Source organism: Triticum urartu, chromosome 7, assembly GCF_003073215.2.
Source record: "Triticum urartu cultivar G1812 chromosome 7, Tu2.1, whole genome shotgun sequence".
NCBI classification, from domain to species: Eukaryota; Viridiplantae; Streptophyta; class Magnoliopsida; order Poales; family Poaceae; genus Triticum; species Triticum urartu.
This window is the reverse complement of record NC_053028.1, coordinates 10345078-10414763: the sequence shown is the minus strand read 5'-3', so window position 1 is coordinate 10414763 and position 69686 is coordinate 10345078. Positions and strand designations below refer to the sequence as shown.

General features: G+C 46.9%; 1 pseudogene; it reads right to left on the bottom strand.

Annotated features, from left to right (window-relative positions):
* Nucleotides 1-23946: 23946 nt before the first annotated feature.
* LOC125518092 lies at nucleotides 23947-32155 on the bottom strand (annotated as a pseudogene).
* Nucleotides 32156-69686: the final 37531 nt, after the last annotated feature.

The window sequence follows — 69686 nt, the reverse complement described above, 5'->3', positions numbered from 1 at the left end:
CCTAGCAGAGAACATTTGCAGTCCATCAGCAGCGCTACCAATCAGACTCGGCACAGGTTTGGGCTGATACAGGAGGGCACATTTCTTGGATAGATGAGCATCCTTTTTCGCGCAATTAACACACCAGAGAGAAGTAGTGCATCCTTTAACAGCATGGCCAGCGATTTCGCATCTGTAGCATACCATTTGGGCCTTTTGTTCTGTAGCAGCAGCAGCAGCATCACTAGCACCAGGCTTGCTTGAATTACCAACACCAGTAATTTGAGATTTACTAGAACCAGCAAAGAATTGACCCTGACTTTGAATGAATTGGGATGCTTACGCTAAGCTAAGCCATGTGGGACTAAAAATTGCTTCTCTGTCGCTTGTTCGTTTGGTTCACGCACGGCGTTCGTGTGTGGGCTTTGTCCTTCTCTTAAAAAAGCTAGAAGCCCTAGCGCGTGACAGGATAGGCAGCCCGAAATAGCGGCCCATACGTGAGTCATAGCCCACACCTGACCAGTACACACGTATTTGTGGACAACAGATGAATGCATCTGCTTAGTCTGCACTCTGTAGTAGTATTGGTAAGATGCTCCATATCGTGCTCTCAGAGATTCCAACTAAAGGAAGGAGCAGACACAGATCAGATTATTATTGTCACTAATTATTAGAAAGTCACCTTCTCAGCCAGAGCTCAAATAAGCTTGGGTGAACAGTAAAAAAGGGAAAATCTGAAATATTTTTTTGACAAACATTGAAATTTTTTCTAACAACTTGAAAATTTTCATCATGAAATCACATTTGTGGAAGTCGTGGCAAAAATAAAAAATAAGTGCCCAAAATGCTTTTGAAAGTAGCATTTTCAGAGTATTAAATTTTTTTTGCCACGCCTTGCAAGAAAGTGAGTCCATAATGAAATTTGGCAAGTTCTTAGACCATTTGTCAATGTTTGTCACAAAAAAATCATATTATTTTGATTATTTTAATTTTTTTCGATTTTATAGATTCAAGCAACAAACTCGTGTATATAATATTGCTTCTGGTTGCAAAATGAAAAGCTATAAATGTTGACTGGAAAGTAAATATATCAGAGGACTGAAAGTGTTTCTTATATAGTTATATTATACTAGTTAAGACTTACACGTAGAGTAGTCCTTAAAAAATACTTACAAAAAGCGTTTTGTTGGGCACATAATGCTAACTACTTTTTTGTGGATAGTCCATAAACCAAATGGAAATGCCATTTGGTTCATGGGTGTAGATACACTCTATATGGGATTTTCTTTGCAAAAGAAGTCAAACAATTATATAACTTTTTATTTTGAATAAACTTGACTATTTTTGCACTAGTACATAATTTTTTGTGAAGGGAAAACTTCCGTTGAGTTCTCGGCAAAAAAGATAGATATTGCTATGTACAAGTTACTTTTCCCACCTATTTGACCTTAATTTTTTTAATTTTTACCCTGAAGTCAATAGGGGTTTCTCCTTCATGTTTTTTTACAAGTACAATGGTAGGTCAACTTTATTTAAAAGAATATTACTATTTTTTTGGCATATATACAGTCTATATACATCTAGGGGACAAATGTCCACATCCGTAAACCAGATGGAAAAACGATATTTTTTTTCTGAAATGGGTAAACACTACAAGAACAATAGAAGGTCAACTTTATTTTAAATATCAGTTTTATTTTTACTTTTTTGTACTTCCTATTTTTTTTACAAGTACAATAGAAGGTCAACTTTATTTAAAAAATCATTTTTTTGATTTTTTTGTAATTCTTAATTTCTTTTTCATATAGGCTGTATATACACCCAGAAACCAAACGTCCATATCATTAAGCCAAATGGAAACACAATAGTTCATTTTTTCTGAAATGGGTAAACACTAAAAGTAATGACCCAGCCAGAGCCCAGCCCTCTGCTGGTGTCCATTGGGCCTCTGCCCACGACGTGCATCCATCTCCATCCATAATGATCCCCACCTCGCCTCATCATCTCTGTAGTACTGACGCCGCATCTTTCTTGCTAGCTCTCCTCCATGCGTCGCTGCATCTGGCTAGTTCCACCGTCGAACCACCGCCGCCCACTCCACCCTCCCAGCGTGCGCTCTGGCGGGTAGGACGGCCGCGGCGTGCACAGCGGCGAGATGGGGGCGGATGAACGAGGTGAAGTGCCTCTTACAGTTGGTCCATTACTTCGTTCTTGCTGTGCAGGATTTCAGAGATTCCGACCTCGACCTGCAGGTAAGCCAAAGCAGAAACCAGAGACAGAAACTATGTCTTGAGCTCCAAGACCACCACCAGCGGAAAAAACCCGTTATGGGCGACCCCGCCGCCTCCCCTCCTTCCACTCCAGTAGCCTCCACCACCTCCCGGACCGCTGCTGATGGCTCCGCCATTGGCGGTGGACCTGTGCCGTCCCCTGCCGGCGACGACCCCCCTGCACCGGCGACGACCCCCCCCCCCCCCCCCCCCCCCCCCCCCCCCCCCCCCCCCCGCACCAGCACCGTCCCGCGACCAGGTATCTCTTTCCACGCCGGTGTTCAGTCGTCCTTCCTTTCCGGGGTCTCCCCCACTCACCCCGGCGACGTCCGATCGGGGGTCCTCTGGGTGGTCGCGCCGTTCCCGGCGGCGTGCTTCACGGCGGGCACGGTTGCCGACCTTCTTCCCTATTTCTTCTGTGACCCCAGCGAGACCATTGTCGTCACCCCGGTGGCTGACCTCATCGTCTCCGTCCGCGTCGCTAGCGCTGCCGTAGCGCAGTTCGTCGCCGCCGTTGGCCCTGGGCTCATGACCGCGATCAACCTGTCTCTCCATGTCTCCTTGCGTGGGGCCCGTGCGGCTGCGCGGAAGGCTCAGGCGTGGGCGGCTCGCCCCGAATTCAAATCCCACCCCCCTGGCGTTAATGCGGGAGAGCGCCGTTGTAGGCGGCGTGGCCTCATGCCTATCTGGCGTCCCGTCGCGTCCAGGTTAAATGGCCCTGGCTTGCTCCCCCTTTCCCCGGACGACGTTTCGCCTTCTGATTTGCTGCGCGCGTCTGGTGGGGCCGCGGCTGATCTTGTTCCCGCACGGCCGACGACCCCTGCCTTCCCGCCCAGCGACAACGCGGCTGGCGTTTTCGGTTGTCGCCCAGGCATTGACTGCCTTGAGGTTGACTACCTCGCGGCGCCGGGGCCCGCTGCGTTTACTTCGCCAACCACCGCCGCGGGGACATACAGAGAAGCGCTCCTCTCCCCTTTCCCGCCAAACCCTAGAAACAAAACCCACCGCCCCATCCCGCCGCACTCGCGCTCTGGTTGTTTTCGTTGCCTCTCCGAGCTCCACCGCATGCGTGACTGTCGTGACCCCGTTCGCTGTCGGTGCTGCCGGGTCTCAGGGCACCGCGCCGGCTCGCTTCGTTGCGCCATGGCCTCTCGCCGCTGGCTGCCCGCGCCTCCGGCCTCTGCTGCCTCCCCTGTCCGCCGCACTCCCCCGCCGCCGCCTCCACCCCCACCGGCGCGTCGGGCTCCCACACCTTACCCCTCGGCCCGCCTCCGCACCACCTCGCACCTGGCCAGTCTTGCTGCCGCCATGCCCGCCCTTGCCTTGGAGGAGGGGGGCTCCGCCGCTGACTTGGAGACGGGGGCCATCGTCGGGCCGCGTTTCTGGGACATCTCCATGACTGCGTGGTCTCCTCCCCGCCACCATCCCCGGCGCCGTCCTCCCCCATTGGCGGGCACCCCCAGCCGGTGCGGCTGCAGCCCGTGGGCGCCCCGGTGCCTGCCCCTACCCCTGCCGTTGCGGTTGATGGCGCCGGGGTGGATGGTGAGTCCTCCCCCCTTGAGCTGTCTGGGTCGTCCTTCTCCTCCCGCTCCTCCGACGGCACCTTTGCCGCCGAGTCTCAGCGCCCGGACTCCATCGAAGTCTTCATGCCGGAGGGAGACATCGATGCGGCTCTGCGGCTGGCCGTGGTCACCATCGAGCCGCCCAACGCTTTCCACAACGACACCGCGGCCGTCCAAGCCGCCCTCCTTCGCTTCATCGGCCACATCCTCCCAGAGACGGTGCCGTCCTCCATCGGTGACATGTACCTCCGGTTCGCCTCTGCTGCGGACCGCGAGGAAGCGATGGGCCGACAGCCTTTTAGGCACGAGGGCGCCTGCATCGAGCTGCACCGTGAGGAGGCGTTTGGGCGGGTCGACTTTCATGTTGGCCCCTGCGCTCTCCTGGCGGCGACTGGCTTTGCCGCAGAATTCATCAACCCAGTCGGCATTGCTGCGGCGTTCGCTCCCCTCGCCAAGGTGCTCGAGATCGACCCCCTCATCCTTGCTGGTCGGGAGCTAGCCACGGTCAGGGTGGTTGTCCGCCTTCGGAGCCCGCGCGACGTGCCCTGCGACGTCTGGCCTCTTGGCGGTCGCTGGGGGGCCCGCGTGGTCTCCGTTTGGCCTGTTCGGGTCTAGGACGCCGCTGACTCCTTCTCCCGCGACGGCGTCTACATCCCTTTCTTCCGTCCCCCTCCGCCGCCCTTTGCCCATGATCTCCTCATCCTCCATGGCCTGCCTCTGGGCCGCGGGCGTGTGGGGGTGGTGCGGCGCCGTCTGCTGGCCGCGGTAGGGGACGCCGGGGCGGGCGGCAGCTCGCCTCCGTCCTTCGTGTCCTTGGTGCGCCGCCGCTCCCATGACACGCTCTGGAGCTTGGGCCGGGCTGCATTGCACCGTCCCCTTCCCGCGCCATCTCTCCGTTTTCGGGCTCGCCGCTCTTCTCTGACGCCGGGAGCTCGCTCTCTCGAGTTACACTAGTTGAGCTGGAGGGCGCGGAAGGCGGCGACGACTCCGTGGCTGTTACCGAGGGCGCCCTCCCGGAGCAACGTCGCAGCGCGCGCCTGGCCGGGAAGGAGGCGCCGGCCTGGGTTAGCGTGGAGGCAAAAGCCATCAAGCTGCGCGCCCTTAGGGACGCGCTCTCCGGCTGCTCTCCTAGGCTCAAGTCGAGGGTCATGAAGGACAAGATCCTTGACGCTGTGATCACTCCCATGGGCATGAAGCCTGTGTCCGATCTTCGTGCTGCCGCGTCCATTCCTGCTGCCCCGGTGTCTGCTGATGCCGATGTGTAGCCCGCCCCCGAGAATGAGGCTGCGCGCTGGTGTGCGCCCCCCCTCCGTGGTCATCGTCCTCCCCCCGTGTCTGGTGTGCTGTCTATGTTTCCTCTCGTGTAACCCTGTCCCCCCCCCTCTCTGCGTTCAGGTGCCTCTTGTTGTAATGGATAGTGCCGCTTTCCGCTCAATCCGCACGCTCTCCTGGAATATCCAGGGTTTGGGCGATCGGGATAAGTGCACTAGTGCAGAACCGGGCAATAGCACCGGTTCGTAAGGCCCTTTAGTGCCGGTTCCATAACTGGCACTAAAGTGTGGTCACTAAAGGCCTCCCTCCCTTTAGTACCGGTTCAGCACGAACCGGTGCTAAAGGGCAACCACGTGGCACGAGCCAGCTCCGGGGGCCGGGAGCCCTTTAGTACCGGGGTTTTTGGTTTTATGATTTCTTTTTCATTTAATTTTTTGTTTTCCATTTTAATTCTTTTTCGTTTGCTGGTATTTTATGGTACTACACATTGTACACGTTATGCACACACACACACACGCGCACACACACACACACATATATATATATAGAATTTCTAGTAGAACCAATCATATATATATCATCAATGTCTCACAAACCACCATATTAATTCACACATACACACATGTATAGCTATATACAATTTCTCCTACATATGCATGTTGCCTACGGAGCCAGTGGCATTAGCCTAATTGGTGCCTTCGGAGCACGATGACAATTGGAAGTGGTTCATGACCTGGTCGATGGGGGCGGTAGCGGGTAATAGTATTCTCCCTTCGGATTTATGACCTGGTCGAGCAAAAATCCCGCTATTTCCTCTTGAAGTGCTTCTACGCGCTCCGTTTCTATGAGCTTGTCCCGCACCTCTTTGAACTGTTAAGAAGGAGATCAATATGCATGTGTATTAGTTGTGTGACTAGATATCGATAATAGTGTAAAATTGTGAATAGTGTTCTGACAAGCGTACCCATTCCTGTCTTTGAGATCTGCTCCTTTCGGACGCCATCATGCGAATGTTCTCGCAAACGCAGAATGCACACAGATCAGTCCCCTGCGCCTGCTTCAGGGCCTTTATTACGAGAATGAAATTTAATTTGATCAGATAATAATTAATCAAGCATGATAATTAAAGAGATGGCAGCTAGCTAGCTAGCTAGTACTACTTAATTACTTACCTTGGGTCGAAACCATTTCAGCTGTCGTTTCCATTCGCCTTCCGTGACGCTGATGAACCTTGCCCAAGCCCTGCCCGCCGACAAAGAAAATGAATAAAAGGGTTATTAAATAGTTCATATCATGAAATGACAAACTAAATAGGCCGAGATATATAGTTAATAATGATTGAAATTACCTGTTGACTATCCCAAACAAGATGTTATAGTCACTATTTGCTTTGAGTAGCGAGTCCAGTATTTGAACTGTTCCGGCGTCAACTTTAATGATACACAAGATCCAGTGAAATCTGCATGCACACACGTTTGCATGTCTTAATTAAGCGGGCATATGTAAGCAAAAACATGTAGCTAGTTAGTAGGCAAAAACAGAGAATTTGTAGTACAAGAAAGTGTGACTCACTGAAAGTTGTAAGGAAGTAGTATATCTTCATTGTATTTGAGGCGCTTCAAGAACTCTAGCATGTTGTCCTCTACCTGCTTTTCATAATGCTTGTTTATTTTCCATGTGTATTCATTAACGGTGTTTGGATCAATGAACCCAATGCCATAGCGTCCACCTTTTCTCATTTCATACATCTTCATCCTGCATAATACCACAGAAAAGAATATAGTGAGGATAATTACAGGTAATGATTGATCAAAAGGATCACTACAGCTAGCTTGAGACTTAAATTACAGAAAGGAATCACTTACAGACAATAGCAACTGACGATAGATTTGTCGAGTGCGTCTTGATTGTATAACTGAAATAGTTCAGAATAGTCAATGGTCACATGTTTCTCATGGTAGTAATGATCCTTCTTGACTTGCACCATGAGGGACTCTCGATCGGATCTCTTGGTAATGTCCATGTACCATTCATGTAATTCATACATTCTCGTTGGGAGCTTCTTGACCTCTTCTGGCTTGACCAAAGGTTGGCCCCGGGCATATTTCCATTTTATTTCCTCCTCTTTAAGGACAGGCATGTCCTCGATCTCGAGGAGTTGTCCAACAGTGATTTTGAGAGTTTCAGCCTGCATTATATGCTCCTGGGTTATTACCACATCGCCCACCTCGGGAACGTAAACTGTTTGCCCACAATAATATTGGGCGCGCGTACTGTCACGTGTTGTTGGCGGCACAACAAGCGGGGGGGTCGATTGCGCCGCCTGTTCTCCCAGCTGGGCAACGGTTTTCCCGCATATTTTGACAGCTGCTTGTTGTTTGCTCGAGCTCGAGCTCGCCTCCTTCTGTAGACGTTGTCGATGTAACTTCTTGATGTGGCTCTCATAGTCTGTGTCAACAGGCTTATGAGCTGGTGCTTGAGCCATAAGAATGAAGTGGTCAACTACTTCCATAGGCACTTTCTCCCTTGGCGGCGGTGGCGGTTTCGGTCCAAAATGGGCGTCGACTTCTGCCCGCACTATGGCATTGGTTTGCTCCTTGGTCCTGTCGTAAGCCCTCACAGGAAGAGGAGTAGTGAGGTTTGGACCATATTTATATCGCTTGCCTCCGCCTGTACTTCCTGTACTATGACCTCGACTCGTACCGCTACGCACCATAGCTGCGGGGTGTCTCTTCTGCGATTGCTGAGGCGGCGGAGACGGCTGACGGGGCTGAGTTGGACGAGGAGGAGTGGCCTGAAGCTATGCCGGACTTGCAGTGGCCTGAGGTTGTGCCAGACTTGGAGGAGGAGTGGACGTCTGACGCTGTGTCGGACTTGGAGGAGGAGTGGCCTGGCACTTTGCCGGACTTGGAGGAGGAGGAGTGGCCTCACGCGTTGGTGGACTTGGAGGAGCGGGAGTCTGCTGACTCGGTGGCGGACTTCGATGAGGAGTCGGGTGACGCGGTGTCGGTGGCCTTCGAAAGATGATGCAATCCTTTCTCCATAGGATGATACGATGTTTGGCATCTCCGAGTGTGTGCTCCTCGTCACCTCCAGGAATGTCAAGCTCTAGCCCCGAATCTTGGTCCACCACCTCATCAACCACGACACGAGCATAGCCTGCTGGAATCGGGTTGCAATGGAAGGTTGCATCAGGGGAATTTGTATAAGCAACACCGTCCGCCACCTTCAAGGATATGTTCTTAATTTTGAAGTGTAGCTCGCAGTTAGTGTTCTCCGCGATATCATCCACGGGGTATCTATCTAGCATTGCGTCAAACGGGGCGGAACCCATGCTGCTTCTCGGCATGGATGGGGCGGTGGTATCCAATGCTGGATCATCCGCTAGCTGCTGCAGCTGCTGAGACCCCCTTTGCTGGCTAAGTGAGTCGATCTGCTCCTGCTGCCGCTGGAATTTGATTGCCAAGTCCGCCTGCGCTGATTCTAGGCCTTGAAGGCGTTCATAGTCGAGCTTCCTCTGCTCCTCCTCCATCTTCCTCTTCTTCTCCTCCGCAATCTTCTTTCTCGCACGGGTTCTGTAGTCGGTGTTCCAGTCCAAAAACCCCTCATACCACAGAATAGCGCCCATGCCTCGTGTTCTTCCCGGGTGTTCAGGATTTCCCAGGGCACGCGTAAGCTCGTCGTTCTCTCTGTTGGGCTCGAACAACCCGGACCGAGCCTCTTCTATTGCAACAAGTAGCTTATCTTCGGCTCCGTCCAGACATGCCTTCTTGGAAACTTTGCCTGTCTTCGGGTCCAACTCCCCCCCATGCGCATAGAACCAAGTCCTGCACCTGGGGGGCCAGCTCAATGTTTCTGGAGTTACACTTGCATCCAGCATCTCTTTCTCAGACTTATCCCACTTAGGCATTCCCATCGCATAGCCACCTGGCCCCAGCTTATGGAACTTATCCTTTTTTGCGGCATTGGCCCTGTTTATTCTTGACCGTTCCTTAGATAATTCGGAATCCTTGAATTTCACAAAATTGTCCCAATGAGCACTTTGATTCTCTAGTGTTCCCTCGAATACTGGAGTCTTCCTTCCTCCCTTGACGTACTTGTCCATTCACGATTCTTGTAGTTCTTGAATGCAACCGTCATCTTCCTAAGAGCAGCGTCCTTGACTTTCTGCACATCTGCTTTTGTGAAATGACCTGGTAGGGTGAAATGTTCCATGAGAGTATCCCAAAGCAGACGTTTTTGTCTGTCGTCGACAAAAGTAAGATCTGGACGTGGCTTTGCTGGCTTTCTCCATTCTTGAAGGGAGATCGGGAGTTGGTCCTTCACAAGAACTGCGCACTGACGAACGAACTTGTCCGCAATCTTCTTAGGCGCTAATGGTTCGCCATTACGTTTGATTGCCTCGATATTATACTTTACGCCCTCCTTCAACTTTTTGTTCGGGCCTCGTTTCGTCCTTTTGCCTGAAGATTTGCTCGATCCGGATGGCTGAAAGAAGAAAGATCGATTCGTTAATATATCTTCAACTCATTTAAAACATGTGATGATCACCAGATGCCTGCTTATATAAATATATATACCTCTCCGGTGTTGTCATAATCGTAGTTCATGACTTCATCAATTCGGTCGCCGCGATCGGATATCATATCACCCTCTCCGGTGTTGTTTAGAAATTCGGAGCCGTCATAATCTTCTTCATTCTGATCATCATCTGGCCCGCGTATTATATCGAACATGGTCTGTTCTCCCTCTCTGTTGGTATTGTCCGCCATAGCTTTTATTTAACTATGCCAAAAGAAATATAAAACAATTTAGTATTCAAATTACATCGTCTCGAGTAATAGATATAATCTCGAATACATCGTCTCAAATAATAGATAATCTCGAATACATCGTCTCGAATAATAGATATAATCTCGAATACATCGTCTCAAATAATAAATATAATCTCGAATACATCGTCTCGAATAATAGATATAATCTCGAATACATCGTCTCGAATAATAGATATAATCTCGAATACATCGTCTCGAATAATAGATATAATCTCGAATACATCGTCTCGAATAATAGATATAATCTCGAATACATCGTCTCGAATAATAGATATAATCTCGAATACATCGTCTCGAATAATAGATATAATCTCGAATACATCGTCTCGAATAATAGATATAATCTCGAATACATCATCTCGAATAATATATAATCTCGAATACATCGTCTTGAATATTATATATCGAGTACATCACTGGCTAGGTAGCTAATAAAGATCGAATACTACAGAATAATCTAGGACACTCGCGGTTCCTGCGGCGCGGGCGGTGGACACCCAAAGAGGAACCCTCACAGGATCATAGCTGAAGTGAGATCTCTGAAGAAACTGCCAGGTATTGGAGAACCTGCCGCCCTCTAACGCAACCATGTAGCGATGGACGTGCTCGTCCTCCTCCCTGACACGGCGACGTACCACCTCCGGCGGGGCCGACTCCCTCCGCACCGAAACTGGCCCACGCGAACGCCACCAAATGAGATCAGGGTCGACGACAGGACCCGGGGCCGGGTTCCTCATGAAGCGGCGCGCCCCTCCAGGCAGCACCTCCCAGTGCCAACCCGGCGGAGCCCAGTCCCGGACATGGGTCAGTCGGACGTCGTCGCGGACGGGTCGACGGCGAGGATGCGGGCCGGGCATCGTCGAGAACAAATACTAGCTATATGCCCGCAAAAAGTAACATTTTTTTTAATGATTGGATTTTGATAACTAAAATTTCTATATAACTAACATTTCTATAACATTTCTAACAATTCTAACATTTCTAACTATTCTAACAATTCTAACAATTCTAACATTTCTAACTATTTCTAAAAAACAGAAAAATTTCTAACAATTTCTAAAAAACAGAAAAATTTCTAACAATTCTAACTTTTTTATAACTATTTCTATAACTAAAAAACAGAAAAATTTCTAACAATTCTAACATTGCTAACTATTCTAACATTTCTAACAATTCTAACATTTCTAACTATTTCTAAAAAATAGAAAAATTTCTAACAATTTCTAAAAAACAGAAAAATTTCTAACAAGTGTGTGTGTGTGTGCACGCTCACCGGCGAGGCGAGAGGCGACGAGGGGCGGCGACGGGGATGGCGACTGGCGCGGCGACGACGGGGACAGGGACGGGGCGGCGTTGACGGGGACGGGGACGTACGGGCCGGGGCGGCGACGACGGGGACGGGGACGACGCGGGACGGCCCGGGACGGGGCGGCGGTGACGACGGGGACGACGGGGCGGCGATGACGGGGACGGGGCGGCGACGAGGGATGGAGACGTACGGGGGGCGCGGCGGGCGACGGTGCAGAGGAGAAGAAGCAGATGAGAAACTGAAATTTTCGTAAGTGTTGTTTATATAGGAGGGGCCTTTAGTACCGGTTGGAGCCACTAACCGGTACTAAAGGCCTGTTTTGGCCAGGCGAAGCGGCGGGAAGCGACCCCCTTTAGTACTGGGTGGTGGCTCCAACCGGTACTAAAGGCCCCCCCTTTAGTACCGGTTGGTGGCACGACCCGGTACTAAAGGGGTGCGCTGGCGCAGGTGCGGTGCGGCAAGTTTAGTCCCACCTCGCTAGTCGAAGGGCGACCGCACTGGTTTATAAACCCCCGTGTGGTAGCTCTCTCGAGCTCCTCTCCAAAGCAGGCCTACTAGGCCTACATGTTCTGTGCTGCCCTGTAGGCCTACTGGGCCTTTGCGGGCCTGCATCCTGGCCCAACAACAGGTTGGGTTTCTAGTCGTATGCCGGCCGCTTTGGCCTAGTAGGCGGGCTTTTTTTGCTTTATTTATTTTTGAGTTGTTTTTTTGTGTATTTAGAGTTTCTTTGTGAATATTTTTGCTTTAGGTACAAAAAATTACAAACTTTCTGTTAGTGCCCGTAGTTTTCAAATTTGAGTAGTTTAAATTTTGAATTATTTGAAATTAGTGTGAATCACTAGTTTGTAAATAACTTAACTTTAAAAATCAGTAAAGGCATAAAAGAATTTGTTTGCACATAAAATTTCTTCGCGTTTCAAATGCCAAAACACATAATTAACTACCCTAACTATTACAGAGATTCCCTTCTGGGTGTGAAACACAGAAGAAAGTGATGATAGTGAAGCCGATCACATCCCAGATCTTTGGGTGTGAAACTTTTTCTTCGCGTGTGTCCCTTTGCGCTGTAACCATGGAAAATCTTCATCATTTAACGGGATGCTCGGGTCAATATTCACTGTGAATGGAGCAATTTCATCAAACTTTTCATAATCTTCTGACTTGTCTGTCTTGTCATCCACTCCCACGATGTTTCTCTTCCCAGAAAGAACTATCTGCCGCTTTGGCTCATCGTACGATGCATTCGCTTCCTTATCTTTTCTTTTTCTTGGCTTGGTAGACATGTCCTTCACATAGAAAACCTGTGCCACATCATTGGCTAGGACGAATGGTTCGTCTGCATACGCAAGATTGTTGAGATCCACTGTTGTCATTCCGTACTGCGGGTCTTCCGTTACCCCGCCTCGTGTCATATTGACCCATTTGCACCGAAACAAAGGGACCTTCAAACCACATCGATAGTCAAGTTCCCATATGTCATGTATATAACCATAATATGTTTCCTTTCCCGTCTTGGTTTCTGCATCAAAGCGGACACCACTGTTTTGGTTGGTGCTCTTCTTATCTTGGGCAATCGTGTAAAATGTATTACCATTTATCTCGTACCCTTTGAAAGTCATTATATTCGAAGATGGTAACTGGGACAGCAAGTACAGGTCATCTTCAATAGAGGTGTCATGCATGGTACGTGTCTGCAACCAGCTGGCGAAACTCCTGGTTTGTTCACGTGTAATCCAGTCATCAGACCGCTCCGGGTGTTTGGAGCGTAGCAAATTCTTGTGTTCATCCATATACGGAGCCACCAAGGCGGAATTCTGTAGAACTGTGTAGTGTGCTTCAGTGAGAGAATGTCCATCCATACATATTATTTGTTCCCCTCCTAGCGTGCCTTTTCCATCCAGTCTGCCCTTATGCCGCGATTCAGGAACACCAATCGGCTTAAGGTCAGGAATAAAGTCAATACAAAACTCAATGACCTCCTCATTTTGACGGCCCTTGGAGATGCTTCCTTCTGGCCTAGCACGGTTATGAATATATTTCTTTAAGACTCCCATGAACCTCTCAAAGGGGAACATATTGTGTAGAAATACAGGACCCAAAACGTTAATCTCTTCGCATAGGTGAACTAGGACATGCGTCATGATGTTGAAGAAGGATGGTGGGAACACCAACTCGAAACTGACAAGACATTGCACCAAATCATTCTCTAACCTTGGTATGATTTCTGGATCGATTACCTTCTGAGAGATTGCATTGAGAAATGCACATAGCTTCACAATGGCTAATCGAACCTTTTCCGGTAGAAGCCCCCTCAATGCAACCGGAAGCAGTTGAGTCATAATCACGTGGCAGTCATGAGACTTTAGGTTCTGGAATTTTTTCTCTGCCATGTTTATTATTCCCTTTATATTCAACGAGAAGCCAGACGGTACCTTAATACCGAGCAGGGATTCAAAGAAGATTTCCTTCTCTTCTTTGGTAAGAGCATAGCTTGCATGACCCTGATGTATGCCGTCTTTTCCGTGCATACGTTGCTGGTCCTCTCGTGCCTCAGGTGTATCTTTTGTCTTCCCATACACGCCCAAGAAGCCAAGCAGGGTCACACAAAGATTCTTCGTCACGTGCATCACGTCGATTGCGGAGCGGACCTCTAGGTCTTTCCAATAGGGCAGGTCCCAAAATATAGATTTCTTCTTCCACATGGGTGCGCGTCTGTCAGCGTCATTCGGAACAGATTGTCCACCAGGACTCTTTCCAAAGACCACCTTCAAATCCTTGACCATATCGTGTACATCAGCACTAGTACGGTGGCGAGGCTCCGTCCGGTGATCCGCCTCACCTTTGAAATGCTTGCCTTTCTTTCTTATGGGACCAGGTACACATTCTTCTTACAATTAGCCAAATATATACTGTCGGTATCGTCCAAACAGTGCGTGCATGCGCGGTATCCCTTGTTTGTCTGTCCTGAAAGGTTACTGAGAGCAGGCCAATCATTGATGGTCACAAACAGCAACGCCTTTAGGTCAAATTCTTCCCCCATGTGCTCATCCCATGCACGTACACCTGTTCCATTCCACAATTGTAAGAGTTCTTCAACTAATGGCCTTAGGTACACATCAATGTCGTTGCCGGGTTGCTTAGGGCCTTGGATGAGCACTGGCATCATAATGAACTTCCGCTTCATGCACAACCAAGGAGGAAGGTTATACAAACATAGAGTCACAGGCCAGGTGCTATGGTTGCTGCTCTGCTCCCCAAAAGGATTAATGCCATCTGCGCTTAGACCAAACCATACGCTCCTTGCGTCATCTGCAAACTCCTTCCCGTACTTTCTTTCGATTTTTCTCCACTGCGACCCGTCAGCGGGTACTCTCAACTTTCCGTCTTTCTTACAGTCTTCTCTGTGCCATCGCATCGCCTTGGCATGCTCTTTGTTTTGGAACAAACGTTTCAACCGTGGTATTATAGGAGCATACCACATCACCTTGGCAGGAATCTTCTTCCTGGGGCGCTCGCCCTCGACATCACCAGGGTCATCGCGGCTGATCTTATAGCGCAATGCACCACATACCGGGCAAGCGTTCAAATCCTCGTACTCACCGCGGTAGAGGATGCAATCATTAGGGCATGCATGTATCTTCTGCACCTCTAACCCTAGAGGGCAGACAGCCTTCTTTGCTTCGTACGTACTCTCGGGCAATTCGTTGTCCTTTGGAAGCATATCCTTTATCATTACCAGCAACTTTCCAAATCCCTTGTCAGATATACCATTCTCTGCCTTCCATTGCAGCAATTCCAGTATGGTGCCCAGCTTTTTTTTGTCACCTACGCAATTCGGGTACAACAATTTTTTGTGATCCTCTAACATGCGCTGCAACTTCTTCTTCTCCAAATCACTTGCGCAGTTTCTCTTTGCATCGGCAATGGCCCGACCTAGATCATCAACGGGCTCATCTGATGCCTCTTCTTCAGCTTCTTCCCGCATTGCCGGCTCAGCTTCTTCCCGCATTACCGGCTCAGCTTCTTCCCCCATTGTTGTATCATCGTATTCAAGGAACACATGGCCAGGATAGCTGTCGTCGTCCTCTTCTTCTTCATTGTCTTCCATCATAACCCCTCTTTCTCCGTTCTTCGTCCAAACATTATAGTGGGGCATGAAACCGGACTTAAACAGGTGGACGTGAATGGTTCTTGACGTAGAGTAATTGTGACCATTCTTACAGCGAGCACATGGACAAGGCATAAAACCATCTTCCTGCTTGTTTGCCTCAGCCGCAAGCAGAAAAGTATGCACGCCCTCAACGAACTGGGGAGAGCATCGGTCATCGTACATCCATTGCCGACTCATCTTCATTACACAACACCGAATAGACCAAATTAATACAAGTTCATACATAAAGTTCATACAACACTTAAATGCAACAAACAAATAACTCTCTAGCTAAAGCATTTAAATGCAACAACAAATACGATCAAGATCGCAACTAAGGTAACAATGGATCCAACAGCATAATGATACCAAGCCTCACTATCGATGGCATATTTTCTAATCTTTCTAATCTTCAAGCGCATTTTCTCCATCTTGATCTTGTGATCATCGACGACATCGGCAACATGCAACTCCAATTCCATCTTCTCCCCCTCAATTCTTTTCAATTTTTCCTTCAAATCCTCGTTTTCTCTTTCAACTAAATTGAACCTCTCGACAATAGGGTCGGTTGGAATTTCCGGTTCAACTACCTCCTACATACAAATATCTATGTCAACTTGATGGGCATAATTTGTCATAAACACGAAATGCAACTAGTTTTAAAAGAGAATATATATACCACATCCGAATCATAACAAGGACGAGGGCCGACGGGGATGGATATCAAAACCATAGCACTATATGTATAACAAACAACGTATGGGTAAGATAATTATACGAGTAATTATATATCCAAATCACACAAACATCAATTTTTATATAAAATTTCATGAACAAGAGGCTCACCACAAGGTGGTGCCGGTGACGGGACGGTGCGGGCGATCGACGGTGGTTACGACGGAGATTTAGAAGGAACTAAGTAAACCACACCTACATATGCAAACTAAGTGTTATTTTTGACCTCAAATTGCATATAAATCAAATACTAGCATATATATATATATATCCTCCCAAATTACTATACTCACAAATTAATCACTATATAAAGCATTACAAGAGCTAATCTAGCAATGAGAGATGAAAGGACAAAGTTGCTAACCTTTGTGATCATTTGAATGGATGGGGGCCTTCAAATCTTGACAAATTTTGGGCAAAATGTGTGATGAGCTCGAGAGGAAGAGGGGAAGAACAGAGAGGAGAGGGGAAAGGGGAAGAACAGAGCGAGCTCGGGTGGACGAAGGGTTTATGTAGGACGACCTTTAGTACCGGTTTGTGCCAAGAACCGGTACTAAAGGGGCTGGAGGGGCCCCAGTCTGACAACATCCTGCCACCACTCTCATTAGTACCGGTTCGTGGCACGAACCGGTGCTAAAGGTTCGCCACGAACCGGTACTGATGAAAGCGGCCCGGCTAGCCGTTGGAACCGGCACTAATGTATACATTAGTGCCGGCTCAAATACAAACCGGCACTAATGTGCTTCACGTTTGACCCTTTTTCTACTAGTGGTGTGACGTTGTTAAGAACCTGCTTTGTTCCTCTAATCCCAGCTTTGTTTGCATCCAAGAATCTAAGCTTGCTTGTCTAGACGCTCGTAAAGCCGTGTCGTTCCTCCCCCATAACCTCACGCAGTTTGCCGCCAAAAACACGGACGGGAGCCGTGGCGGCATAGTCACCGCGTGGGATCCCTCGTCCTTCGCTCTCATCTCCTCCTTCGAGTCTAGATACTCCGTCTCCGTCGCTCTCGCGTGCTCCTCCTCGGGGGTGACCGTCACTCTTAGTAACGTTTATGCCCCCTCTGATCACTCTTTCACCGATAGTTTCGTTGAGGACATGCTCACGATCCCTCCTAGGGTCCTCGGGCCCTGGCTCATTGTGGGAGATTTCAATCTCATTCGCGATCCCAACGAGAAGACAGGGGGGAATTTCGATGCTGGCCGTGCCGCCCGTTTCAACTCCCTTGTGAATGACCTTGCTTTGCATGAGCTGCACCTTTCGGACCGCTCCTTCACATGGACAAATCGGCAGGATCCCCCCATCTTTGCCTGGCTTGATCATGCGTTTTTTGACAATGCTTGGAATGACGTGTTCCCTTACTCCTCTCTCACATCCCTCCCTCGCGTCACTTTTGATCATGTTCCCCTCCTGGTCGCGGCCTGGACCAAAACCCCGAACCCCTCGCAGTTTTTCTTTGAAATGAGCTAGCTCCAGGACCCCGCCTTCCTCCCTACCACTCTGCCATCCTGGTCTGCTCCGGTGCGTGCTACGGGTGCAGGTGGGATCCTCGCGGCTAGGAAGAAAGCATTCAGGTTTGCTGCCAAGGTTTGGAAAAAACAGCACCGGTTCATTCCCACTTTTGATAACGATTGTCGTTTCCTTATTGACCTGTTTGACTTCCTGGAAGAAAACCGTGCTCTTTCCACAGATGAGAGCGCTCTCCGCCGCGACGCCCGCCTGGCTCTAGCCGCGTCCGTTCGCCGGCAGTGTGTGCATTGGCGGCAGCGTGGCAAACGTTGCGCGGTGTGTGAGGGGGACGAGAACACCAAGTTCTTCCATGCCTCTGCTTCGCACCATCGACGACGCAACCGCATCGCGACCCTGGAAGTCGAAGGGGTGCCGGTGCTAGACCATGCAGGGAAGGCCGCGGCCCTGCGAGCTTTCTACATGGCGCTGCTGGGCCGGTCCATGGAGCCCGTCTGGCATTTCAACCTGGCGGCCCTCTACGCCGGTGCCCCCTCTGTGGACGGGCCTGCTCTTGTGGCCCCTTTCGAGCAGGCCAAGGTTAAGGCGGCGGTGCACGCCCTGGACCGCACCAGCGCCCCTGGCCCGGACGGCCTGGGCCCAGCATTCTACCAGGCGGCCTGGGGCGTGGTGGCGCCAGATCTTCTTCATCTCTTCGACGAGTTCCACGACGGCGTCGCCGCCCTCGACGGGATCAATCGGGCCTACATCGCTCTGCTGCCCAAAGGGAGCGGTGTGCCATCCCCTGCCTCCTTTCGCCCCGTCTCGCTCCAAAACAGCGATATCAAGATCTTGTGCCGTGGGCTTACCACGCGTCTTCAGCGGCAAATTCCTCTCCTGATCGACGAAGATCAGTCCGGCTTTGTGCGGGGGCGAAGCATCTCCGAAAACTTCATCTATGCGACGGAGACGGTGCAGTGCTGCCATCGTCGCCGGGCTCCTACGATGGTCCTCAAGCTTGACTTCGCCAAGGCGTTCGACTCCATCAACTGGGCGAGCTTGCGCGCTGTGATGGAGGCCAGGGGGTTCCCGTCGCTCTGGTGCGACTGGATGGATGCCCTCTTCCACTCCTCGAGCTCGGCGGTCCTGCTGAACGGGGTGCCAGGGCGGTGGTTCCAGGTGCGCTGCGGCCTCAGGCAGGGGGACCCCATCTCCCCCTACCTCTTCCTCATCGTCGCCGACGTGCTCCAACGGCTGATCCGCCAGGATGATGTGCTTCGCCACCCTCTCCTTCCGGGCGCGCCTGCGGTGGTGCTGCAGTACGCCGATGACACGCTGATCATCGCGCGGGCGGACGAGGACGGCGCGGCCCGTCTCCGGCAAATTCTTGACCAGTTCGCCGCCGCCACGGGGCTGATCATCAACTTCACCAAAAGCACCCTGGTGCCGGTGCATGTGGAGGAGGAGGCTCTGGCCCGCGTGGTGGCCGCTCTGGGCTGCGCCACGGGGTCGTTCCCGCAGACGTACCTCGGCCTCCCTCTCTCATGGGAGAAACTGTGATTCGCGGATTTCCTTCCGCTGATTGCGAAGGTGGACAGATATCTCGCCGGCTGGGCGGCTCGCCTTCTCTCCCCCGCGGGGCGACTGGTGCTCATTAACGCCGTCCTGGACGCGCTCCCTACATATGCCATGGCTGCGTTGCTGCTGCCGCCTGCCGTGGTGCGCGCGTTGGACAGGTTGCGCCGCGCCTTCCTATGGAACGTCGCCGAACGAGCCTCGGGCGCCCAATGCCTTGTTGCTTGGGAGCGCGTTTGCCGGGCGAAGAGCGAAAGCGGGCTGGGAATTCGCGACCTGGCTACTCAAAACTTGTGCCTGTTGCTCAAGATGCTACATCGCGTTCACACGACCCCCGGCTCTAGGTGGGCAGCCTGGATATGGGGCGGGGCTGGTGGACGCTCCCTCCTTGCTCGCGGCGAACTGGCCCTTGGTGAGCACCGGGCCGCGGTCGTGAAACTGCTCCCTCTCTACGGCGCCATCTCCGTTGTCGACGTCGGGGACGGGAACACATGCTCCTTCTGGTGGGATCGCTGGCTGCCTTGCAGGGCTGTCGCGGTGGCGTACCCGGCCCTCTTCTCCCACGCCCTGTACGCAGAGGCAACGGTCGGGCAGGTGCGTGCACGCGGGCTCGCCCACTGCCTGGTGCCTCGGCTGACAAGGGTGGGTGAGCGCGAACTCGCTGTGGTGCGGCGCTCCTGGCCGCGCTGCCTGCAAGGGCGGGGGGGGGGGGGGGGGGGGGGGGGGAATGAGAGGCATCTTCTGCACGCCGCCGCGCCCAAAGGTGCCCTGACGTCCAGCTCCGCGTACAGGCTGCTGCGGTTTGGTGGGGTGACCGCGGGCTTCGCGTCCATGATCTGGGAGGCGCGCGCGCCCTCGTGGGTGAAGTTTTTCTGCTGGCTGCTGGTGCGACGACGCGTCCACACGAGGGACGTCCTGCTTCGAAAGCACATTGTTGATGCTGAAGATGCCGGCTGTCCACTCTGCTCTGCTGCTCTGGAAACTGCTGACCACATGCTCTTCTCCTGCCCGTTCGCGGGGGCGTTCTGGAGGCATGTCCGGGTCGTTGTCGATGGTGCTATGGTCTGCAAGCTCGGCGTCCTTGCTGCTGCGGTGGCGGCAAGTGTTGAGTCGGAGGTCGAGTTCGCCATGCTGTGCTGCTGGCAGCTTTGGAAACACCGGAACGCGGTTGTTTTTCAACGCTTGACGCCGTCCCTTGCTCGCCTGCTTTGCTGCTGTAGGGAGGACGCGGTCCTCTGGCGTGATCGGCTGTCTGAAGCTCGTCGATCGCACGTAGAGGGATGGGTGTGTGCGTTCTCGGCATTGCCTACGTGATGCTCTCCTCGCCCCTCATGTAAAGTTGGAGTTTTAGCCCACAATGATCAATATCTTCAGGTGGGGGATCCCCCCCCCCCCCCCCCCCCCCCCCGCCCCGCGTGAAAATTCGAAAAAAAAGGTAAGCCAAAGCATGGCGTGAGCAATCCATGTTATCAACTTATCATCCGCGGAATCTCATGTGCCCAACCATTTCTTTTGTGGCTTCAGATTCAGTAGCAGTGTCAGTTAAGCGATTTCAGTATTTATTTATGCAGGAAAACAGAGCACACCGTGCTGAGTTGATTTGCTTGTGGTTACAAGTTTTGGTTACCTAAAACACCGAGTCATTCACGGTCTCTACGGATCTGCAGTATCAGACGGCAGCAACCGAATTCACGGGTACGTGTGCCTCTGCCTCGGCCATGGCCTTGAAAGCCTGTCCGAATTCCAACATTTGCAAACCTGAGATCATTGGCAAGTTGACACCGACAATCTGCCGCTTCGCGTCACTTCTTAGCAGCAAACATTCAGAACTCCCCACACATACGCACACTCAAAAGCTTAACACTAAACAGTTACAGGAAATAAGAGATGAAGCAACAATATTTATTTATGCCCCATCTGTCGGCATAATTAACCACCTCAGTTTTAGTCAGGCTTTGAACCCTCTGCTGGAGGTGGGTCCAATGGGCCTCTCGCCTCTGCTGCCCACGGTGTGCATCTTCTCGTCTCCGTCAGCTCAGAGGACAGAGGGCAGAGGCAGGGGAAGTGGCTGGATTTAGTGAGCAAGGAGCAGAGGCACCTCATCACACAGGCAACACGCTCGCCGACGCATACATCGCCACACTCTCTCTGATGATCCAGCATGTAATGAGTCAGTGTGTGCCTGCCTGCATGATTAGAAGAAGAGTGTTAACTGGAATACTAGCTATCATTGATTCCATGGAAGAGTTATTCTGGTGATGATTAGCTGTGGACAACAGAACAGGTGAATAAATCTGCTCTAGTCTGTACTCTGTAGTAGCAGTAATAGGATACTTCATGTCAGGCTGCAACTCAACGAAGGAGCAGACACAAGGTCAGATTAACCTGCAGGCAGGCAATGTAGGAATGGTTGGAACACTATCATCACCAGTACGATATTGCCGTTGTGCGGTAGAAAAATTCTTTGCTTTGTCAGGTTTATCTACCTGAAAGGAAGACTTGTTGTTGCAGTACAACTCTGATTATCTACGCACACAAAAATACAATTTTGTACACATACATTGGAATCAGGCGCAGTTCATCAGAAACTCTGTGGAGAATTCTTTGCAATGAAGCCTCATGCTTTATCACAAAAAGAAGAAGAAGAAGCCTCGTGTTTGTACTAACTCAGTCTGTGGCCAAGAAGAAGAAAAAATGGGAACGAAGAACTGAAATGTTTTGAAATGTTTGCAAGATGCAAACACATTGAATTTCGCAGGGAAATTGGGTATGTCGTAGAAAATGGCAGGAGCTACTACTTACATGTGGTATAAAGCTTGATATCTATTCGTACGAAACTGAATTCTACGTCAGCTTGATCCAGCTTGTAAAGCTTTAGATCAGATCTAAACGCTCTAATATTTGTTTACACAGAGAGAATACTGTTTAGGAGTTGAGGCTACGCGCTACATCTTTTATTGTGAAGCACATGATCGCCGGTGTAACCTAGTAGCATCCTCGATCTACCGCCATGGTTGTAGGCGGCCCTCTGTCGACAATGTGTTGGCCTGTTACAGGTGCAATGCGTGTCAAGACCCGTCCTTGGGGATTCAGTTTCCCTACCCACGCCTATCTTCGGCATATTCACAAAACATTATTGTGATGTAAATTTGCAAATGACCAAAGTGCCGATGTGAAAATAGTGTTCCCAAACGTGTAAACAGGGGAGACCTCCGGCGGGAGCTATATCTCGCTTTAAGCAACATGAAAGCTACTCTCGCGTGAATGGAATAGCTCTCGCGCGTGAGACTGGGCCGGCTCGCTTTTCTGTTTTTTCTGTGAGACACACACTTCTCTGGCTTGTTCGAACGATTCGGTCGTGGGTTTGCTGTTTTTTCGCTGCAGAAGTTTCTTTTTTCTTTTCTTTTTTTTCTTCTTTTTTCGGTTTCTTTGTTTCTTTGCAGGTTTTCCTTGTTTTTTGTATTTATTTGTTTTCACTGGTTTCTTCATTTTATTTAAATTTTTCATTGGTTTTTTATTTGATTTATTTTCTCATCGTTTTTCTTCATTTTATTTCATGCGTGTGACCGCTTTTTTACCATTGTTTTTTTCTTTTTAGATTCTCATCGTTTTTCTTCATTTGTTTCATGGGTGTGACTGCTTTTTTTCCATTGGTTTTTTATTTTTTTATATTTTCTCTTTGTTTTTCTTCATGGATGTGACCATTTTTTCCATTGGTTTCTTTGGTTTGTCGTTTTGTTTCTCGGTTTTTATCGACCTTTTCTTTTCTTTGTTTTTTGTTTCTTTGTTTGTTTTCTATGGTTTTTCTTGTTCCCTTTTTTTTCAGTTTTGTTGGTTTCTGTACACATTCAAGATTTCTTGTGTGCATCAGAAATTATTTTAGATATACACGTTTAATATTTTTAAATACAATATTACTTTTTTTAGAAATCTTATTTTTTATGTCTACTTTTTTCTGTACACATGGTACATTTTTGGTATATATCTAATACAGGTTTAGCATTTTTCAAATGTAAGTTTAACATTTATTCAGTACATGGTCGACATTTTTATAACACATTTTGTTTGAAATAATTGATTAACATTTTTTAAATGCGAGATTAATATGTTTTGAATACATAGTCAACATTTTTGGTATACACATTAAACATTTTCAAATGCTTGATTAAATTATTTTAAATACATTATCATCTGTTTTGACATGCATTGTATATTTTCGTATACATGGTCAATATTTTTTATATATACACATTTATCATTTTTCAAATGCATGATTAACATTTTTTCACAAAAATTATGTGAAGTTTATTTTTTGTAATATATATCTTTAGAATTTTTGGAAGTGGAAACAAAAATAAAACAATAAATCAGAAAGAAAAAAAAGACTAGGCATCTTGGCCGGCCCGTCTCACGCCGCCCTTACGCGAGGGTTCCTTAGGCCCTCCTTCATGACTTTGTAGTTGCAACTGATTGCAAGCAGGTTTCGAGGGGCATTGAAAAGGGCAGCAATGGAAGCTACGGTCCGATTATTAACGAAATCAAGCTTAGAGCAGAAAACTTCAATTGTGTCTTTACTTTTGAAGGTACAGCTTCTAATTACGAAGCTCATTCTTTAGTCAAGCAGGCCGCCATTTGTGGCTGGGACAACCCCGCGATTCTTTGTGTGTTTCGAACTCTATAATATTTGAGCAACAAAGTCTTGGCTTCCCTCAAAACAAAAAGTGAGACATAAGGGCGTCTGGAGACCTCATCATTTTTCTTTTTAATGATTGATGAAAGAAAACGCAACGAATAATCAGCCCAACCCACAAATAATCAGCGGTTGATTGGGCCTGTTCCCATTGCCGACCGTCCACAACTCTCTTTCTCTCCTGCTGCTCTCCTCCACGCCCACCCCACTTCGTGGTCCACCGTCGTAGCGCCGCCGCCGCCGCCGCCGCCCTGCCTCCGGCGTGCGCTTTTGCCGAGGAGGACTGCAGTTGCCCTCTCCAGGTCGCGGCGCGCACAGCGGCAGGGAGAGAGAGGCGAGGCAAGCCTTCCTTCCTTGCCCGCCGTTGCGTACGTCCTCCGTGCTATGGAGGCTTTCAGAGATTCCCACCTGCAGGTTACACCGAAGTATTAGTATTCACAAAAGTCTGACAGGACTTGCAAGTAAGGCTTCGGATTAACTAAGTAACAGTGTAAGTGAAGCAATTTCGGTATTTATTTGTGCAGGAGACAGAGCGCCGTCTGCTCGGTTGATTTGAGTACCTGCCGAGGGTATATAAATTGAGCAGAGACATGGACGGAGCGCACCTTCCAAATACAGTACAAATAATCAGTCAGTCGGTTGATTGATTATTTACGAGGGCACTCAGGTGTGAGTCACTATCTAGTCTGAATAAGCAATTTCTCCAACCAGTACAGTAGAGAGGAGAAGCAAATGCAAATTCAGATATGGCCCAACCATTTATTTCTCGTCCATTCAGATTAAGTAGCGGTGTCATTTAAGCAATTTTGATATGTTTTTATTTATGCTGGAGATCAGAGCTTGTTGTGTGCTCAGTTGATTTTGAGCACTGCTGGGGATAAATTCAGCAGAGTCAGACACCAAACGTACCAATTCAGCAGAATATATATTTGTAGAAGAAGATTCGTGAGTCATGGATGTTCCGCGTAAGAAGGTTGCCAGATAAGTAATCAAGTTGATTATCATGGTGGATTGGTGGTATATGCTATGCAGGAGGGAAGTACAAAGCCTTGGTCAGATTTTCTTTTTTACCTGAAACACGGAGACATTCATGTTCTAAATGGATCTGCAGCATCAGACGGTGGCATCAGAATTCAGGCATACTGTATGCGTGTTCCTCTGCACCTGCACAAACCATGGTCTTGAAAGCCTGTCCGAACTACAACTTTTGCAAACCTGATATCATTGGCAAGTTGGCATTGGCAATCAGTTGCGAAACACAACTGGATGTGCTTGGCGTCGGTTAGTACCAGATGTTCAGAACTACCGGCACATGCACAGTCAAAAGCTTACCAGTAAGCAGTTACAGGAAGTAGTAGAGATGAAGCAAGCAGCAATATTTACTTCCTGGATATTATCAGCGGATCCTAGTAATGCAAAAGAGTTGTGGGATCCATTAGACGGAAGATAAAGATACTTCAACCATATTTAAACAAGGAAGAGCCTTGGGTGGGGCATAATTAACCACCTCAGTTATAGTCAGGTTTCCAACCCTCTGCTGGCCATGCATCTCTGCTCCTTCCTCTCGTCTCCGTCAGTGCAGAGGGCAGAGGCAGAGGACTATATGTGGTGAGGAAGGAGCAGAGGGCGGTGCGGGTGCCGAAGCTCAAGTACGTGGACGCCATGGGGCTACCCATCGCCAATGCAGGCCCAGGTTCGGCTCGGTAAGATGCTCACTGATGCATACAACGCCACGCTCTGATGATCTAGCACGTAATCAGTGTGTGCCTGCCTGCCTGATTAGTACTCGTGTTTATTAGAAAACTGTGACTGATTCCTTGGAATAATGAATTTGGTGATCAGTAGTTGTGGACAATAGCTGAGTAATTCTGGCTCTAGCCTGTAGTAGTTGTTCTAGCTCAAGGAGTAGACATAATGCCAGATTGGTACTCCATTCTTGTTCACATTGCAGGAATTGGAACAATCTCATCACCATTAAGGGCATTGCCGTTGCACAGAAGGGAAATTCTTTGCTTCGCTAAGTTTATCTGACTACCTGAAAAGAAGACTTGTTACAGCACAGAGTGATCACACACACACACACAATACAATGATGTACACATAGATTGGAATCAGAAGCAGCCCATAATCTGTTGGAAATATGAGCAAATTACTACGAGATTTAATCCGAATAAACATAATATAAATCATGACCAAAGCAGCAGAGATTAAACTAATCATGCGAACTAGCATAGCAGATGAATATATCACATCTGGGCACATACTAGAAACATGAATTCTACCACGATCTCGAACAGGAAGGATAGAATCACATACGATGCAGCGGGTGCAGCACCGCCGGCGTTGATGTTGTCGCCCATGTCGTCGAGGATGAGGTTGCCGAGGTCGGGGAAGAAGTCGTCGTTCGCGAAGTCGTCGCTGCCAGCAGTCGCGCGAGTGCGCTCCCCAAAAACCTGATCGCCCCTCTCCCGTACAGGATCACGAGAGGCGGGGTTCCGGGGGCCTGCTGTCCCTTCTCGCGGTGCACGCCGGAAGGAGGGATGGAGAAGACTAGCTTGGCGGCGCAATGATCTGGAACGGTGATGAGAAACCATACGAAGCGGCACCTAGGGTAGACGTCTGCCTGACTATATATTGCGGGCCGGGTAGGTGGTGGGAGTAAACCTCACGTCCGAATCGTCACGATCCAAAAGAATCGGAAACGGTTCAGTAATTAACGTGTCCGTTAATTATTAATTAATGACTCATTAATTTTCCCATGCAGCAAAAATATAGACAACGTGCATAGCTCTGTCCTCAGCTCGGCTCAATCCCGCAGCCCGCGTTGTGCCGAGGCGTGGCGAGCGAGGAGGAGGAGCGCGCGTGTAGGTCTCCTCTTCTCATGCTCATACAAGTGGTAGAAGAGCTCACCTTATAAAGAGGTGCAACTCTCTCTCAACTTCCAATGTGGGACTAAACTTTAGCCTCACTCACTCCACTCACATGTATGCATGAATGGGCCAAGAGAATTTCAGAATTTTAGTTGGGCTTTGGGCCAAAGGTCTACTAGCAAAATTCCAACATAATCATGGAGAAAGGCACAGATAAATTCTTTGCAATGAAGCTTGATGTTTTCTCGCAACAAAAGAAGTCTTGTGTTTGTACTAACTCAGTCTGTGGCCAAAAGGAAAAGATAAGTAAACGAAAAACTGCAATGTTTCAAAACGTTTGCAAGATGCCTAACAACACAAGGTTATGAATACTGGCAGGGAAACTGGGCATGTGATAGAAGATGGCAAGAGCTGCTGGTTGGTCCATCAGGCCTCTGCTGCCCATGGTGTGCATCCTCTCTCTACTCCTTCCTCTGTCTCCGTCGGCGCAGGCCGCAGACAAATCTCGCTCCCAATCCTCAACGCCCCCGCGTCGTGGAGGGCTGCCGTTGCCTCAGGCTCAGGACGCGGCGCGCACAGCACCAACCTTCCTCTTTGCCACTCTGTGCCCTGCCAAGGACGAGGAGGACAGCAGTTGGCCCCCAGGTCGTGGTACGCACTGCGGCTAGATGGGGCGGATTAATTTGACAATTGCTCCCTTCACGCTTGAAGGATTTCAGAAATTCTGACCTGCAGGTAAATCGAGTCATAGCATTAGCATCTCATGTTATCACTGAACATTAGGCAGAAGGGAGATTGATTATTTACCAGGGCACTCATCCGTATTAAGGTGATGATATCCTCTTACGTGGGACACAGGAGACCAATTGGAAATACTCCCCACCTTCTCTGCATCGTCTTAGCAACTCCGGGCAGTCATATATGGTTAAGCCTTCGAGGCTGGGTAACCGCTCCAGAAGACCATGTGGGAATTCCTCCATACCTGGACAATTCCAAATCTCCAATTTCCTAAGAGAAGTGAGGCCACACATCCCATCAGGCAGCGCTTTCAGGCGTATGCAGTCGAACAAAGAGAGCCTCCTCAGCTTGGCAAGTTTTCCAAGGTTCGAAGGCAGCGTTACCATACCGTGGCAGCCTGAAATCATCAACTCCTCTAGGCACAGTGGAAGGGTTTCCTCCTCAGACGATGATGTATTCCCCTCCAGGTAGTGACAATATCTGATACATAGAGAGCGGAGGCAATACAAGCTCCGGAGCCCCTCTGTTGGCCAGTGAAAGAGATCCCAGCATCCGCTAATCGTCAGACTTTCCACGAATTGAAAGCATTTCCAAACCGTAAGTTGTGACCTGGACAATCCGGAGCTTCTCACCAAGCTGTTGCATCCTTCCAGATAGAAATACTTAAGTTTTTCAAGAGGTCTTTCACCATGGCTTTGATGGGCGTCTAGAGGCAACATGGGCATGTCTTCTCCATAGCCAACAGTTAAACTGATGAGAAATGGCCAAGAGCCCAAACAAATGCTCATCAAAACTAAATTGACTGCAGTACTATGAACCCCATCTATTTGCAACTCGCTGACAACAGGGATCACTGGAATACTTGCAAGCGTGGGGCAATTTCTGATCTTTAGCTCTTGAAGCATAGGGAACATTACCAAGCTAACAGTAGGCTCTCCCACACAATTTTCTGCCCACATCTCCAAGTTTGGTAACTCAAGCAACAACAACTTCTTCAACCTTGGGAAAATTTGCAGAGTTGTAATGCGCCCTCCACCTTCCACACTAAGGTTAGTGCATAATGTTGTCAGGTTATCCATCCTTTGTAAGAACAAAACCTCTAGAGATTCTGAAAGCCATACTACAGGTATACTCTTGCATCTTGGGCAGTTGGAAATTTTGAGTTCTCTCAAGCAGTCAAACATCTGTGGCTTTCTCATCCATTGTGATATTTCTAGGCCACCATATCCACTTATCTCCAACTTCTGGATATTACTATGAGGTTCTAAACACTGAAGCACTTCTTCCACATTACATGCCATATCTTTTGGCCCATCATCTATTTCTTGGTCCCACGAGAACAACAACTCACTTACGTTTTGCTTCTGAGTGAGATTGGCTTCTTTTGCACTCTCCCCACTCTTTATCTTGTTCAAATTCAATAGTTCCAACCTATTGCTAAGGTGTTGCAAGTCTTTTAGCTGCTCTATTCCAAGGCCTTCTCCAGTATCCACAACAAATGTTGTTAATATTTGAAGGTTGTTCAGTACACCAAAGTTTGGAGCCATATTTCTGAGACTATCACAACCAAAGAGATAAAGATTGATGAGCTTTCTCAGTCTTGCCATGTTCTCTGGTAACTGATGCAACATATAACAACGTAGGAGCCTCAATGTTTGCAAGTTATACAACGCACATATTGAATCTGGCAAACTAATGATGCTAGACCTAGAGAGGTCAAGGAATCGTAAATGTTTTGCGTTTATGGACTTGCAAAGTGCAATTGAATAAGGGCGGAAATGCAGCGCTCTTAGTGATACCGATATGTGTAGCAGTTCTTTAAAATCCTTGTGTGAGTTTGTTGGAGCTAACAAAGTGCGGAGGCATGTTCTGCCTTTGCATAACCAATTGATTTGTTTCAATTCAGCCTTTGATATGTGCATGTGACAAACATCTTTTAACAATGCTTTCTGCTGAGTTAGTTCTTCTATACTTGCACATTCATCTGTGACACTTTTTGCTAGATCATGCATTAAATCATGCATTTTACAGGAAAAACCATTTATATGAAAATTTGTGCTCTCTTTCTTATCTTGGAGGAAGGATCTCCAAACCAACTCATCGAAAATTAATTCGCCTTTCTATTTTAAATCTAGTGTTCCTGTTTGAATAAAGCCATTTGCCATCCATAATTGGATCAACATTTCCTTCTCCATCTCATGATCCCTAGGAAAAACTGCACAAAATGCAAAACATTGCTTCATTTCAGATGACAGGTGTTTGTAGCTCAACTTTAGTATGGGCATGACCTCATATTTGCCTCCATTATTATCCCCAATGTTACTTTCTTCGATGACCTTCCATTTATGTACTTGTTGCTTTGAACTCAGCAATCCACCCATTGTTTTGAGAGCAAGAGGCAACCCCCCGCATTTATTGACAATACGCCTTCCAATGGAGACAAACTCTACTTGCTCTTCTACACCATTGCTAAATGCTTTGTTCGAAAACAATTTCCATGAATCTTCTTCACTCAGAAATACTAGCTCATGGGGCTCAACAGTGCACATTATAGAGGCCACTTGCTTGCTTCGACATGTGACCACTATAACACTTCCTGGTCCACCAATAGAACACAATAGTGGCTTCATTTCATCCTCCCACATCCTCTTGTTCTCATTCCATACATCATCGAGAACAAGTAAAAATCTCTTCCGGCCAATGACTTCCTCAAGTTGCTTTCGCAACAGCTCGATTGTGTCAGGCATATCACATCTTTTATTTACAGCCAACTCAATGATGGATTTCAAAATAGCAATGGCATCAAAGTTCTCAGACACACAGTGCCACATCTTCAACTGGAAATGTTGCTGCAGCCGTTGGTCATTATACACCATCTTAGCAAGAGTCGTCTTGCCAAGACCTCCCATTCCAAAGATGGGCATCACGTGCACCTTCTGTTGATCTTGCTGGTCCAGTAGCAACTTCACCACCACCTTCTTATCATTCTCTCTTCCAAAGATTTCGGTAGACTCATCTACTTTTGAGTGCGTCTGCCGCCATAGATTTTGCCGCTCCTCCCTGTCGATAGGATCCTCCAGACCAAACTTTTTCATCTCCTCGACCAACTTATTGATCTTCTCAAGGACGGTCTTTAGTTTCTCGCTCATTTCAAAACGGAAGAGAAGTGGGTTGTGGTGCGTGATGTAGCTGAGTACCTTGCACGTAGTGGACTTTCCAATCTTAGACTGGCGGCGCAGCGCCTTGTACTGGAAGTCGTCCAGCACGTCGCCGGCCTCATAGGCGACGGACTTGAGCTCCTTCATCCAGCTCTTGATATAGGTGTTTGTCTTGCTCCTCTCCTCGGCCCTTGCCAGCTTGCACTCGACGGCTAGTAGCTGGCGCTCCAGCACTCGGCGGTCGTTGTCGAGGCCACACATGCGGGTCAACGCCTCGACAAGTGTGTTTGCAGCCTTGCCGGCCACGCTGCACACCAGAGGGAGAAGCAGCGATTCTGCCATGATCTTCGAGATTGGAGGAATTAAGAAACTGCAGCATGAGAAATAAAAGAAGAGAGGTTAAGCATTGACAGAACACGAACAACCTTGTAATCCTGCTTTTATTTTACTTTATTTCTTAGTTCCACAATAGCTGTCAGAAAAAAAAACAGAACATGAAGAACAACCGAAGAAGTGCAAAATTAGTCAAGAGCATGCACCTCCTGAATAACAACAAGAATCAATGTTCATCCAAATTGGTGAAAGAGCGACGATACTATGCAGGTCCCTCCCACGGCAAGGCTGCTATGGGGTGGACAGATGATGGAAGAAAATGGAGATAATATCAAGGAATTAAAGAGCTGAGCTGCATATTGACTGATAATATCATGGAATCCAAGAGCTGAGCTGTATACTGACTGATAATATCAAGGAATCCAAGAGCTGAGCTTTATTTGCAACTATACATCACTATTGTTGAATACTTCTATAATTTTCTTAATTATAAGCTTGAGTTTATGCTGCAACTTGCATATGCAAACCATTGTTTGTATCATCATCCCAGATGACTCCAACCAAATAATGTTCACCCCCCAGGCCTGCATCATTTTCTAACATGCAGATAGGACAATAAGGGAGAGATAAGAATGACAAGCATGCATCTGCTGTGAAGACTGGTTCAGCAGGAATAAGCAAGACATTTCTTTTCTATCTGTCACTTGTTCTATGACGTACTAGATGGGAGGCGCGACACCCGAACCTGGTAATTGATCGGTTTCATATTTTTGTTTTGCTATATAACTTTTTTTATGCAGGGTACTGCTCCAGGACAAATTAAAAACCAGAGATCGCATAGCTAGAAAGAATTTCCATGGGGACAAATTGTACTACCTATGTAATGCCAAGAAAATTCTGAGGTGCTGATGTATCAATTCTTTTCATGACGCAGCAGACCAAATGAAAACTCAGTTCTCCACCTGAGATTTTTTTAGCACACTCACTTCTACCTCTAGAGTTGAGAGTACCAAACAAATATCAGTTTTAACGATGGCTCCAGTACCTCACATAATTAAACTATTGCTATTTTTTAGAGATTGTCTCAGCTGAATTGAATTCATCCTGTGCAAATAGCATGCAATTGTTTGCTGAACCCCGTAACCTTCTTCAGGGTTGTGTAGGCATTCCTCTGCAACTGCACAATGAGGTATGATGTTGATCAAATTTATGGTCATTGAGACAAACAAATATAGTACGAATAATGGTGAGAAAAAGCAGCTGCTACTACAAGATGATAAAGCTTAATTAGGTCTTAAAATGCACTTGTCATCATCCCCATCCCATGCTTGCAGCATGGAAAGAACGATTTTGCTCAGTCAGCTAGTAGCATCTTTCTTTTTATGATGTTGTCCAATATAATAAGCAGCTATTCAAGCAAGATTAGGCTGTGTTTGGTTCAGCTTTTTTTACCAACTTCTGCTTTGAAAAGCCAAAAGCTAACCGAAGGGGTAAATTTTCGAAGCAGCTTTTGAGAATCTGTAGCTTCTTCCTAGTGTAAATTTCAAAGCTGGGGGTACCCCAACTTTTCAGCTTCCAGCTTCTCCACAGCAGCTTTTTCACAGCAGCTTTTTCACAGCAGCTTTTTTAGAATCTGCAGCTCAACCAAACACAGCCTTAGTTAGGTGAGCAGGGAAATTTAGAGCATAACATAACGTCATAACTCCGTCCGTGTCACAAAATAATCTCCAGGGTGGCGGCCTAGCATGTATATTTGGAACCTTGCATATGCATACGTCTAGGCTTATGGTTAACAAGGGCTGTTGCTTATACAAATCAAGAATACATTGTTACTTGCCGAAAAAAGCTTTCGCCCCGCTTACGCCGGTGTATTTAGAGCATTTGTGTGTTAATGGTTAAGTATATTTAATTCTACACATGGTTGACTTCTATTTATGCATGCTAGCTAAGATGGATGCACCTTTGGTCGAAAATACGCTGGCGTCGTCACCAATGTCTTCGTAATCATCAGAAACGAATTGGCGTTGCATGCGAGGGCCGGTGCACCTTGTCTCGGTGCGAGGTTATACTATTCAGAATTTAATCGTCGCTGCCACAAGAGAAACCACACGAGACAGAGAAAGAGATGAAAGTAGAAGCCCGAATTATTCTCCGGGTCTCTTTCGAATAGGAAAACCACCGCCAAACCTCGCCATGATCGCCACTATGTTGCTCTCGGATGAGACGACGGTAGAAATAATGCGCCGCTCCTTGACATGTCCAGTTGATAATTAATCTATCGTTTGCTGTCTGCAATTTATTTTAATAATCTATCTACCTGCACTTTTATACGTGTAGTTCCATCTACAGCTAGTGCTCTATTTGCTGCGTCCATGCAATACCACGGACTAGAAGCCTTGTCGACCTTGCTTACAGGAAACAGCGTGTGTATACAAGCTGCTTCAAAACTAAAGCGGTTTTGTTGGGCCGGTACTACACTCTAGCAGTAACTAATTAATTCATGCAAATGCACTTTACTACAAACCTGAGACCCCTACAGCTAGCTGCAGTGAACTACTGGATTGGAAATGTCCCTTGAGAGTTGAGTAGAGACTACATGTAGTGTATCCACTACAGGAATAACACCGAAAGCCGAGTACCCAGAGTATTTCACTAAGGCCCGAAAAATAGTGCGACTCGGGCAGAGGAAACTCATGGATATGCAGAAACAAATGGACAACTCGCCTCAAGCTACATTGTATGAGAGGGACGTACCATTAACAGCGGTAGTGAGCATGGACTGGGAAGAAGAAGAAGAGTGATTTAAAACTAAAAAAACCCGACGATGTTGTTTATTGCGCGTAAGGATCCTTTTTTGGGGGGAAAATCTTCCGATCTATTCATCAACTGTCAAAGTGGTAAGTGAACACCAGAAGTAAAAAGTACATCTAGGTCCGTAGACCACCTAGCGACGACTACAAGCATTAGAGCGAGCCAAAGGCGTGCCGCCATCATCAGCGCTCCCTCACCGTAGCCGTGCAAATATTGTTATAGTAAGCAGTCGGAAAGTCGTCGTGCCAAGGGCCTATAGGACCAGCGCACCAGTAGCAACCGTCGTCGATGAAGAGAAAGATAGATCGGAATGATCCAACCAATAGACAAGCGATCACTGACGAAAGAAGACCCGATCCACGTGGATCCACCGAAGTCAAACGCCAACCGAATCCTATGGGATCTGGCAGAGACAAACCTCCACACACACCCTCCAACGATGCTAGAAGCACCGCTAGAACGGGGGCTAGTCTCCACACACACCCTCCGTCGTCTTGTCTCTCTAAGCAGGACACAAACCTTAACAAAACCCATAAAAACATCTAAAAACAAAGCCCTCCAGTCGGCAAAGGCTAGGATCCACCACACCTCCATGGCTAGGCAATAGAGGATGAGGCGGACCGATGGTGCAGCCGACGAGAGGAACAGAAATAACAAGCGCCGGTGGCCGACTAGGTAAAGGAGACGGATAGGTTGGTTGCGAGGGTTGAGGAAACGTGATCTACTGCGATGCGCGTAAGGATCCTAACCACATATACTAGAAGAACGCCCGTGCGTTGCAACGGGGCCAGATTAACTTTAAAAGTTCAATATCAATTATGTTAATATTACATTGAATATTCTCATACATATTAAGTGACATTGACGACATTTTTTACCATCAAATTCTCTCACACACACCCGCTCCCTCCCTCTTCCTCACTCTCTCTCCCCCTCTCCCTCACTCGGGAGGTGGGACGAAAATAAACCCGGAACGAAGACTACCAACTGAGACATTAGGAGTAGAGATCGTTTAGTTGATAAGAATAAATAGAAAACGGTGTTAAAAAGGAGAAACAGATTAGAATACATTGAAAAACCAAAAGGACGATGTAAAAGGGGATTCACCCTGCCCCCACGCCCCCCCGGGCCTTGCCACCGAACCGGCTCAGCGGTCCAGTCCCCACGCGGTCGTCTTCTCCTGTTCCCCGAGCCGCGTCGCTACAGAGCCGGGCTCCCGCCCGACCACCTCGCTGGCATCGAAGGGGAATGGATAAGGGTGACGCCCTGCCTTCCCTGCCCCCATGACCTCACTCCTCCTCGACGCCCCTCCCAAATCCACTTCTCCTTCTCGCTTGCTCGATCCCGTCGATCTGGACGAAGTCAGACGCCACGGCCACCATGACCGACCCCATCCACATGGCCACTACCCTTCCTATGGGCTAGGAGCTTGTCGAGGAGCTCCGAACGCCTTCGCTACTTCGTCTGCGCCAACGAGATCAAGTCCAGCACCCCCGCATCGACGTCGCTGCCGTCTTCCTCAACCTTGGGCCACCGCGACATTGTCGTTCGATCTGCGCCGCCCCGAGCTCCCATGTCTTCCCCTAGGGCGCCATTGACACCGCCATGATCTCCTCTTGCCTTTCCCCTGTTTCCCCTCTCGTTTGCTCTCGTTAGGTATTTCTCCGTGGCCGAGAACCGCCGTCCGCCATGGCCATTGCAGTGGTAGCCACCGAGCTCCTCGGATTGACCCCGTGGCACATGCCCGCTCCTATGCACGCCCATGCCCGAGCCTGCCGCTCTTCTTCCGCGCCCGCGGGGCCACTCCCTCTCCATGCCCACACCAGTGCTACACCGCGTCGGTCGCGCCCACCGCTGTCGTCGCGCTCGCCGTAGCCACCGCACCACTGTGCCCCGCGTGACACACACCCTGGCCGCGCGCCACACTCTCGCTGGCTGCGCTCGCCCCGTCTGCTGCCGCCTATCCCTTCGCTCGCCCCGCTGTCGCGCCCCTGCCTCGCACCGCCTCCAGTCGTGGCCATCTTCTGTCGGCCGCCCCCTCAGCCACGCCGGCCGCATCTCTGCCCTCCACCGTCGGCCGCTCGCCTCGCTTGCTGCGTGTTGCTTCCTGCTGTTATGCGCTGCTCTACCGCTGGTACGCTGCTGCGCCATGCCCTCGACACCGCCGTGGACAAATGTGGCGGAGGGATTGTTAATGGAGTACGAGAAGGAGGTGGAGGAGAAGGTGTGGAGAGGCAGGAGGTCTGGGGCGGTGTCACCTGCCTGTGGTGGAGGTGTTTATGCGAGAAGGAGCCGGAGTGGAAGGAGAGGTCACAATTGCAAAGAATCGCAAAAAAAATTCATAACCCGGAGATCTTAGTTCAAAAAAATGCTAATATCGATGGAAAACATAGGAAATATTGGTTGTTATCAAGGAAAGGTAAAAATTTAGGAAAGTTAGGATTTTTGAACTGATTTCTATGCAAATGGGGTGTTATTGTTCGGTAACGTGATATCAGTACCTGCCCGTTTGTGACGTGTCTGATTAGGAAAGTTTGCAAATGTTAAGAAACTATTTATTAGGAGGAAAGTTGTGACATGTCTGTTATTTGTTTCCTAAAACAAATTTCACTAATAAGAGAAATCGATTGATTTAGATAAGTTAGGAAAGTTAGATTAAAATGTATTATTTGTTTCCTGAAAATCTGTTATTTGTTTCCTAAGACAAATTGAACCAATAAAAGGAATCGATTGATTTGCATAATTTAAGAAAGTTAGATTAAAAGGAATCGATTGATTTGTATAATTTAAGAAAGTTAGATTAAAATGTATTATTTGTTTCTTGAAAATACGTTATTTGTTTCCTAAGACAAATTGAACCAATAAAAGGAATTGATTGATTTGCATAATTTAAGGAAGTTAGATCCGCGATTTGTTATACGTTAGGAAAGTTCTGGTTGTGATAAAGAGTGGAGAGAAAAATAAACCGATGGACCAGGGTGGGAGGGGGTGGTGGGAGGAGAGACGAAAAAAAACCCAGTGAAAATAAACCGCGGACCAGGGTGGGAGGGGGTGGTGGGAGGAGAGACGAAAAAACCTAACGAAAATAAACCGCGGAGACGATTCATCAACTCGTCCATTAGGAGTAGAGATTCAACATGATTGATGTTGAACCATTAGAATACGTACTCCCGATTGCAAAGAATGGTCATTTACCTAGTAGATACCTAATAAGGTTTGAGGTTTAAAATACCAGTTTATGAGAAATGAAATAAAGGAATTATTTACCAGGTGTATGACGTAAAAGGAATTGTTTAACAGGCATACGGACATAAAAGGACTGTTTACCAAGCGTACACGTAAGTCATAAATAAAAAATCTTTGAGGTTATTTAAAATAAAAATTTACAAAAAATTAAGAAAAAATTATTAACCAGGCGTACGTGTCATACGCTACAAGAATTCAGTTTCAATATCCATTTGAGGTTGCTGGATGTGCAGACCGCACATGTTGAGGTGGATGTGCTCTCTTTTAAGCACGCTCACAAAACAGTCTCGCACGCTTATGAATTGAGGTTCTTACTTTAAGCTAAGCCATGTAGGACTAAAAATTGCTTCTCTAGTCGTTTGTTCGTTCGATTCACGCGCGAGGTAGTGCTGGACAACACTACCTCTCTAGGAAAACTTTAGTACTCCATGGCTTTATCATGCAAAACTTTATTTATTAGGTTATAGACTCATATTGTATTGGGACATGTGATGTTACAGTAACTAGCTAAGTTACTCAAACTACCTTTTTCCTCATTAACTCATTGTCACATAAGCAAATGTGTTGAGTTGGACTCGATGTTACTGCTGAAGTTACTCCCACTATGGCTAGTCTAAGAGAATGGAGGGAGTAATAAGAACATCGACGTGATAAAAACCATATTCCTAAACTGCGAATTCAGAACCTAGGGATGAAAAAAGGTTTGAACATATGAAGCTTCCATATATGTTCACTTCTCAAGCCACGTCAGTATAAGCTCTTTTGTCATGCAAATACATTACTCACCGAGAGTACATTATGAATTTTGGTAATTGATCACTAGTAGAAAAGGGGGCAACAGTTCAGGCCGAGGCAGCCCATTAGTCCCGGTTCAGACCAGAACCGGGACCAATGGGGGCATTGGTCCCAGTTCGTGAGCCCAGGGGGGCGGCCGGTCCACGTGGGCCATTGGTCCTGATTGGAGGGACGAACCGGGACCAATGGGCCTGGCTCCTGGCCCACCACCATTGGTCCCGGTTGGTGGCCTGAACCGGGACCAAAGGCCCCCCTTTAGTCCCGGTACATGCCACGAACCGGGACCAATAGTGCTGCCTATATATACCCTCGCCCACGAGCAGAGCACTCCAGTGCTTTGTTTTTCTGGGCCGCAGAGGGGAGGGGTTTGTGGTGCTCTAGCTCACCTCCTATGCACATGAGGTGTTCGATGAAATGCCCGAGCCACACTAGTTAAGCTTTCTCCTCTCGAAGCTCGACCTCAAAGCTCCATTTTCCTCGAGATTTGTCTAGATTTAGCGGTCCGTCACGCCCCACCCCCGTCTTCACCGCCGCCGATCACCCGCGCCGATCTCATCACCGACACCACCGTGGTGAGCCTCTTGTTCTTATCTTCTTTCTAAAAGGAAAAATATTGTTACTTGTATGTTTAGATAGATACTTGTATCATTTTCTTACTTTTATTATTGCATCTTATATAGTGCGATGGTTTTGGTATCCGCCCCCGTCGGCCCTCGTCCTGTCTATGATTCAGATGTGGTATATATATTAATCTTTATAACTATTGGTTCATTTATTGTTTATGAAAATTATGTGGACCAACGTGACATAGATTTTATTTATCTAGGATGTATGTGAACCGGAAATTCCAACCGACCCTATTGTCGAGAGGTTAAATTTAGTTGAAGAAGAAAACAATTTCTTGAAGGAAAAAATAAAAACAATTGAGGAGGAAAAGATGATATTGGAGTTGCATGTTGCGGATGTCGTCGATGATCACAAGACCAAGATGGATGCAATGCGCTTGAAGATTAGAAAGATTAGAAAATATGCCATTCATACCGAGGCTTGGTATCATTATGCCGTTGGATCAATTGTTACCTTGGTTGTGATTATGATCGCCTTTGTTTTCGCATTTAAATGTTTTACATAGTTTCAATGTATGGTTTAATTAATTAGATGCTCTGGAGAGCTATATGTTGTTAGATGAGAACTATGTATGCACTTTGCTTTTAATGTGATGATGAACTTCTATTAATTTGGACACTTAATTATATATAATGCACGCAGATGAACCGGCAATGGATGTACGGTGACAGACACACCTCCGAGTACATTAAGGGCGTGCATGAGTTTCTCGATGCGGCTGAGGCAAACAAGCAGAATAGTTTTATGTGTTGTCCATGCCCTGATTGTGGGAATACGAAGTCTTACTCTGACAGGAAAATCCTTCACACCCACCTGCTTTACAAGGGTTTCATGCCACACTATAATGTTTGGACGAGGCACGGAGAAATAGGGGTTATGATGGAAGACGACGAAGAAGAAGAGTACGATGACAACTACGTGCCCCCTGAATACCGTGATGCTTCAACGGGGGGAGCTGGTGAAGATCAAGAGGAACCAGACGATGTGCCCAATGATGCTGCAACGGGTGAAGCTGCTGAAGATCAAGAGGAACCAGACGATGCGCCCGATGATGATGATCTCCGCCGGGTCATTGTCGATGCAAGGACGCAATGCGAAAGTCAAAAGGAGAAGCTGAAGTTCGATCGCATGTTAGAGGATCACAAAAAAGGGTTGTACCCCAATTGCGAAGATGGCAACACAAAGCTCGGTACCGTACTGGAATTGCTGCAGTGGAAGGCAGAGAATGCTGTGCCTGACAAAGGATTTGAGAAGCTACTGAAAATATTGAAGAAGAAGCTTCCAAAGGATAACGAAATTGCCCGACAGTACATACGAAGCAAAGAAGGTCGTATACCCTCTAGGATTGGAGATGGAGAAGATACATGCATGCCCTAATGACTGCATCCTATACCGCGGTGCATACAAGGATCTGAACGCATGCCCGGTATGCGGTGCATTGCGGTATAAGATCAGACGAGATGACCCTGGTGATGTTGACGGCGAGCCCCAGGAAGAGGGTTCCTGCGAAGGTGATGTGGTATGCTCCTATAATACCACGGTTGAAACGTCTGTTCAGAAACGGAAAGAGCATGCCAAGTTGATGCGATGGCACAGTGAGGACCGTAAGAAAGACGGAAAGTTGAGAGTACCCGCTGACGGGTCGCAGTGGAGAAAAATCGAGAGAAAGTACTGGGATGAGTTTGCAAAGGACCCAAGGAATGTGTGGTTTGCTTTAAGCGCGGATGGCATTAATCCTTTCGGGGAGCAGAGCAGCAATCACAGCACCTGGCCCGTGACTCTATGTATGTATAACCTTCCTCCTTGGATGTGCATGAAGCAGAAGTTCATTATGATGCCAACTCTCATCCAAGGCCCTAAGCAACCCGACAACGACATTGATGTGTACCTAAGGCCATTAGTTGAAGAACTTTTACAGCTGTGGAATAAAAACGGTGTACGTACGTGAGATGAGCACGGACAGGAGGAATCTATTATATACTTAAAACAGAAGTAAAACAAGCCATCACGTTCGTCCACATATGTTAAATTATATTGATCGTTAATTTTATAGATTAATGGTTCAGATTTAAAGATACAGCGTTACATACAAATATAGTCATCTACAAATAGTTTGGCACATCACGTAAGAATAGTATGACACGTCTTTCATCCAAGTCATATGTGCTTTCTATGAAAAAAACAATCACAGATGAACGTACGTTGCCATCGGCAAGTAAGGCTGCCAATAGTTGAAAAACAAACACGACCGCCAGCGCCTAATCAAAAAGGAAAGTACTGCTCCCTCAAAATACTAAAAGGAATACACGGCTGCTAAGGAGTCCAGGTCCTGCGCTGCCAAAAAGGACAAGTCCGATCACAATACCACATGTATGATGATGACATCTCTGATTTTAGGAAAAAAAATATTAGCATATTATTTCAGCAAATTAATCATTTGTTAATATATTTTTTTACTTTAAGGGAAAATTAATCTAGGCTACTCCATTAGTTCTTCATGTTGAGATAACAAACTTTTACGCATGGGCAAAAAAACTTTCTCTATTTTGGGGAAAAAATGTTTCTCTGCCGAGATAAAAAAAGTAGATTTGTACGTACATGGAATATAGTGTGGGTGTAAAGAAATATAAAAACAAGTTCTTCATGTTGAGATAACAGACATTTTTTACGCATGGGCAAAAAAAACTTTCTCTTTTTTTGGAAAACAATCTTTCTCTGCCGAGATAAAAAAAAGTAGATGTGCACGTATATGGAATATAGTGTGGGCGCAAACAAATATAAAAACACTTTTGTTTAATGATAAAGTACTACAAGATGTTAGCAACTCATACTAAAAATACGTTTACATCTAAGTGCCAAAAATATATATTTATATTCTTGCATTATTTTTACAAATGAACTATGACGCGCGTTCTAATTACAATGGTTAATAGTATAAACTATCAATTTTTTCATGAAAAATATTCATGAGAAGGACCATGTGAGTGCCAAGAAAAAGAGGGACACTTAAAGTGTAGCCGTAGCACATGTCCATATCTGATATTTGGAACAGGGACGGAGAGTCCTGACAGCAATGCATGCGCTAATGTCATCATGACGTCAACAAAAAGAGGGTCACGTAAAGGGTAATACATGTCCATATCGGACACCGGCAGCACGGACGGAGAGTCCTGGCAAGAATGCATGCCTAATGTCAAGATTACATCAGGAAACAAGAAAATTAGCGCTTCAAGATCTACTCTACAATTGGGATGTCTACACTAGTAGAAAACAGGGTTTTGGTCCAGGCCGGGTCAGCCCATTAGTCCCGGTTCAGTCTAGAACCGGGATCCAATGTGGGCATTGGTCCCGGTTCGTGAGCCCAGGGGGCCGGCCGGGCCACGTGGGCCATTGGTCCCGGTTCGTCTGGACCTTTTGGTCCCGGTTGGTGGGACGAACCGGGACCAATGGGCCTCGCTCCTGGCCCACCACCATTGGTCCCGGTTGGTGGCTTGAACCGGGACCAAAGGCTCCCCTTTAGTCCCGGTTCATGCCACCAACCGGGACCAATTGAGGTGCCTATATATACCCCCTCGCGTAAGAGCAGAGCACATGCTCTGTTTTTTCTGGCCGAGGGGGAGAGGGCTTGGTGGTGCTCTAGCTCACCTCCTATGCACACAAGATGTTCGATGGAATTCCCGAGCCACACCACTTAAGCTTTCTCCTCTCCAAGCTCGACCTCCAAGTTCCATTTTCCTCAATATTTGTCTAGGTTTAGCGGTCCATCACGCCCCGTCCCCGTCTTCACCTCCGTTGATCACCCGCGCCGAGCTCATCGCCGGCACCACCGTGGTGAGCCTCTTGTTCTTATCTTCTTTCTGAAAGGAAAAATATTCTTACTTGTATGTTTACATAGATACTTGTATTATTTTCTTACTTTTATTATTGCATCTTATATAGTGCGATGGTTTTGGTATCCGCCCCCGTCGGCCCTCGTCCTGTCTATGATTTGGATGTGGTATATATATTATCTTTATAACTATTGGTTCATTTATTGTTTATGAAAATTATGCCGACCAACGTGACATAGATTTTATTTATCTAGGATGTATGTGAATCGGAAATGCCAACCGACCCTATTGTCGAGAGGTTAAATTTAGTTGAAGAAGAAAACAATTTGTTGAAGGAAAAAATAAAAAAATTGAGGAGGAGAAGATGATATTGGAGTTGCATGTTGCGGATGTCGTCGATGATCACAAGATCAAGATGGATGCAATGCGCTTGAAGATTAGAAAGATTAGAAAATATGCCATTCATACCGAGGCTTGGTATCATTATGCCGTTGGATCAATTGTTACCTTGGTTGCGATTATGATCGCATTTGTTTTCGCATTGAAATGTTTTACATAGTTTCAATGTATGGTTTAATTAATTAGATGCTCTGGAGAGCTATATGTTGTTAGATGAGAACTATGTATGCACTTTGGTTTTAATGTGATGATGAACTTCTATTAATTTGGACACTTAATTATATATAATGCACGCAGATGAACCGGCAATGGATGTACGGTGACAGACACACCGCGAGTACATTAAGGGCATGCATGAGTTTCTCGATGCGGCTGAGGCAAACAAGCAGAATGGTTTTATGTGTTGTCCATGCCCTGATTGTGGGAATACGAAGTCTTACTCTGACCGGAAAATCCTTCACACCCACCTGCTTTACAAGGGTTTCATGCCACACTATAATGTTTGGACGAGGCACGGAGAAATAGGGGTTATGATGGAAGACGACGAAGAAGAAGAGTACGATGACAACTACGTGCCCCCTGAATACCGTTGATGCTGCAACGGGGGGAGCTGGTGAAGATCAAGAGGAACCAGACGATGTGCCCAATGATGCTGCAACGGGTGAAGCTGCTGAAGATCAAGAGGAACCAGACGATGTGCCCGATGATGATGATCTCCGCCGGGTCATTGTCGATGCAAGGACGCAATGCGAAAGTCAAAAGGAGAAGCTGAAGTTCGATCGCATGTTAGAGGATCACAAAAAAGGGTTGTACCCCAATTTCGAAGATGGCAACACAAAGCTCGGTACCGTACTGGAATTGCTGCAGTGGAAGGCAGAGAATGCTGTGCCTGACAAAGGATTTGAGAAGCTACTGAAAATATTGAAGAAGAAGCTTCCAAAGGATAACGAATTGCCCGACAGTACATACGCAGCAAAGAAGGTCGTATGCCCTCTAGGATTGGAGGTGGAGAAGATACATGCATGCCCTAATGACTGCATCCTCTACCGCGGTGCATACGAGGATTTGAACGCATGCCCGGTATGCGGTGCATTGCGGTATAAGATCAGACGAGATGACCCTGGTGATGTTGATGGCGAGCCCCCGGGAAGAGGGTTCCTGCGAAGGTGATGTGGTATGCTCCTATAATACCACGGTTGAAACTCTGTTCAGAAACGAAGAGCATGCCAAGTTGATGCGATGGCACAGTGAGAACCGAAAGAAAGATGGGAAGTTGAGAGCACCCGCTGACGGGTCGCAGTGGAGAAAAATCGAGAGAAAGTACTGGGATGAGTTTGCAAAGGACCCAAGGAATGTATGGTTTGCTTTAAGCGCGGATGGCATTAATCCTTTCGGGGAGCAGAGCAGCAATCACAGCACCTGGCCCGTGCTCTATGTATGTATAACCTTCCTCCTTGGATGTGCATGAAGCGGAAGTTCATTATGATGCCAGTTCTCATCCAAGGCCCTAAGCAACCCGGCAACGAAATTGATGTGTACCTAAGGCCATTAGTTGAAGAACTTTTACAGCTGTGGAATGGAAACGGTGTACGTACGTGGGATGAGCACAGACAGGAGGAATTTAACCTTAAGGCGTTGCTGTTCGTGACCATCAACGATTGGCCCGCTCTCAGTAACCTTTCAGGACAGACAAACAAAGGATACCACGCATGCACGCACTGTTTAGATGACACTGAAAGTATATACCTGGACAAATGCAGGAAGAATGTGTACCTGGGCCATCGTCGATTTCTTCCGACCAACCATCAATGTCGAAAGAAAGGCAAGCATTTCAAAGGCGAGGCAGATCACCGGAAGAAGCCCGCCATGCGCACCGGTGATCACGTGCTTGCTATGGTCAATGATTTACACTACGTAATCTTTGGAAAGGGTCCCGGTGGACTAGCTGTTCCGAATGACGCTGAGGGACACGCACCCATGTGGAAGAAGAAATCATATTTTGGGACCTACCCTACTGGAAACACCTAGAGGTCCGCTCTTCAATCGACGTGATGCACGTGACGAAGAACCTTTGCGTGAACCTGCTAGGCTTCTTGGGCGTGTATGGGAAGACAAAAGATACACCTGAGGCATGGGAGGACCTGCAACGTTTGCACGAAAAAGACGGCATGCCTCCGAAGCAGTATAAAGGTCCTGCCAGCTACGCTCTTACGAAAGAAGAGAAAGAAATCTTCTTTGAATGCCTGCTCAGTATGAAGGTCATGACTGGCTTCTCGTCGAATATAAAGGGAATAATAAATATGCCAGAGAAAAAGTTTCAGAACCTAAAATCTCATGACTGCCATATGATTATGACGCAACTGCTTCCGATTGCATTGAGCGGGCTTCTACCGGAAAACGTCCGATTAGCCATTGTGAAGTTATGTGCATTCCTCAATGCAATCTCTCAGAACGTGATCGATCCAGAAATCGTACCAAGGCTAAGGAGTGATGTGGCGCAATGTCTTGTCAGTTTCGAGCTGGTGTTCCCACCATCCTTCTTCAATATCATGACGCACGTCCTAGTTCATCTAGTCGACGAGTTGTCATCCTGGGGCCCGTATTTCTAACACAATATGTTCCCCTTTGAGAGGTTCATGGGAGTCCTAAAGAAATATGTCTGTAACCGCGCTAGGCCAGAAGGAAGCATCTCCATGGGCCATCAAACAGAGGGATGCTTATCGGGTTTTGTGTTGACTTCATTCCTGGCCTTAACAAGATAGGTCTCCCTAAATCGCGGTATGAGGGGAGACTGACTGGAAAAGGCACTCTTGGCAGAGACTCAATAATATGCAGGGACGGGCATTCTTGGTCTCAAGCACACTACACAGTTCTACAGAACTCTACCTTGGTGACCCCGTATGTCGATGAACACAAGAACAGTCTGCGCTCCAAACACCCGGAGCAGTGCGACGACTGGATTACATGTGAACACATCAGGACTTTTAGCAGTTGGTTGGAAGCACATCTCAGAGGTGACAACACTGTTTGTGATGAGTTGTACTTGTTGTCCAGGGGACCATCTATGACTATATTGATTTACAAAGGATACGAGATTAATGGGAATACATTTTACACAAGATTGACCAAGATCAAAAGAGCACCAACCAAAACAGCGGTATCCGCTTTGATGCAACAACCGAGAAGGGAAAGGACACATATTATGGTTACATAGTGGACATATGGGAACTTGACTACGGACAAGATTTTAAGGTCCCTTTGTTTAAGTGCAAATGGGTCAATCTGTCAGGAGGCGGGGTACATGTAGACCCACAGTACGGAATGACAACAGTCGATCTGAAAAATCTTGGGTACACTGACGAACCGTTCGTCCTAGCCAATGATGTGGCACAGGTTATCTATGTGAAGGACATGTCTACCAGACTGAGAAAAAGAAAAGATAAGGAAATGAATACATCATACGATGAGCCAAAGCACCACATAGTTCTTTCAGGAAAAAGGGACATCCTGGGAGTGGAGGGCAAGACAGACATGTCTGAAGATTATGAAAGATTTCATGAAATTCCTCCCTTCAATGTCAAGGCTGACCCAAGTATCCTGATAAACGATGAAGATTATCCATGGTTACGGCGCAATAAGCAAATGACACAAGCGAAGAAAAAGTGAAGACTTTCTCCCACAACTATTATGATGATACCATGCCAAATTTGTAACAGACGAGTATGCTATGCCAACTTTTTCAGCGTTCATTTGAAAACTATGAATTAAAAAATAAAGCAAGAAACAAAATAAAATAAATAAAGCAACAACGAAAACAAAAAAACTAAAAAAGTGTTTTCAAATTTGAAAACTAATGGCACTAACAGAAAGTTTATAATTTTGCTGACCTAAAAGCTAAAAGAATTAAAAAATAAAGCAAGAAACAAAAGAAAATAAATAATGCAGAAAATAAAACAAAAAAAACTAAAAAAGTGTCATCGGGTTTTGTGTTGACTTCATTCCTGGCCTTAAGAAGATAGGTCTCCCTAAATCGCGGTATGAGGGGAGACTGACTGGAAAAGGCATGCTAGGAGCGGACTCAATAATATGCAGGGACGGGCATTCTTGGTCTCAAGCACACTACACAGTTCTACAGAACTCTACCTTGGTGACCCCGTATGTCGATGAACACAAGAACAGTCTGCGCTCCAAACACCCGGAGCAATGCGACGACTGGATTACATGTGAACACATCAGGACTTTCAGCAGTTGGTTGGAAACACGTCTCAGAGGTGACAACACTGTTTGTGATGAGTTGTACTTGTTGTCCAGGGGACCATCTTTGACTGTATTGACTTACAAAGGATACGAGATAAATGGGGATACATTTTACACGATCGCCCAAGATCAAAAGAGCACCAACCAAAACAGCGGTGTCCGCTTTGATGCAGCAACCGAGAGCGGAAAGGACACATATTATGGTTACATAGTGGACATATGGGGTCGAGAGAGGTTTCCTAGTGTCAAAGTATTGAAGAAATCCATGCCTTCATCATTAGCCGGAAGTAACCAGGTCATGTTGGTACGAAGTTCTGCAAAGTTGTTCTGGAATGGAGTCCCGGATAGAATAATCCGCCTTTTGGTACGAATTCAGCAAAGGCCTTCCAAATAGCGATATTCGGAAGGCTCTTTCTGAACTTTGTACCAAAAAGCGAATTATTCTATCTGGGACTCCGTTCCAGAACAACTTTGAAGAGCTTCGTACCATCATGCACATGTTACTTTCGCCTAATGATGAAGACATGGTTTTGTTGAATCCTTTGACACTAGGCAACCTCCCGACCCCTCGGCGATCCTCTCGAACATGAGAGGAAGAAGAGGATAAAAAAAGAAGAGGAAGAAGAAAAAAAAGAGGAGAAGAAATAATAGAGGAGTTCTTCTCCTCTATTCTTTCTTCTCCTCTTTTTTTTCTTCTTCTTCCTCTTTTTTTTATCGGGAACGAGGGTCGTCGAGGGACATAGATGTAGTGTCGTCGTTGTCGATATATACCCCCTCCCGATAGCTTGCTATGATTAGGTAGCTAGTTCTACGTTTGGCACTAATATATCCATCTGTCATGTTTGAATAATAATTTCCATGTTGTAAATATTTGTAGAAACTATGGACACCGCCCTAGACGAAGTAACAAAAGAAGCGTTGTTGAGGGACATAATCGCAGAAGGAAGTGATGCCATCTCGTTGTTTCTCAACGAAACCGATGGTCTGGAAGGAGAGGGTGAACAAGCTGGCTACGGTGACCTAATGGCGGTGCAAGAAGAAGAACATGAGGACGGCTCCGGTGACCCAATGCCGGTGCAAGAAGGAGACCGTGATGACGGCTCCGGTGACCGAACCGAGTCCGGCCAGGTATATATATTAGTTAAGCCTGTGCTGACTAGCTGATTGATCAATTCATTGTTTTGGTATGTACACATATTAATTAAGTCTTTGTTCTTTTTTCTAGCCCTCCGGATCGAGCACAACTTCGGTAAAGAGACGAGGCCCGAAGAAAAAGTTGAGCTTGGATGAAAAGTTAGAGATCATAGCAATCGCGCCCGACGGCCAACCGATTGAACCCCCCCCGGACAAAGAGCGCATTTGTTCCTCAGTGCGGGGTTCTGGTTAGGGACAAGATCCCAATAAGCATCCAGCAATGGTTTAAGCCGGCTACAGAAGACCCTGAGGTGTCTTATGTCAATGATATGCAGAAAAATGATCTTTGGACTGAGCTGAAGTCAAATTTCACCCTACCCCCAGAGGATGATCCGGAGAAGCCAGTTAAAGAGCAATTAATCAAGTCTTTTGCTCTTAAGAGGATGGCAGATCTATTCAGGAGGTGGAAGAAAGAGCTGAATAGGTTTGTCGATAAAAAAGAGACACCAGAATTCAAGGGCAGATATGAGAAGATCAGAGATCACTGGCCCGCATTTGTGGCCCACAAGACATCGGAAAAGAGTAAGAAGATGTCGGCGACAAACAAGCAAAATGCTGCGAAGAAGATGCTGTTGGGGAACGTAGCAGAAAACAAAAAATTTCCTACGGTTTCACCAAGATCCATCTATGAGTCCATCTAGCAACGAGTGATTGGATGCATCTACATACCTTTGTAGATCGCGAGCGGAAGCGTTCAAAGAACGGGGATGAAGAAGGCGTACTCGACGTGATCCAAATCACCGGAGATCCTAGCGCCGAACGGACGGCACCTCCGTGTTCAACACACGTACGGTCAGCGTAACGTCTCCTTCTTCTTGATCCAGCAAGAGGGAAGGAGAGGTTGAGGAAGATGGCTCCAGCAGCAGCACGACGGCGTGGTGGTGATGGAGCTGCAGTATTCCGTCAGGGCTTCGCCAAGCGCTATGGAGGAGGAGGAGGTGTTGGAGAGGGAGAAGGAGGCAACCAAAGGCGTGGGAGAAAAGCCCTCCTTCCCCCACTATATATAGGAGGGCCAAGGGGGGGGGGGCGCCGGCCCTAGGAGATCCAATCTCCTAGGGTGGGGCGGCGGCCAAGGGAGGTTTCCTTCCCCCCCAAGGCACCTAGGAGGTGCCTTCCCCTCCTAGGACTCTTTCCCCTTGAAACCCTAGGTGCATGGGCCTCTTGGGGCTGGTGCCCTTGGCCCATGTAGGCCAAGGCGCACCCCCTACAGCCCATGTGGCCCCCCGGGACAGGTGGCCCCACCCGGTGGACCCCCGGGACCCTTCCGGTGGTCCCGGTACAATATCGATGACCCCGAAACTTGTCCCGATGGCCGAAACAGGACACCCATATATAAATCTTTACCTCCGGACCATTCCGGAACTCCTCGTGACGTCCGGGATCTCATCCGGGACTCCGAACAACATTCGGGTTACTACATATACATATCCCTACAACCCTAGCGTCACCGAACCTTAAGTGTGTAGACCCTACGGGTTCGGGAGATATGTAGACATGACCGAGACGACTCTCCGGTCAATAACCAACAGCGGGATCTGGATACCCATGTTGGCTCCCACATACTCCACGATGATCTCATCGGATGAACCACGATGTCGAGGATTCAAGCAACCCCGGATACAATTCCCTTTGTCAATCGATATGTTACTTGCCCGAGATTCGATCGTCGGTATCCCAATACCTCGTTCAATCTCGTTACCGGCAAGTCACTTTACTCGTACCGTAATGCATGATCCCGTGACCAGACACTTGGTCACTTTGAGCTCATTATGATGATGCATTACCGAGTGGGCCCAATGATACCTCTCCGTCATACGGAGTGACAAATCCCAGTCTTGATCCGTGTCAACCCAACAGACACTTTCGGAGATACCCGTAGTATACCTTTATAGTCACCCAGTTACGTTGTGACGTTTGGTACACCCAAAGCACTCCTACGGTATCCGGGAGTTACATGATCTCATGGTCTAAGGAAAGGATACTTGACATTGGAAAAACTCTAGCAAACGAACTAACCGATCTTTATGCTATGTTTAGGATTGGGTCTTGTCCATCACATCATTCTCCTAATGATGTGATCTCGTTATCAATGACATCCAATGTCCATAGTCAGGAAACCATGACTATCTGTTGATCAACGAGCTAGTCAACTAGAGGCTTACTAGGGACATGTTGGTGTCTATTATTCACACATGTATTACGATTTCCGGATAATACAATTATAGCATGAATAAAGACAATTATCATGAACAAAGAAATATAATAATAATGCTTTTATTATTGCCTCTAGGGCATATTTCCAACAGATGCTTCACCATCGCACGGGGTCAGGTGGCTACCTCGTAGCCCGTCCTAAGTGGGCCAAGACTGAGAATGATCTGGTTGCTAAAGGGATCGAACCAGAGACAATTAGCTGGCCAGACCGTTGACGGACTTGGTTCTTCGGGGCTGGCAGAACCTTGGTGTTGGAAATATGCCCTAGAGGCAATAATAAAAGCATTATTATTATATTTCCTTGTTCATGATAATTGTCTTTATTCATGCTATAATTGTATTATCCAGAAATCGTAATACATGTGTGAATAATAGACACCAACATGTCCCTAGTAAGCCTCTAGTTGACTAGCTCGTTGATCAACAGATAGTCATGGTTTCCTGACTATGGACATTGGATGTCATTGATAACGAGATCTCATCATTAGGAGAATGATGTGATGGACAAGACCCAATCCTAAACATAGCATAAGATCGTATAGTTCGTTTGCTAGAGTTTTGCCAATGTCAAGTATCCTTTCCTTAGACCATGAGATCGTGTAACTCCCGGATACCGTAGGAGTGCTTTGGGTGTACCAAACGTCACAACGTAACTGGGTGACAATAAAGGTATACTACGGGTATCTCCGAAAGTGTCTGTTGGGTTGACACGGATCAAGACTGGGATTTGTCACTCCGTATGACGGAGAGGTATCACTGGGCCCACTCGGTAATGCATCATCATTATGAGATCAAAGTGACCAAGTGTCTGGTCACGGGATCATGCATTACGGTACGAGTAAAGTGACTTGCCGGCAACGAGATTGAACGAGGTATTGGGATACCGACGATCGAATCTCGGGTAAGTAACATACCGATTGACAAAGGGAATTGCATACGGGGTTGCTTGAATCCTCGACATCGTGGTTCATCCGATGATATCATCGAGGAGCATGTGGGAGCCAACATGGGTATCCAGATCCCGCTGTTGGTTATTGACCGGAGAGGAATCTCGATCATGTCTATATGTCTTCCGAACCCGCAGGGTCTACACACTTAAGGTTCGGTGACGCTAGGGTTGTAGGAATATGTATATGCAGTAACCCGAATGTTGTTCGGAGTCCCGGATGAGATCCCGGACGTCACGAGGAGTTCCGGAATGGTCCGGAGGTAAAGAATTATATATAGGAAGTGCTATTTCGGCTATCGGGACAAGTTTCGGGGTCACCCGTAATGTACCGGGACCACCGGAAGGGTCCCGGGGGTCCACCGGGTGGGGCCACCTATCCCGGAGGGCCCCGTGGGCTGAAGTGGGAAGGGATCCAGCCCAAAGTGGGCTGGGGCGCCACTTCCCCCTAGGGCCCATGCGCCTAGGGTGGGGGAAACCCTAAAGGGGGCGCCCCCTTGCTTGGGGGGCAAGCCCCCCACCCCTTGGCCGCCGCCCCCCTAGGAGATTGCATCTCCTAGGGCCGGCGCCCCCTAGGCCCCCTATATATAGTGGGGGGAGGGAGGGTCTCTTACATTTGCCTTTGGTGCCTCCCTCTCCCTCTCCAACACCTCCTCCTCCTCCATAGAGCTTGGCGAAGCCCTGCCGGAGTACTGCAGCTCCATCACCACCACGCCGTCGTGCTGCTGCTGGAGCCATCTTCCTCAACCTCTCCTTCCCCCTTGCTGGATCAAGAAGAAGGAGACGTTACGCTGACCGTACGTGTGTTGAACGCGGAGGTGCCGTCCGTTCGGCGCTAGGATCTCCGGTGATTTGGATCACGTCGAGTACGACTTCCTCATCCCCGTTCTTTGAATGCTTCCGCGCGTGATCTACAAAGGTATGTAGATGCAATCCAATCACTCGTTGCTAGATGAACTCATAGATGGATCTTGGTGAAACCGTAGGAAATTTTTTGTTTTCTGCAACGTTCCCCAACAGTGGCATCATGAGCTAGGTCTATGCGTAGTTCTTCTTGCGCGAGTAGAACATAATTTGTTGTGGGCGTAGATGTTGTCAACTTTCTTGCCGCTACTAGTCTTATCTTGCTTCAACGGTATTGTGGGATGAAGCGGCCCGGACCAACCTTACACGTATGCTTACGTGAGACCGGTTCCACCGACTAACATGCACTAGTTGCATAAGGTGGCTGGTGGGTGTCTGTCTCTCCCACTTTAATTGGAGCGGATTCGATGAAAAGGGTCCTTATGAAGGGTAAATAGAAGTTGACAAATCACGTTGTGGCTTTCACGTAGGTAAGAAAACGTTCTAGCTAGAACCCTATTGCAGCCACGTAAAACTTGCAACAACAATTAGAGGACGTCTAACTTGTTTTTGCAGCAAGTGCTTTGTGATATGATATGGCCAAAGTTGTGATGAATGATGAATGATATATATGTGATGTATGAGATGTTCATGCTATTGTAATAAGAATCATGACTTGCATATCGATGAGTATGACAACAGGCAGGAGCCATAGGAGTTGTCTTTATTTTTTGTATGACCTGCGTGTCATTGAGAAACGCCATGTAAATTACTTTACTTTATTGCTAAACGCGTTAGCCATAGTGGTAGAAGTAATAGTTGGCGAGCAACTTCATGGAGACACGATGATGGAGATCATGATGATGGAGATCATGGTGTCATGCCGGTGACAAGATGATCATGGAGCCCCAAGATGGAGATCAAAGGAGCTATGTGATATTGGCCATATCATGTCACTATTATTATTATTTGATTGCATGTGATGTTTATCATGTTTTTGCATCTTGTTTACTTAGAACGATGGTAGTAAATAAGATGATCCCTCATAATAATTTCAAGAAAGTGTTCCCCCTAACTGTGCACCGTTGCGACAGTTCGTTGTTTTGAAGCACCACGTGATGATCGGGTGTTAGATTCCAACGTTCACATACAACGAGGTGTAAGACAGATTTACACATGCAAACACTTAGGTTGACTTGACGAGCCTAGCATGTACAGACATGGCCTCGGAACACAGAAGACCGAAAGGTCGAGCATGAGTCGTATAGAAGATACGATCAACATGAAGATGTTCACCGATGTTGACTAGTCCGTCTCACGTGATGATCGGACACGGCCTAGTTAACTCGGATCATGTTATACTTAGATAACAAGAGGGATGTCTATCTAAGTGGGAGTTCATTGAATAATTTGATTAGATGAACTTAATTATCATGAACTTAGTCTAAAGTATTTACAATATGTCTTGTAGATCAAATGGCCAACGTTGTCCTCAACTTCAACGCGTTCCTAGAGAAAACCAAGCTGAAAGACGATGGCAGCAACTATACGGACTGGGTCCGGAACCTGAGGATCATCCTCATAGCTGCCAAGAAAGAATATGTCCTACAAGCACCGCTAGGTGACGCACCCGTCCCACAGAACCAAGACGTTATGAACGCTTGGCAGACACGTGCCGATGACTACTCCCTCGTTCAGTGCGGCATGCTTTACAGCTTAGAGCCGGGGCTCCAAAAGCGTTTTGAGAGACATGGAGCATATGAGATGTTCGAAGAGCTGAAAATGGTTTTTCAAGCTCATGCCCGGGTCGAGAGATATGAAGTCTCCGACAAATTCTTCTGCTGTAAGATGGAGGAAAATAGTTCTGTCAGTGAGCACATACTCACTATGTCTGGGTTACATAACCGCTTAACTCATCTGGGAGTTAATCTCCCGGATGATGCGGTCATTGACAGAATCCTCCAGTCGCTTCCACCAAGCTACAAGAGCTTTGTGATGAACTTCAATATGCATGGGATGGAAAAGACCATTCCTGAGTTATTTTCAATGCTGAAATCAGCAGAGGTAGAAGTCAAGAAGGAACATCAAGTGTTGATGGTGAATAAAACCATTAAGTTCAAGAAGGGCAAGGGTAAAAAGAACTTCAAGAAGGACGGCAAGGGAGTTGCCGCGCCCGGCAAGCAAGCTGCCGGGAAGAAGCCAAAGAATGGACCCAAGCCCGAGACTGAGTGCTTTTATTGCAAGGGAAGTGGTCACTGGAAGTGGAACTGCCCCAAATACTTAGCGGACAAGAAGGCCGGCAAAACAAAAGGTATATGTGATATACATGTAATTGATGTGTACCTTACCAGTACTCGTAGTAGCTCCTGGGTATTTGATACCGGTGCAGTTGCTCACATTTGTAACTCAAAGCAGGAGCTGCGGAATAAGCGGAGACTGGCAAAGGACGAGGTGACGATGCACGTCGGGAATGGTTCCAAGGTGAATGTGATCGCCGTCGGCACGCTACCTCTACATTTACCTTCGGGATTAGTTTTAAACCTTAATAATTGTTATTTAGTGCCAGCTTTGAGCATGAACATTGTATCGGGATCTCGTTTAATTCGAGATGGCTACTCATTTAAATCCGAGAATAATGGTTGTTCTATTTATATGAGAGATATGTTTTATGGTCATGCTCCTATGGTGAATGGTTTATTCTTAATGAATCTCGAGCGTAATGCTACACATATTCATAGTGTGAATGCCAAAAGATGTAAGGTTGATAATGATAGTCCCACATACTTGTGGCACTGCCGCCTTGGTCACATAGGTGTCAAACGCATGAAGAAGCTCCATACAGATGGACTTTTAGAGTCTCTTGATTACGAATCATTTGACACGTGCGAACCATGCCTCATGGGTAAGATGACCAAGACTCCGTTCTCAGGAACAATGGAGCGAGCAACCAACCTATTGGAAATCATACATACTGATGTGTGCGGTCCAATGAGCGTTGAGGCTCATGGTGGCTATCGTTATGTTCTCACCCTCACTGATGACTTGAGTAGATATGGGTATATCTACTTAATGAAACACAAGTCTGAAACCTTTGAAAAGTTCAAGGAATTTCAGAGTGAGGTTGAGAATCAACGTGACAGAAAAATCAAGTTTTTGCGATCAGATCGTGGAGGAGAATACTTGAGTCACGAATTTGGTACACACTTAAGAAAATGTGGAATAGTTTCACAACTCACGCCGCCTGGAACACCTCAGCGTAATGGTGTGTCCGAACGTCGTAATCACACTCTATTAGATATGGTGCGATCTATGATGTCTCTTACCGATTTATCACTGTCATTTTGGGGCTATACTTTAGAGACTGCCGCATTCACTTTAAATAGGGCTCCGTCGAAATCCGTTGAGACGACACCGTATGAATTATGGTTTGGGAAGAAGCCTAAGCTGTCGTTTCTAAAAGTTTGGGGATGCGATGCTTATGTCAAGAAACTTCAACCTGAAAAGCTCGAACCCAAGTCGGAAAAATGCGTCTTCATAGGATACCCTAAAGAAACTATTGGGTATACCTTCTACCTCAGATCCGAAGGCAAGATCTTTGTTGCCAAGAATGGATCCTTTCTAGAGAAAGAGTTTCTCTCGAAAGAAGTAAGTGGGAGGAAAGTAGAACTTGATGAAGTATTACCTCTTGAACCGGAAAATGGCGCAACTCAAGGAAATGTTCCTGAGGTGCCTGCACCGACTAGAGAGGAAGTTAATGATGATGATCATGAAACTTCAGATCAAGTTGCTACTGAACTTCATAGGTCCACAAGGACACGTTCCGCACCAGAGTGTTACGGCAACCATGTCTTGGAAATCATGTTGTTGGACAACAGTGAACCTTCAAACTATGAAGAAGCGATGGCGGGCCTGGATTCCGACAAATGGCTGGAAGCCATGAAATCCGAGATAGGATCCATGTATGGACTTTGACTGACTTGCCTGATGATCGGCGAGCCATAGAAAATAAATGGATCTTTAAGAAGAAGACAGACGCGGATGGTAATGTGACCATCCATAAAGCTCAGCTTGTCGCTAAGGGTTATCGACAAGTTCAAGGGGTTGACTACGATGAGACTTTCTCACCAGTAGCGAAGCTGAAGTCCGTCCGAATTATGTTAGCAATTGCCGCATACTATGATTATGAGATATGGCAAATGGACGTCAAAACGGCATTCCTTAATGGTTTCCTTAAGGAAGAGTTGTATATGATGCAGCCGGAAGGTTTTGTCTATCCTAAGAATGCCGACAAGGTGTGCAAGCTCCAACGCTCGATTTATGGGCTGGTGCAAGCATCTCGGAGTTGGAACATTCGCTTTGATGAGATGATCAAAGCGTTTGGGTTTACACAGACTTATGGAGAAGCCTGCGTTTACAAGAAAGTGAGTGGGAGCTCTGTAGCATTTCTCATATTATATGTAGATGACATACTTTTGATGGGAAATGATATAGAGCTTTTGGACAGCATTAAGGCCTACTTGAATAAGATTTTTTCAATGAAGGACCTTGGAGAAGCTGCTTATATATTAGGCATCAAGATCTATAGAGATAGATCAAGACGCCTCATAGATCTTTCACAAAGCACATACCTTGATAAGATATTGAAGAAGTTCAATATGGATCAGTCTAAGAAGGGGTTCTTGCCTGTATTACAAGGTGTGAAATTGAGCTCAGCTCAATGTCCGACCACGGCAGAAGATATAGAAGAGATGAGTGTCATCCCCTATGCCTCAGCCATAGGTTCTATTATGTATGCCATGCTGTGTACTAGACCTGATGTAAACCTTGCCGTAAGTTTGGTAGGAAGGTACCAAAGTAATCCCGGCAAGGAACACTGGACAGCGGTTAAGAATATCCTGAAGTACCTGAAAAGGACTAAGGAAATGTTTCTCGTTTATGGAGGTGACGAAGAGCTCGTCGTAAAAGGTTATGTCGACGCTAGCTTCGACACAGATCTGGATGACTCTAAGTCACAAACCGGATACGTGTATATTTTGAATGGTGGGGCAGTAAGCTGGTGCAGTTGCAAGCAGAGCGTCGTGGCGGGATCTACATGTGAAGCGGAGTACATGGCAGCCTCGGAGGCAGCGCATGAAGCAATTTGGGTGAAGGAGTTCATCTCCAACCTAGGAGTCATACCCAATGCGTCGGGGCCAATCAAACTCTTCTGTGACAACACTGGAGCTATTGCACTTGCCCAGGAGCCCAGGTTTCACAAGAAGACAAGGCACATCAAGCGTCGTTTCAACTCCATTCGTGAAAATGTTCAAGATGGAGACATAGATATTTGTAAAGTACATACGGACCTGAATGTAGCAGATCCGTTGACTAAACCTCTCCCTAGAGCAAAACATGATCAACACCAGAATTCCATGGGTGTTCGATTCATCACAATGTAACTAGATTATTGACTCTAGTGCAAGTGGGAGACTGTTGGAAATATGCCCTAGAGGCAATAATAAAATCATTATTATTATATTTCCTTAATCATGATAATTGTCTTTATTCATGCTATAATTGTATTATCCGGAAATCGTAATACATGTGTGAATAATAGACACCAACATGTCCCTAGTAAGCCTCTAGTTGACTAGCTCGTTGATCAATAGATAGTCATGGTTTCCTGACTATGGACATTGGATGTCACATCATTAGGAGAATGATGTGATGGACAAGATCGTATAGTTCGTTTGCTAGAGTTTTTCCAATGTCAAGTATCCTTTCCTTAGACCATGAGATCGTGTAACTCCCGGATACCGTAGGAGTGCTTTGGGTGTACCAAACGTCACAACGTAACTGGGTGACAATAAAGGTATACTACGGGTATCTCCGAAAGTGTCTGTTGGGTTGACACGGATCAAGACTGGGATTTGTCACTCCGTATGACGGAGAGGTATCACTGGGCCCACTCGGTAATGCATCATCATTATGAGCTCACAGTGACCAAGTGTCTGGTCACGGGATCATGCATTACGGTACGAGTAAAGTGACTTGCCGGTAACGAGATTGAACGAGGTATTGGGATACCGATGATCGAATCTCGGGTAAGTAACATACCGATTGACAAAGGGAATTGCATATGGGGTTGCTTGAATCCTCGACATCGTGGTTCATCCGATGAGATCATCGAGGAGCATGTGGGAGCCAACATGGGTATCCATATCCCGCTGTTGGTTATTGACCGGAGAGGAATCTCGGTCATGTCTACATGTCTCCCGAACCCGTAGGGTCTACACACTTAAGGTTCGGTGACGCTAGGGTTGTAGGAATATGTATATGCAGTAACCCGAATGTTGTTCGGAGTCCCGGATGAGATCCCGGACGTCATGAGGAGTTCCGGAATGGTCCAGAGGTAAAGAATTATATATAGGAAGTGCTATTTCGGCTATCGGGACAAGTTTCGGGGTCACCCGTAATGTACCGGGACCACCGGAAGGGTCCCGGGGGTCCACCGGGTGGGGCCACCTATCCCGGAGGTCCCCGTGGGCTGAAGTGGGAAGGGATCCAGCCCAAAGTGGGCTGGGGCGCCACTTCCCCCTAGGGCCCATGCGCCTAGGGTGGGGGAAACCCTAAAGGGGGCGCCCCCTTGCTTGGGGGGCAAGCCCCACACCCCTTGGCCGCCACCCCCCTAGGAGATTGCATCTCCTAGGGCCGGCGCCCCCCCTAGGCCCCCTATATATAGTGGGGGGAGGGAGGGTCTCTTACATTTGCCTTTGGTGACTCCCTCTCCCTCTCCAACACCTCCTCCTCCTCCATAGAGCTTGGCGAAGCCCTGCCGGAGTACTGCAGCTCCATCACCACCACGCCGTCGTGCTACTGCTGGAGCCATCTTCCTCAACCTCTCCTTACCCCTTGCTGGATCAAGAAGAAGGAGACGTTACGCTGACCGTACGTGTGTTGAACTCGGAGGTGCCGTCCGTTCGGCGCTAGGATCTCCGGTGATTTGGATCACGTCGAGTACGACTTCCTCATCCCCGTTCTTTGAACGCTTCCGCGCGTGATCTACAAAGGTATGTAGATGCAATCCAATCACTCGTTGCTAGATGAACTCATAGATGGATCTTGGTGAAACCGTAGGAAAATTTTTGTTTTCTGCAACGTTCCCCAACACTTGGATCCTGTAACAGGGAAGTGCATTTGGACGAACGATCAAATGGACATACCAGTCAGGAAGCTTAAGCAGTATATCGAAGCAGCGTAGCAAGGGAAGTTCTTTCCAGACAGAGAGAACGACGAGCTCACAATGGCCCTTGGGAATCCTGAGCACCCTGGACGGACACGAGGCATGCCAGGCTCCATTCCGTGGAAGGTTGGTTTTCCGGACGCAGGAGGTTACAAATCCCATGAGAGGAGGAAAAAAGTGCAGCAGACCCAAATGCAGGCGCTGCAAGCAAGGGTAGACGCGATAGAGGAACGAGAAGCAAATCGCAGCAAACGTACTGCCGAAGCCTCCCCCGAAGCTACCCCGCCATCTCAGCGTAGAAGCAGCGTGTCTTCCACCGAGCTGCTTCAGCCGGAGCATGCCTTGACGGCTCCTGCCAGCTATCCCGTGGATGCTATCACGGAGTCTCAAAATTGCCACCTTATGACGCAATGGATGAATTTGAAGGTCAAGGCGGCTGTTGGCTTTGTTTATCCTACTGAACCCGGCGCAACTTTTCACTGTCGGCCGATTCCAGAAGGATATGCTAGGGTGATGGTGGATGAGATAACGGAGGGATTTGAGGACCTCCAGCTTGACCACCCAACTGGTGAAGGGGAGACTCGGCTGGGGTCTGCTCTGAAGACTCCATGCCTATGGCGGAAGGAGCTCATCAACCTTCCGAACTGGACGCCTCCGCCTCCTCCTCCTCCTCCGGCGAGTCAGGGCACTCCGCCTCCTCCACCGCCTCCTCCTCCGGCGAGTGACGATCAGGGCCCTCGGCCGGCTCCTTCTCCGGCGCGTGGCGGCACTCCGCCTCCTTCTCCGCCTGCGCCGACGCGCCCGAGCAGCCAGCCTCCTCCTTCTCCGCCTTGTCAGCAAGGGCGGAAGAGACCTGCCACCGCTCTAGCTGCTCCAGCGTGTCGTAGTCCTTCTCCTCTGCCTCATAAGCAAGTAAAGAAGACAACCGCTCCGTCTACTCGGTCGGCGTCTAGCAGTACAACCAGAGGCGGGAGGACATACAGATTCGGTCCTTCTCTGAAGACTCCAGAGAAGTTACCATACGAGAGGACCCCGGAGGAGAACGCCGAGATCGCGTGAACCGAAGTGGATGACTGGTTTCAAGGGTTGAGAGCAAAGAGACATCCACCTCCGGAGGAGAAGGTAGATCGGGTGAAAGTGAAGCGCACTCTGGCTGCCCTGACAAAACCACCGAAGTCTCCGCCGAAAGGAAACTATGACCGCATTATTGGAAAGGAATTTGCCGAAGCGGAGCGGTCGGGAAGTACTGTCAGTGATCAAAGGCTGAAAGAACGACGAGCTGGGAAACAAATTGCCCAGCTCGGCGAACAAGCAAAGCAATCGTGCCCCCCGCTCAAGGTGCCTAGCCACAACGTCGCTAATGATCCGAGGATGGTGCCCGGTTATAGCAATCTTGCAGATTACCTGCCCGACGAAGTACATTATGAACCCATGGACATGCAGATACAAAGATACGAGTACGGGAAGCCTCTCGTCAAAGATGAAAGATCTCTATCAACGATGATGCGAAGATTGCATGATTGGTACTTGAAAATCTGCAGAGACTCTGGGGGGAGTACTTTGTATGTGAAAGTTAAAAAGGAGCATGACCTTGTTGGAATTGATCTGTTGCCTGTTCCATTTGAGGAGTTCTATCAGTTTTTCAATCAATTGACCCTCGATAAAACAACGGTCGCCTGCTACTGTCTGTAAGTAGTACTACTTCTGTCATTAAGTTTCTCTATATAGCTTAGCTCTTTCATTGCATGTATTTATAATCATCCTCACTATATTATGCAGATTGAAGATCGCCGAATTGAAGAAAAGACAAGTCGGTGATATTGGGTTCATTAACACATATCTCATATATGCAACTCAGGTTAAATTTCATGCCGCAGCTACCGAGGCCAACTTGCTACGATCGTTCGTAATAAATCAAAACAAAGATATAATACTCTTTCCTTACAACTTCAAGTGAGTGTTACTGTCTTGTGCGTATTCGGTTTCCCTTATATATTAGTCAAGGTTATAGTAATGTAATTGATGAGTTATGCATGCGTGTGCAGTTTCCACTATATTCTCCTACAGATTAAGCTTGAGCAGGGACTAGTAACCGTCTTAGACTCAAGATGAAAAGATCCCCAGGACTATGCAGACATGACTCAAATACTCAAGAAGTAAGTTAAATCGATCATTATCCACCATATCAGCAACTTTGTTCATTTCCTGATATATCAAGTAATTGTTTTCTTTGTCCGGCAGGGTTTGGAGAAAATTCACCAGAAAAGCTCCGGGACTGCCGAAGGAGCTGCAATTTAGACACCTGAAAGTAAGTACTATAGTAGCATTTTAAGCGCATCTACTAGTCATTCAAGCGCTAGTTTCATCAATACCATTTGGCATTCTTGCTTATCAGTTTGATTAACCTCTATTTCTTGTAAAATGGTTGTGGCAGGAACAAGGGAATGATTTCTGTGGATACTATGTTTGCGAGTCCATCCGCCACACGACCTGTGAGCGGGGCTACACTGAAGAACAATATGAAGTACGTAAATAACAACATTCACAATTTTATTTTATTACCATCATTTGTGTTGAGTTTCATTCATTCATATATATATGTATTGACCCCCTTCTTTAAATTAGATGTTTCGGAAGCGGGATGAACTCCTAGCACCAGCTCGCATGCGAGCAATTCAAGAGGAATTGGCGGCATTCTTTCTTGACCACGTGATCCCTGGAGACAGAGAATTCTATGTGGACCCTGAGTCCGTATGATTATATTTGTAAGAGATAATTATTGTATATATGTAGCCGGTAGTGTCAGATAGATATACGAGAACTTGTTGTTCGACCAATCTCTCGGAGAAGGAGAGGTGGTCGATATCACTTCTCTCTGTATGCATATATGTTCATGACGATCTTCTGTTTCCTTCGTTTGCTTACTAGCTAGCCAGCGTGTCTAGTCCTCTCTTTTCTTATGTATAGTACGTAGCGTCGACCAAGCACGGACATAAGAGAGGACACTTCTCTCTATTAATTATAGCTAGCTAACACAATATATGAAACACCTAAATTAATCCCCCCAAACCCCCCAACCCCCCCCCTTCAAAAAAAAACTAAAACCCCAGCCACAGAAATGCTGACGCGTGGATGCCTATTGGTCCCGGTTGGTGCCACCAACCGGGACCAAAGGGTCTCCTGCCTGGGCTCTGCGCACTGCCCATGTGGAGGCCCATCAGTCCCGGTTCTGGATTGAACCGGGACTAAAGGGTCGGGGCATTAGTACCGACACTTTAGTCCCGGTTCAGGAACCGGGACTAAAGGCCCTTACGAACCGGGACTATAGGCCCTTTTTCTACTAGTGCTACCTAACGACCCTAACTACATAGGGATAGCTAAAACCATAAACTGTCGGACCAAATACAGTTCTCGATTTTGTTGACTTATATTCTCTCAAAAAAAAGTCATAGGCACCTTCTCCAAAAATGCTAATAGAGAGGTGGTAGATTACGAGGAGTCAAAGAGAATATACACGTAGAAGTACCACGCACTAGACATGCATGATGTCTCTAAAATAATTACATAGTAGGAGAGAATACTTATTTTAAGGAGAAAAACAGGCTTAGGCATCGACAATGGGTAGTCAAACAATCTAAGCTAAGGATCTGGAGCATACATACAATCTACGCTAAGGATCTGGAGCGTACATGCATGCATGGCATTGAATAAGAGAAGGTGGATAATTAACAACATGCTACTATGCAAGTGACCATATCGTACCATAGGAGAAAATAATGTTTTGAGATGGAAACCTCAAAACAACATGGTCACGATGAAAAACAATAGGCTACAAGGACAGTAAGTGAGAGAGAATGATCAAGCGACATAACAATTGGCTACAACATATGAGTCACTATTTTAGAAACCGGGCAAAGTATGATGCCACCTTCTAAAAATGCTAGAGAGGAAGCCATTCGATCAATCAGGGGAAGGTTATATATTGTTGAGATTATGGTGCGATACAGTGATTCGTGAGAAGAAACTGACTCAGGACAAGAAGAACATGTAACACATGACAATTACTAAGTTGTTATGTAGTGGGCACTACCGATAAGATGTGTCGTTCGAGGACGATAGCTAAAGACATGTGGCTAAAGAGCCATTAAAAATCAAAGAGAGGGAGGTTCCATTGATGATTGATTTATTGACACAAAACAATGCATAATATGTGAGAGTATGAAAATAATGCCTTCATGCTTGGTGGAGTTTCTGCAACATGTCTAATAGTTGTGAACCTAGGAATGAAGTTCATGCAAAGGGACAAATGATAGAAATTTAATAATCAATGTGACATATAGACAAAACATTAAATAGATTATAAGTGGTTGAATTTTAAAATTAAAATATATAAAAATAATAACTAAAAAGCAACATAGCCACTATAATGTGTTGGACACCTCGCAAGCAATTTAGTTCTATATGAAGTAAAAAAATCATTTCTTGATAAAAAAATGAAATTTGACTATACAATGAAACAAAATTAGCTATTTAGAATTACATCAATATAAAACCTATAGGTGATATGTAGTTGTAGATTAGAACTTTTTTTAAAAGGTTTCCATCGATGACATGCAATATGTAGTGATGGAAGAAAAAAGAAGGCAAAGTAACATTCCATATAAGTATCAAATGCATGTAAATATTACCAAAAATATAAGTATGACATGCATGTTTACTAGGATTATATAAAGCAAAAATTGTGTGGAAAATAATTGGCCAAGAAACAATGCCAAGCAACTTGGGTATAGGTTTTTAATCATGTATGAACTATCATATCAGTATGTCCTGTAGCATAAATGTAGAAAGCTAGCCGAGCAAATGCGCGGGTCACTCCGCTAGTTTAACCTAAAGGCGTTGCTGTTCGTGACCATCAACGATTGGCCCGCTCTCAGTAACCTTTCAGGACAGACAAACAAAGGATACCGCGCATGCACACACTGTTTAGATGACACAGAAAGTATATACCTGGACAAATGCAGGAAGGATGTGTACCTGTGCCATCGTCGATTTCTTCCAACCAACCATCAATGTCGAAAGAAAGGCAAGCATTTCAAAGGCGAGGCAGATCACCGGAAGAAGCCCGCCATGCGTACCGGTGGTCACGTACTTGCTATGGTCAATGATTTACACGTAATCTTTGGAAAGGGTCCCGGCACAGTAGCTGTTCCGAATGACGCTGAGGGACACGCACCCATGTGGAAGAAGAAATCTATATTTTGGGACCTACCCTACTGGAAAGACCTAGAGGTCCGCTCTTATGCACGTGACGAAGAACCTTTGCGTGAACCTGCTAGGCTTCTTGGGCGTGTATGGAAAGACAAAAGATACACCTGAGGCACGGGAGGACCTGCAACGTTTGCACGAAAAAGACGGCATGCCTCAGAAGCAGTATGAAGGTCCTGCCAGCTACGCTCTTACGAAAGATGAGAAAGAAATCTTCTTTGAATGCCTGCTCAGTATGAAGGTCCCGACTGGCTTCTCGTCGAATATAAAGGGAATAATAAATATCCCAGAGAAAAAGTTCCAGAAACTAAAGTCTCATGACTGCCACGTGATTATGACGCAACTGCTTCCGGTTGCATTGAGGGGGCTTCTACCGGAAAACGTCCGATTAGCCATTGTGAAGCTATGTGCATTTCTCAATGCAATCTCTCAAAAGGTGATCGATCCAGAAATGGTACCAAGGCTAAGGGGTGGTGTGGCGCAATGTCTTGTCAGTTTCGAGCTGGTGTTCCCACCATCCTTCTTCAATATCATGACGCATGTCCTAGTTCATCTAGTCGACGAGATTGTCGTTCTGGGGCCCCTACACAATATGTTCCCCTTTGAGAGGTTCATGGGAGTCCTAAAGAAATATGTCCGTAACCGCGCTAGGCCAGAAGGAAGCATCTCCATGGGCCATCAAACAGAGGATGTCATCGGGTTTTGTGTTGACTTCATTCCTGGCCTTAAGAAGATAGGTCTCCCCAAATCGCGGTATGAGGGGAGACTGACTGGAAAAGGCACGCTAGGAGCGGACTCAATAATATGCAGGGACGGGCATTCTTGGTCTCAAGCACACTACACAGTTCTACAGAACTCTACCTTGGTGACCCCGTATGTCGATGAACACAAGAACAGTCTGCGCTCCAAACACCCGGAGCAGTGCGACGACTGGACTACATGTGAACACATTAGGACTTTCAGCAGTTGGTTGGAAGCACGTCTCAGAGGTGACAACACTGTTTGTGATGAGTTGTACTTGTTGTCCAGGGGACCATCTTTGACTGTATTGATTTACAAAGGATACGAGATAAATGGGAATACATTTTACACGATTGACCAAGATCAAAAGAGCACCAACCAAAACAGCGGTGTCCGCTTTGATGCAACAACCGAGAAGGGAAAGGACACATATTATGGTTACATAGTGGACATATGGGAACTTGACTACGGACAAGATTTTAAGGTCCCTTTGTTTAAGTGCAAATGGGTCAATCTGTCAGGAGGCGGGGTACATGTAGACCCACAGTACGGAATGACAACAGTCGATCTGAAAAATCTTGGGTACACTGACGAACCGTTCGTCCTAGCCAATGATGTGGCACAGGTTATCTATGTGAAGGACATGTCTACCAACCGAGAAAAAGAAAAGATAAGGAAGTGAATACATCATACGATGAGCCAAAGCGCCACATAGTTCTTTCAGGAAAAAGGGACATCCTGGGAGTGGAGGGCAAGACAGACATGTCTGAAGATTATAAAAGATTTCATGAAATTCCTCCCTTCAATGTCAAAGCTGACCCAAGTGTCCTGATAAACGATGAAGATTATCCATGGTTACGGCGCAATAAGCAAATGACACAAGCGAAGAAAAAGTGAAGACTTTTTCCCACAACTATTATGATGATACCATGCCAAATTTGTAACGGACGAGTATGCTATGCCAACTTTTTCAGCGTTCATTTGAAAACTATGAATTAAAAAATAAAGCAAGAAACAAAATAAAATAAATAAAGCAACAACGAAAACAAAAAAACTAAAAAAGTGTTTTCAAATTTGAAAACTAATGGCACTAACAGAAAGTTTATAATTTTGCTGACCTAAAAGCTAAAAGAATTAAAAAATAAAGCAAGAAACAAAAGAAAATAAATAATGCAGAAAATAAAACAAAAAAAACTAAAAAAGTGTTTTCAAATTTGAAAACTAATGGCACTAACAGAAAGTTTATAATTTTTCTAAAACTAAAAGCTAAAAGAATTAAAAAATAAAGCAAGAAACAAAAGAAAATAAATAATGCAGAAAACAAAACAAAAAAACTGGAAAAAAATTAAATATAGCAACAATAAATATTTAGTTCTAAGTAGAAAAAAAAACAAAAAAAAAGTGCCACCTACTGGGCCCCCACGGCCTCAATACGACTAGAAACCCTACCATGGGCCAGGATTCAGGCCCGCGGGAGGCCCAGTAGGCCCACAGGCACAAATTGCAGTGTTAAGCCTGAAAGCCTGCTTTAGAGAGGAGCTCGAGAGGGATGGCGCACCGCACCTTATAAACAGGTGCGCCTCCCTCTCAACTAGCGAGGTGGGACTAAATATTTGAGTTCGGGGCAGCACAGGCATTAGTCCCGGTTGGTGCTACGACCTGGGACTAATGCCCCATCTTTAGTCCCGGTTGGTGCCACCAACCGGGACTAAAGAGGGGCGTTAGTCCCGGTTTGTGCCACTAACCGGGACTAAAGGCTTTGCTATATAAGCAGCACTTAACAGTTTCTCCAAAATCCATCCCTTTCTTCTCTGCCTGACGCCCGCTGCTCTGCCTCGTCGCCGTCGCCGCCGAGCCGTCAGGCTGCTCCACCTCGTCGTCGCCGCCGCCTCCGACGCCGTCAGGCTGGTCCACCTCACCGTCGTCGCCGCCTCCGACGCGGTCAGGCTGCTCAACTTTGCCGTCGCCGCCGCCCTCGAAGCCATCTGCCCCGACGCCGGCGCCGCTCCCCGCGCCCCGACGCCGCCCGCCGTGCTCCGCCACCCCTCTGTGAGCACCTGCCTCTCGCGCCCCTGCCTTGCCTCGCTCCCGCGCCCCTGCACTGCCCTGCCCCGCCGGCGCCACCGCTGCCGCCATGCCCCTCTGCCCCGCCGGCGCCACCACTTTTTTTATTAGTTTAATTTTTTTTCATATATATATAATGTATGTGTATGTATGTGGCTATATGTTTTTGTTCATATGTTGCAATATGTTTTTTTATTTTTATTAGTTTATTTTTTTTGTTCATATGTGATGTATATGTGTATGTGGCTATAATGTATATGTGTATGTGATGTATGTGGCTAGAATTTGCAAAATATATATGTTAAAAATGTTTTTTTGTTCATAGAAAGTTTTTTGTTCATATATAGAAAGTTACAATTTTAGAAAAGTTTTATATATGAAAAAGTTACAATTTTAGAAAAAGAAGGATAGGAAAGAAGAAAATAAGAAGAGGAAAGAAAGAAGAAGAGGAAAGGAAAAGAAGAGGAGAAATAAATAAGAAGAAGAAAAAAGAAGAAAATTCCTTTCTTCTTCTCCTCTTTTTTTTCTTTTTTTTCTTCGATCTTCTCCTCTCTTTTTTCTTCTTTTTTTTCTTCTTCTTCTTAATTTTTATCGGGAACGAGGGTGTCGAGGATCGCCGAGGGGTCGAGGGTCGGGAACTAGGGTCGAGGGTTCGAGGGGTCGAGGATCGCTCGGCACTAGGCAACCTCCCGACCCCTCGGCGATCCTCTCGAACATGAGAGGACGAAGAGGATAAAAAAAGAAGAGGAAGAAGAAAAAAAAAGAGGAGAAGAAAGAATAGAGGAGTTCTTCTCCTCTATTCTTTCTTCTCCTCTTTTTTTTCTTCTTCCTCTTTTTTTTATCGGGAACGAGGGTCGTCGAGGGACATAGATGTAGTGTCGTTGTTGTCGATATACCCCCTCCCGATAGCTTCAACACGTGGGGGGGGGGGGTCGTTATTACCCCCTCCTTGAAGCGTTGTCGAGGCCACCCCAAACCCTAGAGAAGCAGCGTCGAGGCCACTAATTAATATATATGATTCCTTACTATATGATTAGCTAGATAGTTCTACGTTTGCCACTAATATATCCATTTGTCATGTTTGCATAATAATTGCCATGTTGTAAATATTTGTAGAAACTATGGACACCGCCCGAGACGAAGCAAACGAAGCGATGTTGAGGGACATAATCGCACGAGGAAGTGATGCCGTCTCGTTGTATCTCAACGACACCGATGGTACTGTGGAAGGAGAGGGTGAAGAAGCTGGCTCTGGTGACCTAATGCCGGTGCAAGAAGAAGAACGTGAGGACGGCTCCGGTGACCCAATGCCGGTGCAAGAAGGAGACCGTGATGACGGCTCCGGTGACCGAACCGAGTCCGGCCAGGTATATATATTAGTTAAGCCTGTGCTGACTAGCTAATTGATGCATTCATTGTTTTGGTATGTACAATATTAATTAAGTCTTTGCTCTTTTTTCTAGCCCTCCGGATCGAGCACAACTGAGGTAAAGAGACGAGGATCGAAGAAAAAGTTAAGCTCGGATGAAAGGTTTGAGATCATAGCAATCGCGCCCGATGGCCAACCTATTGAACCCATCCGAACAAAGAAGGCATTTGTTGCTCAGTGCGGGGTTCTGGTTAGGGACAAGATCCCGATCAGCATCCAGCAATGGTTCAAGCCGGCTACAGAAGACCCTGAGGTGTCTTACGTCAATGATATGCAAAAAAATGATCTTTGGACTGAGCTGAAGACAAATTTCACCCTACCGCCAGAGGATGATCCGGAGAAGCCAGTTAAAGAGCGATTAATCAAGTCTTTTGCTCTTAAGAGGATGGCAGACCTATTCAGGAGGTGGAAGAATGACCTGAATAGGTTTGTCGAGAAAAAAGAGACACCAGAATTCAAGGGCATATATTAGAAGATCAGAGATGACTGGCCTGCATTTGTGGCCTACAAGACATCGGAAAAGAGTAAGAAGATGTCGGCGACAAACAAGAAAAATGCTGCGAAGAAGAAGCTTCACCATCGCACGGGGTCAGGTGGCTACCTCGTAGCCCGGCCTAAGTGGGCCAAGGCTGAGAAGGATCTGCTTGATAAAGGGATCGAACCAGAGACAATGAGCTGGCCAGACCGTTGCCGGACTTGGTTCTTCGGGGCTGGCGGAACCTTGGACCCTGTAATAGGGAAGTGCATTTGGAAGGATGAGCAACTTGACATACCCTTGAAGAAGCTTCGGTACTATATCGCTGCAGCGCAGAAAGGGACGTTCCTTCCAGACAGAGAGAACGGCGAGCTCACAAAGGCCCTCGGAAATCCTGAGCACCCTGGA